The sequence below is a fragment of the Hemitrygon akajei genome, unplaced genomic scaffold (genome assembly GCF_048418815.1).
Source record: "Hemitrygon akajei unplaced genomic scaffold, sHemAka1.3 Scf000148, whole genome shotgun sequence".
NCBI lineage: Eukaryota > Metazoa > Chordata > Chondrichthyes > Myliobatiformes > Dasyatidae > Hemitrygon > Hemitrygon akajei.
In genome coordinates, this window is record NW_027332034.1 from 53,678 (window position 1) to 119,247 (window position 65,570).

At 45.5% G+C, this 65,570-nt stretch overlaps 1 protein-coding gene across 1 annotated transcript; it reads right to left on the reverse strand.

Moving 5' to 3' along the window:
- Positions 1-7,183: 7,183 nt before the first annotated feature.
- LOC140723934 (NACHT, LRR and PYD domains-containing protein 3-like) lies at positions 7,184-52,518 on the reverse strand. Its single transcript, XM_073038480.1, has 8 exons — positions 52,476-52,518; positions 51,189-51,355; positions 48,379-48,550; positions 48,215-48,280; positions 26,028-27,783; positions 11,338-11,424; positions 7,453-7,624; positions 7,184-7,297 (listed from the first exon to the last, which is right to left on the reverse strand). The coding sequence occupies exons 1-7, from the start codon at positions 52,516-52,518 to the stop codon at positions 7,531-7,533; spliced, it is 2,385 nt and encodes a 794-aa protein (XP_072894581.1). The 3' UTR covers positions 7,184-7,297; positions 7,453-7,530.
- Positions 52,519-65,570: the final 13,052 nt, after the last annotated feature.

A 65,570-nucleotide genomic window follows, 5' to 3' on the forward strand; every position in this document is an offset into this window, starting at 1 on the left:
TCTTTCTCACCCCCCCCCCACCTCCTTTCCAATTTCTCTCTCTCTCCCTGTTCCTATCTCCTCTTCCTTTCTACTTTCTGGCTCTCTCTCTCTCCCCTCCCTCTCTCTCTCTATTCCCCTCGTCTCTTATCTCTCTCTCTCCCCGCCCGTCCCCCTCTCTTTCTGCATCCCTCTCTGTCTCTCCTCCCTTTTCAATTCCACTCCCACTCTCTCTCTGTCCCTCCTCCCGCACTCTTTCCACACACACTCCTACGCTTCCCCCCCTTCACTGGCTGCTTTCCCTGTTCAGTTTGTCTCCCCTCTCTCTCAATTCCACTGTCCCTTTCAAACTTCTCTCTCTCTCTCTCCTCTCTCTCTCTCTCTCTCTCTCTCTCTCTTCTCTCTCTCTCTCTCTCTCTCTCTCTCTCTCTCTCTCTCTCTCTCTCTCTCTCTCTCTCCTCTCTCTCTCTCTCTCTCTCTCTCTCTCTCCTCTCTCTCTCCCTCCCTCCCTCCCTCTCTCTCACCCATCGCCTGCCTGGTTGCGAATGTGATCTGGGCCCTCGCCTGGACTCACGCCGTCATCCTGTACTCGTTGAACGTCCGCATCATCCCCTGCATCGGGTACCGCCGCCCCCCCAACACACACACTCGCACGCTAGCAAGCCAGCCCTTATCAACACACACCCACTCCGCACCCACGGCCTTCCCCCTCTCCCGCATCGCAACTTTGCTCCCCTCGCGGTAGCGCTCCCTCTCTCCATGCAAGCCTCCTCCGAACCCTCCTTCCCCTCTGTTGTAGCGGCCTCTCTCCTCCTCCTCCCCCCTCCCTCGACCACTTCCTCCGGCAGCTCCTCCCACAGACGGACCACCCGTATCCCTCTAAACCTTTCCTGTCCGTGTCCCTGTCCGAGTGTCGTTAATGTACCTGCCCGACCACTTCCTCCGGCAGCTCCTCCCACAGACGGACACCCGTATCCCTCTAAACCTTTCCTGTCCGTGTCCTGTCCGAGTGTCGTTAATGTACCTGCCCCGACCACTTCTCTGGCAGCTCCTTCCACAGACGGACCAACCTCTGGGCGAAAAAGTTTCCCCTCGGGTCTCCTATTAAATCTCTGAAATCTGTGCCCTCTGGTTCAAGATTCCCCGACCCCTGGGGAAAAGTCTGTTCACATTCACCCTATCTGTGCCCCTCGAGGTTTTCACACCTCTGTAGGTCCCCCCCTATGCTCCAGGGAATGAAGTCCCTACCTGCCCCGACCTCTCTCCGTAACTCAGCCCCTCGAGACCCGGCGACACCCCTCGTAATCCTCGAGAGCTCCCGTCTCCGGTACACGGTGCCCTGTCCGACGATGGCGGTCATGCCAAACGCCGCCTTCACCGCCCCGTCTGCCTGTGACCCCACTTCAAGGGAACCATAAATCCCTGAGGACATGAGTTGAGATTTAAGGGACAAAAGTTTAGGGGCAACACGAGGGTAACTTCTTTACTCAGAGAATGGTAGCTGTGTGGAACGAGCTTCCAGTAGAAGTGGTAGAGGCAGGTTCGGTATTGTCATTTAAAGTAAAATTGGATAGGTATATGGACAGGAAGGAATGGAGGGTTGTGGGCTGAGTGCGGGTCAGTGGGACTAGGTGAGAGTAAGCATCGGACACGGACTAGAAAGGCCGAGATGGCCTGTTTCCGTGCTGTAATTGCTATATGGTTATAAACCAAAACTTGCCGCGTTCCATTAATCGAAGGCTAAATTTCTCCATCTCTCACCACTCTCCGCCTCTCACCCTGTCCATATCTCACTCTCTCTGTCTCTGCCCCCCTGTTTTCCACCTTTCTCTCCCCCCACCCTGTCCAACCTCTCTCATCTCTTGCCACTCACCTCACTCTCCCCCATCTGACTCTCATGTCTCCCTTTATCAACTGTCCTTTGCCACCTCTCTTCTTTCTCTCCCTTCCCTACCCCCGTCTCTCTCCCATCCACCCCCTCTCTTCCTCACCCATTGCCCCCTTCTCTTCCTCCCCGTCTGGGTCTCCCCAACGCCTACCCCAATACCCACTCTCCCTCACTCCTCTCTTACCCGGCCATCTCTACCCATGCCCCCCCTCTCTCTCTCTCCTCCCTCTCACTCTCTCCTCCCCCTCTCTCTCTCCTCTCAGTCTCTCGTCCCATTTCTCTCTCTCTCTCTCCCCCTCTCCACTCCTCTCTTTCTGTCTGGTTCTATCCCCCTCCCATGCTCCCTCCGCTCTGTCCCTCGCCAAACACCGAATCTCGCAGAGGTTTCTCAGCGGGATCACGTGATCTTGCTGGTCAACTGCCTGGTCTCGCTGGTGATGTCCGTCCTCACGGCCATCGCCAACTGCAGGGACCTCGAGTGCTGCGCCGCACAGCCTCCGGTGGTGAGTGGGATCTTCCTGTGCACGGGGGCGTGTGTGTGGGAGGCGAGGGATGGTGCATGGGTACAAGAGCTGGGGGAGGTGAACAGCGTGGGGAGAGAGCAAGAGAGCGGGAGGGGTAGAGAGAGATGGGGCAGAAAATGAATAAAAGTGTGGGGAGAGGGGTAGAGAGGAGGATAGGGTGCGGAGAGGGTTGGAGATAGGAGGATGGGGTGGGGAGGGGGGTGGAGAGAGGAGGATATGGTGGGGAGTGGGGTGGACAGAGGAGGACAGGGTGGGGATAGTGAGAGGTGCGGGAAGAGATGGAGAGAGAAGAGGGTACAGTGCGGACTGAGGGAGTGGCAGTGGATCTGATCTCCTCTCCTCATCTTATCTTTCTCCACTCCCCTCCTCAATCTGACCCCTCCCTCTTCCCCACCCCCTGCAGCAAATGGTGGTGATCCACGCCAACCAGCCCGCACCGCCAGACCTCGTCTCCGTCTTCTCCGGCAGGCCGGCGCCCACCTCTCCCTTTGACGGGCCCCCGTGACGACACGTCCCCCTACTCTGCGGGGCAGCCTGCGGGATTCGGGCCGAGTGGTCTGAGGCTTAGCCCGAAAGAAAAGTCAAAGCAGGACCGTCGAGACTGAGGAGGGGAGGGGAGGGTAACGGTGCTAGCCTCTTCCCGTAGTCACATTCCTCCCCCGTGGGAACCCCTCAGTTCCAGGACCCTTGTTCGAGCCGCCCTCTCCCACCCTCGGCTCCCGTCACTCCTGAAACACTCCGCTCTCTGTCCCCTCTATCACCGGCCCATCTCACCCTGGCTGGCGGCCATTTTGTGAAGGTTACGATTGGCAACCGCTCTCCCACCATGGTAGAATGGGGCACACCCTTTTCCTCACCTTCCACTCACTTCCTTTCCTGTTTATTTAAGCTCAACTCCTCATCCTCCTCTCCTTCCCCTCGGTGCCCGCTCTCCTGACTCTCCTTCTGCCGACAGCCATTTGTGACAGTGTCAGAACCTCCTTCCCACTCCCTCACACTCACCGTCTTGTCACCCTCCTTCCATCCCATCACTCGCAAACCCCTTCCCTCCCTCCTCTCGCTCCCCTCACCCCGCCACCTCGATGCTCTGCATCGTGTGCTGGTTGGTTGCCATTTTGGGAAGCCAGTCTTCACCTCTCCTCATCGCCCTCTTTCTCTCTCTCTCTCTCTGTTACCCAGTGAGTCACTCCTCTACTCACCCCGTCATTCCTGACACCCTTTCCCCTCTCTGGCCCCTTGCCCCTTCTCCCGCCATCCACCACCTTTTGGTGAACATTTTCTGATGGGAAATTTCGCTCCCTCACCCGATCCCTTCTCCCCCGTCCGTTGAGTGAGTCGCTCCCCTCTCCCTCATTGAGACAATGAACTCCCCGACCCATCAGCCCACACCGCGTCCCCGACCTCCGCCTTCCCTTTCTCCCGCCCACGCCCCAGGTTTTTGCAGCTCGTCTTATTTGAGAAGGAAATGTCCTCACCCATTCATCCTCCACTATTGAAAAACCCACTCTCCCACACCCCACATCCTGTCCAATCAGACCACTCCCTCCCGTCCCATTAAATCCTCTCCCTTCCCATCACATCCCCTCCCTCCCCGTCCCATCACTCCCGCTCCCTTCATGTCGTTTCACTCCTCCTCACCCCGTCTTTGTCTTCTCCATGTTGGCCACCAGTTTGTGACAGGAACTTTCGCCCCTCCCCTTTCCGTCCCCTATTGAGTCAGCATCAGCACTCCTCGTCCCATCACTCCTCTTCCTCCCAAGCCCCTCACTACTCCCCAAAACACACATGTATATGTGTATGTGTGAATATCTGAGATATATACATTAGTTTAATAAATGACAACATTATTAGAATTAAAACCGATATACAATACCCAAGACTATATAAAACACAAATTAAAGTGCTGTTATTACAATCAATAACATACACGATCCCGGAATTGTATCCATGGGCACCGCATGCTCCTTCGCCATAGATTCTGAGTGCGACAGTGGCCATTGTAAGGCAGTGTCTCACTCCATCCCTGGCGGCCACATTAACCAAGGATTCGCCCATTTTAAATCAGCGCGTCCCTCCCTCTCTTGTGCTCACTTCTACCAAAGCCGCCACTCTCTCCCCAGCGGCCATTTCAAGTGAAGCGTCGGATATCCCACCTCTCCCGGAAGTTCCGGGAGTCCCCCGCATATTGATAGCGGCTCCCTGATGCCCGCGAATTATATACAATATCTCGGAAATCGATTTTTGAGAGGGGGAGAGGGAGAGGGAACGAGAGAGAGAGTGTGAGTGAGAGAGTGACAGAGAGCACCATGGCAGAGTATTAAAAAAAAGAAAATACAAGAAGTACTTCACCCCAGACTACACTAAAGAGTACCCCTTCCCTACTAGAGATCAACAATAATGACAGTGTTGCTCGCTGCACTGTCTGCAACTGTGACTTTTCTATTGCCCATGGGGGGTTAAATCACTGTTGAGGTGAGTTTAACGGGTGTCATTCATTCATCAGCATAGCTAACGCTATTTAAACGAGCTGTCTGGCCGCTAAGGAGCTACTCTATTGCAGACATCCCACCTCTCCCGGGAGTTCCGGGAGTCTCCCGCAAATTGATGGTACCTGCTTCCCTGAAATGAGATTTAGCAGGGTGGGGTTAATTGAGTGATGGAATGGTGCAGACGGAGCTTCACTGTGTGTTTGGAATTGTAAGTGTGTGATGGGACGGTGTGGAGGGAAATTCACTCTGTGTCTGACCCCAGGAGTGTGTGATAGGATGGTGTGGAGCGAAATTCACTCTATGTCTGACCCCGGAAGTGTGTGATGGGACAGTGTGGAGGGAAATTCACTCTCAGTCTGACCCCGGGAGTGTGTGATGGGACGGTGTGGAGGGAAATTCACTCTGTGTCTGACCCCGGGAGTGTGTGATGGGACGGTGTGGAGGGAAATTCACTCTGTGTCTGACCCCGGGAGTGTGTGATGGGACGGTGTGGAGGGAGATTCACTCTGTTTCTGACGCCGGGAGTGTGTGATGGGATGGTGTGGAGGGAGATTCACTCCGTGTGTAACGTCGGTATTCCATCCCCATCCGTCTGGTACTTGGGACCTCAGTGGTCTCACGTGTGATATTATCGTCAATTCTATCTGTCTGCGGGGAACAGATAGCCAGGAAGGGGTTTGGTGGAGATGTCCCGACCTCCCTCAGCCTGGAGCTGAGACGCTACTGTGTCAGTGTGAGGAGCTCCGACCCACTGTTGCAGTGCACAGGGTGCGGGGGCAGCAGAAACCTCAAATAAAACTCGAGTCCGGCACCAGGACAGGAAGTTACAGCGGTTTATTGATTTCATCTTGGCAAATGTAAATTAAACAATGTGTGAGCTGCTGACGTGCGGGAATAAATAAGCTGCTCCCGACTCACTCACAGTCACACACAATTAACTGACCGGCGACAACGAGTGACAGTTTGAATAATCAGTCCCGTTTCTCACCGTCACACTGCATCGGGGAACCTATGATTATAAAATCACACTTCAGTCCACTGTGGCCGGGATGTTAATCAAGGCTGTTCACAAGTCTCCAAACAAATCCACGGTGAGTTTGCAGTTCCTTGTCTCCGTATCCCCCCCCCCCCTCTTCCCAGCTTCTCTTTCTCTCCTTCGCCCTTCTCTCTCTTCCCTTCAGGCTTCTCTCTCTCTCTTCTTCCCACTCTCCCTCCACCCCTCTGTCTCCTCCCCTGCCTCTCTCTCTCTCTCTTTTTTAATTTAACATCATTATATCGGCCAGACTACCGAATGCACCGTCCTCAGCAAAGGGAGCAAAAGGATTCTCTCCCGGGATCATCCCCACCCCCCCCCCCCACCACCACCCCAGACTGAGCTCCGGCCCCCGGGCTCTTCCTGTCTGAGTAATTCCCCGGGGTGTCACGTGGGAGTCTCGAATACGCACATCCGGCGGAAGCTGCCCCGCCGGACAACAGGCGGAAACACGTCACTGCGGGCCCGCTGCGAGCGACGCACACAGCGCGAGGCCCGAGCCGGTTCCGTTAAAACCGTTGGGAATCAGCCCCGGCGCGCGGCCGTTAAAGGTAAGGGCGGGAGTTAAAGGGGAGGGCGGGGAGTCGGTCAAATGTCCCCATCCCGCGGGCGGGGATGTTCACAAATTCAGATGTTCACACGGTCTCCACTCTCAGTCCGGGTCTGAGTTCCTGCAGAGATCTCAGTTCCTCCTCCCCGGTCCAACTGAACCGATTCCCGTCCAGCCTGAAACAGATGGGAGAATAAAGATGAAATAGACAGATTACACAACAGTGTCAGTAACAGGGGACCGGGGTTAATGTTTCAACAACACTCACAGACAAATATCACCAGAAAACCCGCGGATCCGCTGATATTTTATCACATTGAACATCAACACAAACACTCACCGGATCCACTCCAGACTCGGGAGGGTCAGTATGAGGCGGCGGAGAGCGGGGACAGATCCGTCTGTCAGCGAGTTGTAACCCAGGTCCAGCCAAGTCAGTGATGGATTTGTACTGAGAGCGGCGACGAGATCCTCGACACCAGAATCTGTGAGACTGACATTCCTCAACCTGGAGATGAGAGAGAGTGAGGGTGAAGGACACAGAGAGACAGGAGACGGTACAAATCACCAGTGTTTATCAGTAACACAATTACTGATCACATTAATGTTCAGTGTCAGACACCCAGTGACTGTAAACACAATCTCCCACAGTCTGGTACTTACCCCAGTTTCTGTATTTTACAGTCCGGGTTCCTCAGACCCGCAGACACCAGTTTCACTCCTGAATCTCCCAGTTTATTCTCACTCAGGTCCAGCACCGTCAGTGATGGGTTTGTACTGAGAGCGGGGGCGAGATCCTCGGCACCAGAATCTGTGAGACCGACATATACCAGCCTGGAGATGAGAGAGAGTGAGGGTGAAGGACACAGAGAGACAGGAGACGGTACAAATCCCCAGTGTTTATCAGTAGCACAATTACTGATCACATTAATGTTCAGTGTCAGACACCCAGTGACTGTAAACACAATCTCCCACAGTCTGGTACTTACCCCAGTCTCTGTATTTTACACTCCGGGTTCCTCAGAGCCGCAACCACCAGTTTCACTCCTGAATCTCCCAGTTTATTATCACTCAGGTCCAGCTCCGTCAGTGATGGGTTTGTACTGAGAGCGGGGGGCGAGATCCTCGGCACCAGAATCTGTGAGACCGACCTTCTTCAGCCTGGAGATGACAGAGAATGAGGGTGAAGGACACAGAGAGACAGAAGACGGTACAAATCCCCAGTGTTTATCAGTAACACAATTACTGATTTGTTTTCTTCAGCACGACTGCGCAAGTCAGCCAGTGAGAACAGCGAGAAGGGTTTAAAAGGAAGACAGATTTACAGAGCGAGCGTCAGAGGAGCGGGAGACGGGAGTAGGAAGGCTTTGGATCAACGGGGCTTCGGCGATAAAGGGTCGAGGCGAGGTAGGTTATCTGTTTACAATACAGACAGAGAGTATGTGTGTGAGGCTAGTTTTCTGTGCTCGGTGTCAGATGTGGGAGATCCTGGAGACTCCCAGCCTCCTGGACGGCAACATCTGCACCCGGTGTGTCGAGCTGCAGCTCCTTCGGGACCGAGTTAGGGAACTGGAGATGCAGCTCGATGACCTTCGTCTGGTCAGGGAGAGCGAGGAGGTGATAGAGAGGAGTTACAGGCAGGTGGTCACACGGGGGCCACGGGAGACTGAAGAAGTGGGTCACAGTCAGGAGAGGGAAGGGCAAGAAGCAGGTACTAGAGAGTACCCCTGTGGCTGTACACCTTGACAATAAATACTCCTGTTCGAGTACTGCTGGAGAGGGAGCAACAACAGCTACACCTCTGGCACAGAGTCTGGCCCTGTGGCTCAGAAGGGTAGGGAAAGGAAGAGGAAGGCAGCAGAGATAGGGGACTCTATAGTCAGGGGGTCAGAGAGGTGATTCTGTGGATGCAGGAAGGAAACTCGGATGGTAGTTTGCCTCCCAGGTGCCAGGGTCCAGGATGTTCCTGATCACGTCCAAGATATCCTGCAGTGGGAGGGAGAACAGCCAGAGGTCGTGGTACATATTGGTACCAGTGACATAGGTAGTAAAAGGGAAGAGGTCCTGAAAACAGAGTACAGGGAGTTAGGAAGGAAGCTGAGAAGCAGGACCTCAAAGGTAGTGATCTCGGAATTACTTCCTGTGCCACGTGACAGTGAGAATAAGATTAGGATGAGGTGGAGGATAAACGCGTGGCTGAGGGATTGGAGCAGGAGGCAGGGATTCAGATTGCTGGATTATTGGGACCTCTTTTGGAGCAGGTGTGACCTGTACAAAAATGACGGATTGCACTTGAATCCCAGGGGGACCAATATCCTGACAGAAAGGTTTGCCAAGGCTACTGGGGAGAATTTAAACAAGAATTGCTGGGGGGAGGGAACCAAATTGATGTGATGGAGGAGAGGGAGGTTGGCTCACAAATAGAGAGAATTTGGAGACAGCGTGAAAGGGAGGATACGCAGGTGATAGAGAAGGGAGGCTCTCAGTCTGATGAATTGAGATGTGTCTATTTTAATGCATGGAGTATGATGAATAAAACGGATGAGCTTAGAGCGTGGATCAGCTCTTGGAGCTATGATGTGGTGGCCATTACAGAGTCTTGGATGGCGCAGGGGCAGGAATGGTTACTTCGAGTGCCAGGCTTTAGATGTTTCAGAAAGGACAGGGAGGGAGGCAAAAGAGGTGGGGACGTGGCACTGTTGATCAGAGATAGTGTCACGGCTGCAGAAAAGGAGGACGTCATGGAGGGGTTGTCTAGGGCGTCTCTGTGGGTGGAGGTTAGGAACAGGAAGGGGTCAATAACTCTACTGGTTGTTTTGTATAGACCACCAAGCAGTAACAGGGACATCGAGGAGCAGATAGGGAGACAGATTCTGGAAAGGAGTTTTAATAACAGGGTTGTTGAGGTGTGAGATTTTAACTTCCCAAATATTGATTGACAGCTTTCGAGTGAGGGGTTTAGATGGGGTGGAACTTGTTAGGTGTGTTCAGGAAGGTTTCTTGATACAATATGTAGATAAGCCTACAAGAGGAGAGGCTGTACTTGATCTGCTATTGGGAAATGAACCTGGCCAAGTGTCAGGTCTCTCAGTGGGAGAGCATTTTGGAGATAGTGATCACAATTCTATCTCTTTTACCATAGCCTTAGAGAGCGATAGGAACAGGCAAGTTAGGGAAACCTTTAATTAGAGTAAGCAGAACTATGAGTCTATCAGGCTGGAACTTGTAAGCATAAATTGGAAACAGATGTTCTCAGGGAAACATACCGAAGAAATGTAGAAAATGTTCAGGGGATATTTGCGTGGGGTTCTGAGTAGGTACGTTCCAATGAGACATGGAAAGGATGGTGGGGTACAAGATCCGTGGTGCACAAAGGCTGTTGTAAATCTACTCAAGAAGAAAAGAAGAGCTTATGAAAGGTTCAAAAAACGAGGTAATGATATGAATCTGGAAGATTATAAGGCTAGCAGGAAGGAGCTTAAGAATGAAACCAGGAGAGCTGGAAGGGGCCATGAGAAGGCCTTGGCGGACGGGATTAGGGAAACCCCCAAATCATTCTGCAAGTATGAGAAGAGCAAGAGGATAAGATGTGAGAGAATAGGACCACACTGGTGTGACAATGGAAAATTGTGTATGGAACCGGAGGAAATAGCGGAGGTATTTAATAAACCATTTGCTTCAGTATTCATAACGGAAAAGAATCTTGGCAATTGTAGGGATGAATTGCAGTGGACTGAAAAGCTTGAGAATGTAGATATTAAGAAAGAGGATGTGGTGGAGCTTTTGGAAAGCATCAAGTTGGATAAGTCACCGGGAGATGGCGGGTTGTACCCCAGGCTACTGCGGGAAGTGCGGGAGGAGATTGCTGAGCCTCTGGCAATGATCTTTGAATCATCAATGAGGATGGGAGAGGTTGCGGAGGATTGGAGGGTTGTGGATGTTGTTCCCTTATTCAAGAAAGGGAGTAGGGATTGCCTAGGATATTACAGCCTAGACAGTCTTACTTCAGTGGTTGGTAAGTTGATGGAGAAGATCCTCAGAGGCAGGATTTATCTGGAGAGGCAAAATATGATTTGGAATAGTCAGCATGGCTTTGTCAAAGGCAGGTTGTGCAGGAAAGGAATGGAGGGTTATGGGCTGAGTGCAGGTCAGTGGGACTAGGTGAGAGTAAGCGTTCGGCACGGACTACAAGGGCCAAGATGGCCTGTTTCCGTGCTGTTATGGTTATATGTTGCAGCTATATTGGACCCTGATCAGACCCCACTTGGAGTACTGTGCTCAGTTCTGGTCGCCTCACTACAGGAAGGACATGGAAACCATAGAAAGGGTGCAGAGGAGATTTCCAAGGATGTTGCCTGGATTGGGGAGCATACCTTATGAGAATAGGTTGAGTGAACTTGGTCTTTTCTCTTGGAGTGACGGAGGATGAGAGGTGATTTGATAGGTGTACAAGATAATGAGAGGCATTGATCATGTACATAGTTAGAGGCTTTTCCCCAGGGCTGAAATGGCTAGCACGAGAGGGCATATTTTTAAGGTGCTTGGAAGTAGGTACAGAGGAGAGGTCAGGGTTAAGTTTTTTTTACACAGAGAGTGGTGAGTGCGTGGAACGGGCTGCTGGCGGCGGTGGTGGAGGCGGAAACGATCGGATCTTTAACCTCCAGGATGGCTACATGGAGCTTAGAAATATGGACGGCTATGGGTAAAACCGAGGTAATTCTAAAGTAGAAACATGTTCGGCACAGCTTTGTGGGCCGAAGGGCCTGTATTGTGCTGTAGGTTTTCTATGTTTCTTTGTTTCTACTGATCACATTAATGTTCAGTGTCAGACACCCAGTGACTGTAAACACAATCTCCCACAATCTGGGACTTACCACAGTTTCTGTATTTTACACTCCGGGTTCCTCAGAGACGCAAACACCAATTTCACTCCTGAATCTCCCAGGTCATTCTCCTCAAGTCTAAACACAAACAGACAGATTGATGAACAAAGTGATTCAAACCGTGGGCCTGGGGGAATTTCTCTCACTTGGATATTTATGGAAACATTAAACCCTTCAGTAAATCACTGAACGGAGTTCCCATCACGATCAATGTCCCTCACTGACCAGCTCCAGTGAATTCACCGAATGTCAGTAATTTAGTCTGTCGATGTGACCCTGTAAACTCCACATATTCTCTCTCATTTCCAGATGGCTAAACAAAATGTTCCTGACCGAAATGCAGAAATGTCAATGGGACACAGTGGAATAGACCCACCCGAGATAAAGGGATGGGGAAGAGAGATCACACTAGAAGAGTGGGGGATGGGAACAGAGGCCCCGCACGAGAAAGGGTGATGGTGAATAGAGATCCCATAGGATGAAGGGGGATGGGGAAGAGAGATACCATAGGAGGAAGGGAGATGGGGAAGAGAGATCCCACAGGAGGAAGGGGGATGGGGAAGAGAGATCCCACTGGACGAAGGGAGATGAGAAAGACAGATGCCGGAGGAAGAGGGGAATGGGAACAGAGGCCCAACAGCAGGAAGGGGGATGGTGAAGAGAGATCCCACAGATGGAAGGGAGATGTGCAAGAGATAGATCCCTGAAGAGGAAGGAAGATGTGGAAGGGAGATCCCACAAGAAGATTGGAGAATGGGGAACAGAGATCCCACAGGAGTATGTGGGATGGGTAAGAGAGATCCCACAGGAAGAAAGGGGGTGGGGAAGATTAATCCCACAGGAGTAAGGGGATGGGGAAGAGAGATTCCACAGAAGGAAGGGAGATGAGAAAGACAGAAGCCACAGGAAGAGGGGAATGGGAATAGAGGCCCAACAGCAGGAAGGGGCATTGCGAAGAGTGAGCCCACAGGAGGAGGTCGGATGAATGAGTGATCTAAAAGCAGGAAGGGGTATGTGGAAGGGAGATCCCACAAGAAGAGTAGGGGATGGGAACAGAGGCGCCATAGGCGAAGGTGGATGGCGAAAGAGATCCCAGAGTTAGAAGGCAGATGGGGAAGAGTGATCCCACTGGAGGAAGTGGGATGGGGCAGAAAGATTCCCACAGGATGAAAGGGAGTGGGGAAGATAAATGCCACAGGAGGAAGGGGATGTAGGAGAGACATCGCACAGAAAGAAGGGGGATGAGGAAGAGCGATCTCACAGGAGGAAGGGGCATGGGGAAGAGAGACCGATAGGAAGAGGAGGGACGAGGAAGAGAGATCATACAGCTGGATGGGGGATGAGTAGGAGAGTTACCTCAGGAGGAATGGGGATGGGAAAGAGTGATCCCACATAAAGAGAGGACATGGAACAGAGGACCCACAGGTGGAAGGGGGATGAGGAAGAGAGATCCAAAAGGAGGAAGAGAGATGAGAAAGTGAGATGCCACAGGAAGAGGGGAATGGGAACAGAGGCCCATTGCAGGAAGGAGGATGGTGAAGAGAGAGCCCACAGGAGTTCGGATGGACGAGAGATCTGAAAGTAGGAAGGGGGATGTGGTAGAGAGATCCCACAGGTGGAAGAGGGAAGGAGAAGTGATAGATCCCTGAAGAGGAAGGAAGATGTGGAAGGGAGATCCCACAAGAAGGGTGGGGTATGACAACAGAAGCCCCACAGAAGAAAGGTGGATGGGGAATAGAAATCCCACAGGAGGAAGGGGGATGGGGAAGTGAGATCCCACAGGAGGAAGGGGGATGGGGAAGAGAGATCCCACAGGAGGAAGGGGGATGGGGAAGAGAGATCCCACCGGAGGAAGCCGGATAGGGAAGGGACATCCCACAGCAGGAAGGGGGAAGGGGAAGAGAGATCCCACAGGAGGAAGGGGGATGGGGAAGTGAGATCCCACAGGAGGAAGGGGGAAGGGGAAGGGAGATCCCACAGGTGGATTGCTCCCCGTGCCACGTGCTAGTGAGGCTAGAAATAGGAAGATAATGCAGCTAAATACGTGGCTGAGGGGATGGTGCATGAGGGTGTGGTTCATGTTTCTGGACAATTGGGCTTTCTTCCAGGGGAGGTGTGACCAGTTCGAATTGGACAGTTTGCACCTGAACTGGAGGGGACTAACATCCTTGCCTGTAGGTTAGGCAAGTTCTGCTCAGGGGGTTTTGAACCAGATTGTAAGCGGAGGGAGCAGTTTGTTAGAGCAGATAGTGATGTCGAGGAGGATAAGGGTCATGCGAGGACTGCTTGTATAGACAGATATCAATGGTTTGTACGTGAGAGGAATGTTCTCAGGTGCATCTATTTCCATGCAAGGAGAATTATTGGTAAGGCAGATGAGTTTAGGTCGTGGATTGACACATGATGATATCGACATTATTGCTATTAGTAAGACTTGGTTGCAGGAGGGGCAGGACTAATAACTATATAAACATATAATAATTACAGCACGGAAACAGGCCATTTCGGCCCTTCTAGTCCGTGCCGAATGCTTACACTCACCTAGTCCCATTGACCCGCACTCAGCCCATAACCCTCCATTCCTTCCCTGTCCATATACCTATCCAATTTTACTTTAAATGACAATACCTAACCTGCCTCTACCACTTCTACTGGAAGCTCGTTCCACATAGCTACCACTCTCTGAGTAAAGAAATTACCCATCATATTACCCTTAAACATTTGCCCCCTTACTCTCAACTGATGTCCTCTTGTTTGAATCTCCACTATTCTCAATGGAAAAAGCCTATCCACGTCAACTCTATCTATCCCCCTCATAAGTTTAAATACCTCTATCGTCCACCCTCAACCTTCTATGCTCCAAAGAATAAAGACCTAACTTGTTCAATCTTTCTGTGTAACTTAGGTGCTGAAACCCAGGTAACATTCTAGTAAATCTTCTCTGTACTCTCTCTCTATTTTATTGACATCTTTCCTATAATTCGGTGACCAGAACTGTACACAATACTCCAAATTCGGTCTTAACAATGCCTTGTACAATTTTAACATTACATCCCAACTCCTATACTGAATGCTCTGATTTATAAAGGCCAACATACCAAAAGCTTTCTTCACCACCCTATCCACATGAGATTCCACCTTCAGGGAACTATACACCATTATTCCTAGATCACCCTGTTCTACTGCATTCTTCAATGTCCTACAATTTACCATGTATGTCCTATTTGGATTATTCCTACTAAAATGTAGTACCTCACACTTATCAGCATTAAACTCCATCTGCCATCGTTCAGCTCACTCCTCTAATTGTTCTAAATCTCTCTTCAAACTTTTAAAACCTACTTCATTATCCACAACGCCACCTACCGTACTATCTTCTGCATGCTTACTAATCCAATTTACCACCCCATCATCCAGATCATTAATGTATATGACAAACAACATTGGACCCAGTACAGATCCCTGAGGCCCACCACTAGTCACCGGCCTCCAACCTGATAGTTATCCACCACTACTCTCTGGCATCTCCCATCCAGGCACTGTTGAATCCATTTTACTGCTTCAGTATTAATACCTAATGATCAAATCTTCCTAATTAACCTTGTCAAGGGCCTTAATGAAGTCCATATAGACAACATCCACTGCTTTACCCTTGTCAACTTTACTTGTAACCTCTTCAAAAAATTCAATAAGGTATGTCAAACATGACCTTTCACGGACAAATCCATGATGACTGTTCCTAACCAGACCCTGTCTATCCAGATAATTATATATACCATCTCTAAGAATACCTTCCATTAATTTACCCACCACTGACGTCAAACTGACAGGCCTATAATTGCTAGGTTTACTCTTAGAACCCTTTTTAAACAATGGAACCACATGAGCAATACGACAATCCTTCGGCACCATCTCCGTTTCTAATAACATTTGAAATATTTCTGTCAGAGCCCCCTGCTAATTCTACACTAACCTCCCTCATGGTCCTAGAGAATATCCTGTCAGGATCCGGAGATTTATCCACTTTTATATTCCTTAAAAGCGCCAGCTTCATGTTCCGGGGTTCCGTTGTTTCAAACGTGACAGGGGTGAAGGATGAAAGGGGGAGGAGTGGCATTACCAGTCAGGGAAAATATCACAGTTGTGCGTAGACGGGACAGCCTGGAGGGCTCGTCTACAGAGGCCATATGGGTGGAGCTGAGGAACGGGGAAAGTGTGAGCACACTAATAGTGTTGTATTATAGACCGCCCAATAGTCAGAGAGAATTGGAGGAGTAAACCTGTAGAGAGTTAGCAGACTGATGTAAGAAACAGAAAGTTGTAATCGTAGAGGATTTTAAATTTCCACATATTGACGGGGACTCCCACTCTGAGAAAGGGTTAGATGGCGTGGAGTTTGTCAAATGTGTTCAGGAAAGTTTTCTAAATCAATATATTGAGGTACCAACGAGAGAGGGTGCAGTACCTGATCCCCTATTAGGGAACCAGACAGGTCAGGTGACAGAAGTATGTGTAAGCAAACATTTTGGGTCCAGTGACCATAATGTCATTAGTTTCAAGATAATTATGGATAAGGATAGGACTGGTCCACCAGTTAAGGTTCTGAATTGGAGAAGGGCCAATTTTGTGGAAATGAGAGAGGATCATGGAAAAGTGGATTGGGATAAGTTGTTTTCTGGTAAGGATGTGTTCAGTATGTGGAAGGCCTTCAAGGGTGAAATTTTGAGAGTGCAGAGTTTGCATGTTCGTGCCAGGATTAAAGGCAAAGTTAACAGGCATAGGGAACCTTGGTTTACAAGGGATATTGGTGATCTGGCTAAGTAGGTGTTTAGTAGGTATAGGCAACAAGGGAAAAATGAGGTACTTGAAGAGTATAGAAAATGTAAGGGAATACTAAGGAAGGAAATCAGGAAGGCAAAAAGAAGACATGAGGTTGCTTTGGCAGATAATGTGAAGGTAAACCCGAAGGGTTTCTACAAGTATATTGAGAGTAAAATGATAGTAAAGGACAAAATTGGTCCCCTAGAAGATCAGAGTGGTCGTCTATGTGTGGAGCCTCACGAGATGGGGGAGATCTTAAACAGGTTTTTTGCGTCAGTGTTTACTCAGGAAACTGGCATAGTGGATATGGAATTAAGGGAAACAAACAGTAGTGTCATGGAGCATATAGAGATTAAAGAGGAGGAGCTCCTTGCTGCCTTATAAAGGTAGATAAATCTCTGGGCCTGACATGATATTTTCTCGGACCTTGAGAGAGACTAGTGTAGAAATTGCAGGGGCCCTAGCAGAAATATTTAAAATGTCCTCAGCCACGGGTGCGGTGCCGGAGGATTGAAGGGTAGTTCATGTAGTTCCGTTGTTTGAAAAAGGCTCCAAAAGTACACCAGGTAATTACAGGCCAGTAAGCCTGACATCAGTAGTAGGTAAATTATCAGAAGGTGTTCTGAGAGATCGGATATACAAGGATTTGGACAGCCAAGGGCTGATAAAAGATAGTCAACATGGCTTTGTATGTGGTAGATCATGTTTAATGAATCTTGTAGTGTTTTTTGAGGAGGTTACCAAGAATACATATGAAGGAAAGGCTGTGGATGTTGTCTGCATGAACTTTAGTAAGGCCTTTGACAAAGTCCCACACATAAAAGGTCAGTTCAGAATGTTCAGACATTAGGTATCCATGGAGAGGTTGTACACTGGATTCAAATTGGCTGTGTGGGAGAAGACAGAGAGTGGTAGTGGATCATTGCTTCTCAGACTGGAGGCCTGTGACTAGTGGTGGGTCTCAGGGATCTGTGCTGGGACCATTGCTGTTTGTTGTCTATATCAATGATCTAGATGATAATGTGATAAATTGGATCAGCAGGTTTGCTGATGACATTAAGATGGAGGCGTTGTGGACAGTGAGGAAGGCTTTGAAAGCTTGCAGAGGGATCTGGACCAACTGGAAAAATGGGCCAGAAAATGACAGATGGAATTTAGAACATATGACATATAACCATATAACAATTACAGCATGGAAACAGGCCATCTCAGCCTTTCTAGTCTGTGCCGAATGCTTACTCTCACCTAGTCCCACCTACCTGCACTCAGCCCATAACCCTCCATTCCATTCCTTTCCTGTCCATATTACTATCCAATTTTTTTTAAATGACAAAATTGAACCCGCCTCTACCACTTCTACTGGAAGCTCGTTCCACATAGCTACCACTCTCTGAGTAAAGAAGATCTCCCTTGTGATACCCCTAAACTTTTGTCCTTTCACTCTCAACTCATTCCCTCTTGTTCGAATCTCCCCTACTCTGAATGGAAAAAAGACTATCCATGTCAACTCTATCTATCCCCCTCATAATTTTAAATACCTCTATCAAGTCCCCCCTCAACCTTCTACGCTCCAAAGAATAAAGACCTAACTTGTTCATTAGGTGCTGAAACCCAGGTAATATTCTACTAAATTTACTTAGTACTCTCTCTATTTTGCTGACATCTTTCCTATAATCTGGTGACTAGAACTGTACAGAATACTCCAAATTTGGCCTTAACAATAACATGTACAATTTTAACATTACATCCCAACTCCTATACTCAATGCTCTGATTTATAAAGGCCAGAATACCAAAAGCTTTCTTCACCACCCCATCCACATGAGATTCCACCTTCAGGGAACTATGCACCATTATTCTTAGATCACTCTGTTCTGCTGCATTCCTCAATGCCCTACCATTTACCATATATGTCCTTTTTGGATTATTCCTACCAAAATGTATCACCTCACACATATCAACATTAAACTCCATCTGCCATCTTTCAGCCCACTCTTCTAACTGGCCTAAATCTTTGAACAACAAGCTTTGAAAACCTTCATTATCCACAACGTCACCTATCTTAGTATTATCTGCATACTTACTAATCCAATTTACCATTCCATCATCCAGATCATTAATGTATATGACAAACAACATTGGACCCAGTACAGATCCCTGAGGCACACCACTAGTCACCACTTTAATGCAGACAAGTGTGAGGTGTTGCATTTTGGAAGGACAGATCAAGGTAGGACATACACAGTAAATGGTAGGGCACTGAGGAGTGTGGAGGAACAAAGGGATCTGGGAGTTCAGATACATAATTCCCTAAAAGTGGCGTCACAGGTGGACAGGGTTGTAAAGAAGGTTTTTGGCATCCTGGCATTCATAAATCAAAGCATTGAGTATAGGAGTTGGGATGTTATGGTGAGATTGTATAGGACATTGGTGAGGCCAAGTTTTGAATATTGTGTGCAGTCCTGGTCACTGAACTATAGGAAGGATATCAGTATAGTTGAAAGAGTGCAGAAAAGATTTAATAGGATGTTGCCGGGTCTTCAGGAGTTGAGTTACAGGGAAAGATTGAACAGATTACGACCTTATTCCTTGGAGCGCAGAAGAATGCGGGGGGATTTCAAAGAGGTTGACAAAACTCTGAGGGGTATAGACAGGGTAAATGAGAATAGGCTCTTTCCACATACATTAGGAGAGATGAATTACAGGAGGACTTGGCTTCAGGGTGAAAGGGGAAAGGTTTCGGGGAAAATTCTTCACTGAGAGAGAGGTGAGAGGGTGGAACGAGCTGCCATCCGATGTGGAAAATGTGGACTCACTCTTAAGGTTTAAGAATAAATTGGATAGATACATGGATGGGGGCGGTCTGGAGGGTTATGGACTGGGTATAGGTCACTGGGACAAGTGGAATAAAGTTTTGGCACAGAGCAGAAGGGCCAGATGGCTTGTTTTCTGTGCGCTGGTGTTTTATGATTCTATGAAGGGCTGTGGGGAGGAGAGTTCACTCAGGCGTAAGGGCGAATGGGAAGAGAACTCCCACAGGAGGAAGGGAGATGGGGAAGAGAGATCCCACAGGAGGAAAGGGGATGGGAAAAAGCGATCCCACCGAAGGAAGGGGGATGGGGAAGAGAGAACTCGCAGGATGGAGATGGGGAAGGGAGATCCCACAGGAGGATATGGGAAGGGGAAGAGAGAACTCGGAGGGGGAAGGGGGATGGGGTAGAGAGATCCCATAGGAGGAAGGGAGATGGGGAAGAGAGATCCCACAGGAGGAAGGGGATGGGGAAGGGAGATCCCACAGGAGGAAGGGGGATGGGGAAGAGAGATCCCACAGTAGGAACGGGGATGGGGAAGAGAGATCCCACAGGAGGAAGGGGATGGGGAAGAGAGATTCATCAGGAGGAAGGGAGCTGGTGATGAGAGATCCCACAGGAGGAAGGTGTATAGGGAACAGAGAGCCCACAGGAGGAAGGGAGATGGGTAGAGAGATCTCACAGCAGGAAGAGGGATGGGGAAGGGAGATCCCACAGGAGGAAGGGGGATGGGGTAGAGAGATCCCACAGGAGGAAGGGGGATGGGGAAGAGAGATCCCACAGGAGGAAGGGGGATGGGGTAGAGAGATCCCACAGGAGGAAGGGGGATGGGGAAGAGAGATCCCACAGGAGGAAGGGGGATGGGGTAGAGAGATCCCACAGGAGGAAGGGGGATGGGGAAGAGAGATCCCACAGGAGGAAGGGGGATGGGGGAGAGAGATTCCACAGGAGGAAGGGGTTGGGGTAGAGAGATCCCACAGGAGGAAGGGGGATGGGGAAGAGAGATCCCACAGGAGGAAGGGGTTGGGGTAGAGAGATCCCACAGGAGCATGGGGGGTGGAGAAGAGAGATTCATCAGGAGGAAGGGAGCTGGTGATGAGAGATCCCACAGGAGGAAGGTGTATAGGGAACAGAGAGCCCACAGGAGGAAGGGAGATGGGTAGAGAGATCTCACAGCAGGAAAAGGGATGGGGAAGGGAGATCCCACAGGAGGAAGGGGGATGGGGTAGAGAGATCCCACAGGAGGAAGGGGGATGGGGAAGAGAGATCCCACAGGAGGAAGGGGGATGGGAAAGAGAGATCCCACAGGAGGAAGGGGGATGGGGTAGAGAGATCCCACAGGAGGAAGGGGGATGGGGGAGAGAGATCCCACAGGAGGAAGGGCTGGGGGAGAGTGATCCCACAGGACGAAGGGGAATGGGGAAGAGAGATCCCATAAGAGGAAGGGAGATGGGGGAGAGAGATCCCACAGGTGGAAGGGGGATGGGGTAGAGAGACCCCACAGGAGGAAGAGGGATGGGGAAGAGAGATCCCACAGGAGGAAATGGATATATAGAGAGATTTATCAGGATGAAGCTGGAAGGGGTTGAGAGATTGGCCAGGAGGAGGAGGGATGTGGAAGAGAGTTCCCAGAGGAGGATGTGGGATTGGGAAGAGAAATCTCACAGGAGGAAGTGGGTTGGGGAAGTGAAATTCCACAGGACAATGGGGCATGCCAAAGAGAGATCCGACAGGAGGAAGGTGTATGGAGAAGAGAGATCCCACGGCAGGAATGGGGATGGGGATGAGAGATCCCACAGCAGGACGGAATGGGAAGGGAGATCCCACAGAAGGAAGGGGGATGGGGAAGAGGGATCCCACAGGAGGAAGGGTTTGGGGTAGAGAGATCCCACAGGAGGAAGGGGGATGGGGAAGAGAGATCCCACAGGAGGGATGGGGTAGAGAGATCCCACAGGAGGAAGGGGGATGGGGAAGAGAGATCCCACAGGAGGAAGGGGGATGGGGTAGAGAGTTCCCACAGGAGGAAGGGATGGGGGAGAGAGATCCCACAGGACGAAGGGGAATGGGGAAGAGAGATCCCATAAGAGGATGGGGGAGAGAGATCCCACAGGTGGAAGGGGGATGGGGTAGAGAGACCCCACAGGAGGAAGGGGGATGGGGAAGAGAGATCCCACAGGAGGAAATGGATATATAGAGAGATTTATCAGGATGAAGCTGGAAGGGGTTGAGAGATTGGCCAGGAGGAGTAGGGATGTGGAAGAGAGTTCCCACAGGAGGATGTGGGATTGGGAAGAGAAATCTCACAGGAGGAAGTGGGTTGGGGAAGTGAAATTCCACAGGACAATGGGGCATCCCAAAGAGAGATCCGACAGGAGGAAGGTGTATGGAGAAGAGAGATCCCACGGCAGGAAGGGGGATGAGGATGAGAGATCCCACAGAAGGAAGGGGGATGGGGATGAGAGATCCCACAGGAGGAAGGTGGATGCTGAGGAGAGATCCAACAGTTGGAAGGAAGGTGGAGTGGGAACAGAGAGGCCAGAGGATGAAAGAGGGATGCGAAAGTAAGATCTCACAGATGGATTGCTACCCGTGCCACGTGCTAGTGAGGCTAGAAATAGGAAGATAATGCAGCTAAACACGTGGCTGAGGGAATGGTGCGTGAGGGTGGGGTTCATGTTTCTGGACAATTGGGCTTTCTTCCAGGGGAGGTGGGACCAGTTCGAATTGGACAGTTTGCACCCGAACTGGAGGGGACTAACATCCTTGCCGGTAGGTTAGCAAGTTCTGCTCCGGGGGTTTTAAACAAGGTTGCAGGGGGAGGGGGCAGAGTGTTAGAGCAGATAGTGAGGTGGAGGAGGATAATGATCATGCGAGGACTGCTTGTATAGACAGGTATAAAAGGTTTGTACGTGATAGAAATGTTCTCAGGTGCATCTATTTCAATGCAAGGAGTATTGTTGGTAAGGCAGATGAGTTTAGGGCGTGGATTGGCACGATAATGACATCGACATTATTGCTATTAGTAAGACTTGGTTTGCAAGAGGGGCAGGACTGGCAGCTTCATGTTCTGGGTTTCCGTTGTTTCAGAGGTGATAGAGCGGAGGGATGAAAGGGGGAGAAGTGGCATTACCGGTCAGGGAGACTATCACAGCTGTGCATAGATGGGACAGCCCAGAGGGCTCGTCTATAGAGGCTATATGGGTGGAGCTGAGGAACGGGAAAGGTGTGACCACATGAATAGGGTTGTATTATAGACCGCCCAATAGGCAGAGAGAATTGGAGGAGCAAATCTGTAGTGAGATAGCAGACAGAAATTTGTAATCGTAGGGGTTTTTAACTTTCCACATATTGACGGTGCGCCCACTCTGAGAAAAGGTTAGATGGCGTGGAGTTTGTCAAATGTGTTCAGGAAAGTTTTCTAAATCAATATATTGAGGTACCAACGAGAGAGAGTGTGCAGTACCTGATCTCCTTTTAGGGAACCAGACAGGTCAGGTGACAGAAGTATATGTAAGCAAACATTTTGGGTCCAGTGACCATAATGTCATTAATTTCAAGATAATTATGGATAAGGATAGGACTCATCCACCAGTTAAGGTTCTGAATTGGAGAAGGGCCAATTTTGTGGAAAAGAGAGAGGATATGGGAAGAGTGGATTGGGTTAAGTTGTTTTCTGGCAAGGATGTGTTTTGTAAGTGGAACGCCTTCAAGGGTGAAGTTTTGAGAGTGCAGAGTTTGCATGTTCCTACCAGGATTAAAGGCAAAGTTAACAGGCATGGGGAACCTTGGTTTACAAGGGATATAGGTGATCTGGTTAAGTAGGTGTTTAGCAGGCATAGGCAACAAGGGACAAATGAGGTACTTGAAGAGTATAGAAAATGTAAGGGAATACTAAGGAAGGAAATCAGGAAGGCAAAAAGAAGACATGAGGTTGCTTTGGCAGATAATGTGAAGGTAAACCCAAAGGGTTTCTACAAGTATATTGAGAGTAAAAGGATAGTAAAGGACATAATTGGTCCCCTTGAAGATCAGAGTGGTCATCTATATGTGGAGCCTCATGAGATGGGGGAGATCTTAAACAGTTTTTTGCGTCAGTGTTTACTCAGGAAACTGGCGTAGCGAATATGGAATTAAGGCAAACAATCAGTCGTGTCATGGACCATATAGAGATTAAAGAGGAGGAGGTGCTTGCTGCCTTACAGCGAATAAAGGTAGATAAATCCCCCGGGCCTGACATGATATCTCCTCGGACCTTGAGAGAGACTAGTGTAGAAATTGCACGGGCCCTGGCAGAAATATTTAAAATGTCCTCAGCCACGGGTTCGGTGCCGGAGGATTGGAGGGTAGCTCATGTAGTTCCGTTGTTTGAAAAAGGCTCCAAAAGTACACCAGGTAATTACAGGCCAGTAAGCCTGACATCAGTAGTAGGTAAATTATCAAAAGGTGTTCTGAGAGATCGGATATACAAGGACTTGGACAGCCAAGGGCTGATTCAAGATAGTCAACATGGCTTTGTGTGTGGTAGATCATGTTTAATGAATCTTGTAGTGTTTTTCGAGGAGGTTACCAAGAATGCATATGAAGGAAAGGCTGTAGATGTTGTCTACATTGACTTTTCTAAGGCCTTTGACAAGGTCCCACATAAGAGGTTAGTTCTAAAGGTCCAGACACTAGGTATCCATGGAGATGTTGTAAACTGGATTTGAATTGGCTGGGTGGGAGAAGACAGAGAGTGGTAGTGGATGATTGCTTCTCAGACTGGAGGCCTGTGACTAGTGGTGTGTCTCAGGGATCTGTGCTGGGACCATTGTTGTTTGTTGTCTATATCAATGATCTAGATGATAATGTGATAAATTGGATCAGCAGGTTTGTGGATGACACTAAGATAGAGGCATTGTGGACAGCAAGGAAGGCTTTCAAAGCTTGCAGAGGGATCTGGACCAACTGGAAGAATGAGCCAGAAAATGGCAGATAGAATTTAATGCAGACAAGTGTGAGGTGTTCCATTTTGGAAGGACAAATCAAGGTACGACAAACACGATAAACGGTAGGGCACTGAAGAGTGTGGAAGAACAGAGGGATCTGGGTTTTAGATACGTAAGTCCCTGAAAGTGGCGTCACGGGTAGACAGGGTTGTAAAGAAGGCTTTTGGCATCCTGGCATTCATAAATCAAAGTACTGAGTATAGGAGTTGGGATGTTATGGTGAGGTTGTATAAGACATTGGTGAGGCCAAATTTGGAGTATTATGTGCAGTTCTGATCACCTAACTATAGGAAGGATATCAGTAAGTTTGAAAAAGTGCAGAGAAGATTTACTAGGATGTTGGTTGGTCTTCAGGAGTTGAGTTACAAGGAAAGATTGAACAGGTTAGGACTTTATTCCTTGGAGCGTAGAAGAATGAGGGGAGATTTGGTAGAGGTTTACAAAATTATGAGGGTATAGACAGGGTAAATGCGAATAGGCATAGATTAGGAGAGATAAAAATGAGAAGACATGTCTTCAGCGTGAAAGCGGAAAGGTTTGGGGGGAGAATTAGGAGGAACTTCTCCACTCAGAGGGTGGTGAGAGTGTGGAACAAGCTGCCATCTGATGTGGATAATGTGGACTCACTCTTAAGCTTTAAGAATAAATTGGATAGATACATGGATGGGAGAGGACTGGAGGGTTATGGACTGGGTGCAGGTCAATGGGACAAGCGGAATAAGGTTTTGGTACAGACTAGAAGGACCGAAAGGCTTGTTTTCTGTGCCGTAGTGTTCTGTGATTTTATGATTCTATGGGGAGGAGAGTTCCCACAGGCGAAAGGGGGATGGGGATGGGGAAGAGAGATCCCAAAGGAGGAAGGGGGATGGGGAAGAGAAATCCCACAGGAGGAAGGGGGATGGGGAAGAGAAATCCCACAGGAGGAAGGGGGATAGGGAAGAGAGATCCCACAGGAGGAGGGGGATACAGAGAGAGATTAAACAGGATGAAGGGGGAACGGGTTGAGAGATCGGCCAGGAGGAGGAGGAATGTGAAAGAGAGTTCCCACAGGAGGATGTGGGATTGGGAAGAGAAATCTCACAGGAGGAAGGGGGTTGAGGAAGAGAAATTCCACAGGACAATGGGGCATGCCAAAGAGAGATCCGACAGGAAGAAGTCCATGGGGGAGAGAGATCCCACAGGAGGAAAGGGTATGGGGAAGCGAGTTTCAACAGCAGGAAGGGATGGGGAAGAGAAATCCATAGAAGGAAGGGGGATGTGGAAGAGCGATCTCATAGGTGAAAGGGCGATGGGGAAGAGAGATCCCACAGGAGGAAGAGGGATGGGGAGGAGAGCTCTCACAGGAAGGGGTGGGGTGTTGTGTGGAAAAGACATCCCACAGGAGGATGAGAAAAGAGTAATAGAGAGCCCACAGGAGGAATGTGGTTGGTGGCGAGATTCCAAAGAATGGAAGGGGGATTGGGATGAGAGGTCCCACAGGAGGATTCCAAGGGTAAATGATAATCCTACAAGACGAGAGGATGCAGAAATTTTTTGTACGTGTGTGTTGGGTCTGAACAGAGGCCCAGAGGAGATGAGCCCTCGCTCTTTGCGTATCTGGAAGTGAGCAAAGTCACACACGGGGAATGGCAGTGGGAGGACAATCTCACAATGGTATTTCTTTCCTTCTCACTGGGACAGTCTGCTGACAGTCTCTTGTCCCTCACCGGGAAGGGGGTGTGAATCTCTGGCCCGCCTGCTGCAGTCTGTGTTGGTCTGGGTGTCAGTAACAGTGAGAAGGAACATTGTCAATGGACGTGTCACAGGCAGTGAGAAACACGGCCATTCCTGTGATTTACTACCATTGAACCAATGGCTGTTGTTCACTGATCTGATGAAGTCTCCAACATCCCTTCACAAGGAACCACAGAACCCTCCCGTCCTGGGGGAATTACTGACTGATCCCCGTGGGCATTTGTCACAATTCTTCACAATCTGATTTACTACAAATTTACCGAAATTCCTTTGCTTTGAAACAACACAATGAGACAGTTTAACAGTTCAGAGTGAGAGATAAATCAAGATACCTCAACTCCTGGCACTTGTGTAGCCCGGGTCCCAGTCGCTGGATTCCTTCACACTGAATGTGGCAGTTCCCCAGATTGAGGTGTTTTATTGTATCACAGAATCCGATGGCATGAGACAGGACCGCGCAGTCAATCGGGGTCAGTGTCATTCCACTGAATGAAAGTGTTTCCACAGATCCCAGTGCGGCCTGAGCCAGTCCACGATTCTGAGATTCAAACAGATAGTGCAATGTGTTCAGGAGGCTCCTTTTACCAGCTTCACTCCTCGTGTTTCCACTCTGGCGTTTAACCTCCTCCTTCACCCAGTCAATCACCCGGCAGGTTGTTTCATGAGGAAATGGACCCAGAAACTCCTCCAGGCCCCGAGCTGTCATTGGGTTGGAGAGACCAGCAACGAAACGGAGAAATACCTCAAATCGCCCATCTGTCGTGTTGTGGGCTTCAGTGAGGAATTTCAGGATATCCCCGGGATGTGGATTCAGGAATTGTGCGACTGCAGCTACAAACTCTTGGATGGTGAGGTGTGGGAATGTGTACACCACACACCGGGCTGAATCCTCTCTCTCCAAAAGTTCCATCAGGAACCCGGACAGGAACTGGGAAGGCTGCAGAGTGTAATTGATCAAATCTCCACCTGTAAACACGATCTTCCTCTCGAACACTCCTCTGAAGGCCATCTGACCAACCCTGAGTAACACATCACGGCGGTTCTCAATCTCACAGCCATGGTTTTTCAGGATGTTGTAAATATAGTAGGAGTACAGTTGGGTGATGGTCTTGGGAACTCGCTGCGGGTCCCTGACACTTTGTGTGAAGAAGGGGCCCAGTGCCAGAGCGAGGATCCAGCAGTAGGAGGGGTTGTAGCTCATGGTGTACAGGATCTCGTTCTCCTTCACGTGTTTGAAAACAGCTTCCGCCACTGTCTGATCTTCAAAATACCTGATGAAATATCCCTTCCGTTCCTCACCAACAAATCCCAGGATTTCAGCCCAGACACTGATATCCGCCTTTTCCAATAAATGTAACGCAGTGGGACGGGTGGTCACCAGCACTGAACACCCTGGGAGCAGCTTGCCCTGGATTAAACTGTACACAATGTCAGAAACCTCACACCACCACTCGGGATCTGGGCACTGGTGCTTGGGTTCTGTATCTCTCCGACTGTCAGCGAAATCGATTTTGTGCTTGAATTCATCCAAACCATCGAATACGAACAGCAGTCCCTCTGTCTGTTTCCAGATCTCTCCCAGGACATTCCCAAAGTAGGGGTAATGATGCAGAATCAGTTCTTTCAGGTTTATTCTGCAGTTAATGGTGTTTAAATCCCGGAATTTGAAACTGAAGACAAACTGGAACTGTTGATATATTTTCCCTGTGGCCCAGTCGTAAACAATCTTTTGTACCATTGTTGTTTTCCCGATCCCCGGGACTCCGGCCACTGCTGCGGATATCCCGGATTTGTTTCCAAAGAAATATCTTTCCAATTTTTGAAGAAAGCTCTTCTTGAATAACTGATCAGTCCGGATTTTTTCCAGCTTACCACGGAGATGTTTCTGTCTCCACTCCTCGTGGTCTCTGCCTCTTGCCAGCAGCTCATGTTCCACCAGTCTCCGATCTCGAACAGTAGAAATGATCGTGAGCTCAGCGTATCGATCAACCAGCTGGAAAACCTTCACCTTCTCCCTCATCAGGATCGTGTTCACTCTCAGTGTTTCAGTTTCTGCCCACAGAGTCTCCATGTGTTTCCTTCGAACATCTTATGACGGACAGAAATAGGTTGTCAGTGCCTGATCTGATGAACATGGAGCTCACAACATATTTTCTTTAATAAAAAAACTACTCGTTAAAAACACTGTTTGTGCGAAATCGGGTGATCAGAGATTAGAGTGTCTGAAAATGAACGATGGCCCAGAAACAGTTCTGATCTGATTCAGATTCGCTGTTAAAGGCTCCACTGTTCCCTCTGTTGGTAGTTTGCAGATTCCCCGGTGTTCCAGTGAGCACCAAGTGCACACGTGATTCTGGAGAGGAGAGTGTTGTGTGGAGCGGGTGGTTTCACTGCTTTCACTGCTCAGCTTCTGCTGAACTGTGCAACCCTGCAGAGGGTAACAGTAGGGGGTGAGGGGGGCATTTACTTGCTCTAATAACTTTTACTTCTCTCACAATGGACCCCATGTTCTTGACACTCCTTTAGGATTAAGCTGTCAGTACTGAGCCACAGAAAAGGAACATAATTTCAGTTTCCTTTTCCAGGCTGAGCCAGTCACAATGTAACACACCCCGCACTGGTCTACAGTCTCTTATTCTCCGAGGAGCTGGTCCATGAACTCGGGCAATTCCTCGATGATGTGCGGAAGAGCAGGAAGCTGAAGAGGATGGCAGAGGTAATAGGGAACTCTAAAGTCAGGAGGACAGGTAGCAGATTCTGTGGACACCGATGGTACTTTGCCTCTCAGGTGCCATTGTCCGAAATGTTTCTGGTCGCGTCCACAATATCCTGAGAAGGGAGGGTGAGCAGCCAGAAGTCGTGACAAACATTGGTAACAACGACATAGGAAAAGCAAAGGGAGGAGGTCTGGAAAATCGAACACAGGAGGTTAGGAAAAAAGCTGAGGAACAGGACCTCAAAAGTAGTGATCTCAGGATTGCTGCCTGTGCCACCCGACAGTGGCAATAGGAATAGAATGAGGTGGCAGAGAAATGTGTGGCAGAGCATTTGGAGCAGGGGGCAGTGAATCAGATTTTTGGATAATTGGGACCACTTCCGGGGTAGGTAGGACCTGTACAAAAGGCACGGGTTACACGTGAATCCGATGAGGACCAATATTCTTCCGGGCAGATTTACTGGAGCTGTTGGGAGTGTTTTAACCTAAAATGGCCGGGGGACTGGAACTAGGACGATAGAGCTGTGGATGAACCAGCAGGTTGACAAGTAGATGATGGGTTTAACATGAATGTAAGGAAGGACAAGCCAATGACTGAGTTCAAATACAGACGGAGCAAAGTGTTAAATTGTACTGCATAGACAACATTCAAAAGGGCGGAGATGCAAGACTAAACGCATTGCATTTAAATGCACCGAACATTCAGAATAAGATGGACGAACTTTTGGCGCAATTAGAGATTGGTTGGTATGATGTTGTGGGCATCACTGAGTCGTGGCTGAAAGAAGACCATAGCTGGGAGCTTAACGTTAAAAGATTTACGTCTTATCGAAAGGACAGGCAGGAAGGCATAGGCGTTGGTGATGCGGCTGTGCTGGTTTGAGGTGGAACCACATCTGTAGAAAGAGGTGACATAGGCTTAGAGAATGTTGAAGCTTTGTGGGTGGAGATAGGAAACTGTAAGAGTTAAAAAAAATTTATAGGGACGAAAATTATGGAGGCACGAGAGAGAAGCTTACCCAGGTAGATTGGAGAAGGATACTAGCATAGATGATCGCAATGGAATAAAGCGAATTACAGAGGCACGAGAGAGAAGCTTTCCCAGGTTGATTGGAGAAGGATACTAGCGGAGATGATCGCAATGGAATAAAGCGAATTACAGAGGCACGAGAGAGAAGCTTTCCCAGGTAGATTGGAGAAGGTTACTAGCGGAGATGATCGCAATCGAATAAAGCGAATTACAGAGGCACGAGAGAGAAGCTTTCCCAGGTAGATTGGAGAAGGATACTAGCGGAGATGATCGCAATGGAATAAAGCGAATTACAGAGGCACGAGAGAGAAGCTTTCCCAGGTAGATTGGAGAAGGATACTAGCGGAGATGATCGCAATGGAATAAAGCGAATTACAGAGGCACGAGAGAGAAGCTTTCCCAGGTAGATTGGAGAAGGATACTAGCGGAGATGATCGCAATGCAATAAAGCGAATTACAGAGGCACGAGAGAGAAGCTTTCCCAGGTAGATTGGAGAAGGATACTAGCGGAGATGATCGCAATGGAATAAAGGGAATTACAGAGGCACGAGAGAGAAGCTTTCCCAGGTAGATTGGAGAAGGATACTAGCGGAGATGATCGCAATCGAATAAAGCGAATTACAGAGGCACGAAAGAGAAGCTTTCCCAGGTAGATTGGAGAAGGATACCAGCGGAGATGATCGCAATGGAATAAAGCGAATTACAGAGGCACGAGAGAGAAGCTTTCCCAGGTAGATTGGAGAAGGATACTAGCGGAGATGATCGCAATGGAATAAAGCGAATTACAGAGGCACGAGAGAGAAGCTTTCCCAGGTAGATTGGAGAAGGATACTAGCGGAGATGATCGCAATGGAATAAAGTGAATTACAGAGGCACGAGAGAGAAGCTTTCCCAGGTAGATTGGAGAAGGATACTAGCGGAGATGATCGCAATCGAATAAAGTGAATTACAGAGGGACGAGAGAGAAGCTTTCCCAGGTAGATTGGAGAAGGATATGAGCGGAGATGATCGCACTGGAATAAAGTGAATTACAGAGGCACGAGAGAGAAGCTTTCCCAGGTAGATTGGAGAAGGATACGAGCGGAGATGATCGCAATGGAATAAAGCGAATTACAGAGGCACGAGAGAGAAGCTTTCCCAGGTAGATTGGAGAAGGATACGAGCGGAGATGATCGCAATGGAATAAAGCGAATTACAGAGGCACGAGAGAGAAGCTTTCCCAGGTAGATTGGAGAAGGATACGAGCGGAGATGATCGCAATGGAATAAAGCGAATTACAGAGGCACAAGAGAGAAGCTTTCCCAGGTAGATTGGAGAAGGATACTAGCGGAGATGATCGCAATGGAATAAAGCGAATTACAGAGGCACGAGAGAGAAGCTTTCCCAGGTAGATTGGAGAAGGATACTAGCGGAGATGATCGCAATGGAATAAAGCAAATTACAGAGGCACGAGAGAGAAGCTTTCCCAGGTAGATTGGAGAAGGATACTAGCGGAGATGATCGCAATGGAATAAAGCGAATTACAGAGACACGAGAGAGAATGTTTCCCAGGTAGATTGTAGAAGGATACTAGCGGGGATGATCGCAATGGAATAAAGCGAATTACAGAGGCACGAGAGAGAAGCTTTCCCAGGTAGATTGGAGAAGGATACTAGCGGAGATGATCGCAATGGAATAAAGCGAATTACAGAGGCACGAGAGAGAAGCTTTCCCAGGTAGATTGGAGAAGGATACTAGCGGAGATGATCGCAATGGAATAAAGCGAATTACAGAGGCACGACAGAGAAGCTTTCCCAGGTAGATTGGAGAAGGATACTAGCGGAGATGGTCGCAATGGAATAAAGCGAATTACAGAGGCACGAGAGAGAAGCTTTCCCAGGTAGATTGGAGAAGGATACTAGCGGAGATGGTCGCAATGGAATAAAGCGAATTACAGAGGCACGAGAGAGAAGCTTTCCCAGGTAGATTGGAGAAGGATACTAGCGGGGATGGTCGCAATGGAATAAAGCGAATTACAGAGGCACGAGAGAGAAGCTTTCCCAGGTAGATTGGAGAAGGATACGAGCGGAGATGATCGCAATGGAATAAAGCGAATTACAGAGGCACGAGAGAGAAGCTTTCCCAGGTAGATTGGAGAAGGATACTAGCGGAGATGATCGGAATGGAATAAAGTGAATTACAGAGGCACGAGAGAGAAGCTTTCCCAGGTAGATTGGAGAAGGATACTAGCGGAGATGATCGCAATGGAATAAAGCGAATTACAGAGGCACGAGAGAGAAGCTTTCCCAGGTAGATTGGAGAAGGATACTAGCGGAGATGGTCGCAATGGAATAAAGCGAATTACAGAGGCACGAGAGAGAAGCTTTCCCAGGTAGATTGGAGAAGGATACTAGCGGAGATGGTCGCAATGGAATAAAGCGAATTACAGAGGCACGAGAGAGAAGCTTTCCCAGGTAGATTGGAGAAGGATACTAGCGGAGATGGTCGCAATGGAATAAAGCGAATTACAGAGGCACGAGAGAGAAGCTTTCCCAGGTAGATTGGAGAAGGATACTAACGGAGATGATCGGAATGGAATAAAGCGAATTACAGAGGCACGAGAGAGAAGCTTTCCCAGGTAGATTGGAGAAGGATACTAGCGGAGATGATCGGAATGGAATAAAGCGAATTACAGAGGCACGAGAGAGAAGCTTTCCCAGGTAGATTGGAGAAGGATACTAGCGGAGATGATCGCAATGGAATAAAGCGAATTACAGAGACACGAGAGAGAAGCTTTCCAAGGTAGATTGGAGAAGGATACTAGCGGAGATGATCGCAATCGAATAATGCGAATTACAGAGGCACGAGAGAGAAGCTTTCCCAGGTAGATTGGAGAAGGTTACTAGCGGAGATGATCGCAATGGAATAAAGCGAATTACAGAGGCACGAGAGAGAAGCTTTCCCAGGTAGATTGGAGAAGGATACTAGCGGAGATTATCGCAATGGAATAAAGCGAATTACAGAGGCACGAGAGAGAAGCTTTCCCAGGTAGATTGGAGAAGGATACTAGCGGAGATGATCGCAATGGAATAAAGCGAATTACAGAGGCACGAGAGAGAAGCTTTCCCAGGTAGATTGGAGAAGGATACTAGCGGAGATGATCGCAATGGAATAAAGCGAATTACAGAGGCACGAGAGAGAAGCTTTCCCAGGTAGATTGGAGAAGGATACTAGCGGAGATGATCGCAATGGAATAAAGCGAATTACAGAGACACGAGAGAGAAGCTTTCCCGTGTAGATTGGAGAAGGATACTAGCGGAGATGATCGCAATGGAATAAAGCGAATTACAGAGGCACGAGAGAGAAGCTTTCCCAGGTAGATTGGAGAAGGATACTAGCGGGGATGATCGTAATGGAATAAAGCGAATTACAGAGGCACGAGAGAGAAGCTTTCCCAGGTAGATTGGAGAAGGATACTAGCGGAGATGGTCGCAATGGAATAAAGCGAATTACAGAGGCACGAGAGAGAAGCTTTCCCAGGTAGATTGGAGAAGGATACTAGCGGAGATGATCGCAATGGAATAAAGCGAATTACAGAGGCACGAGAGAGAAGCTTTCCCAGGTAGATTGGAGAAGGATACTAGCGGAGATGATAGCAATGGAATAAAGCGAATTACAGAGACACGAGAGAGAAGCTTTCCCATGTAGATTGGAGAAGGATACTAGCGGAGATGATCGCAATGGAATAAAGCGAATTACAGAGGCACGAGAGAGAAGCTTTCCCAGGTAGATTGGAGAAGGATACTAGCGGGGATGATCGCAATGGAATAAAGCGAATTACAGAGGCACGAGAGAGAAGCTTTCCCAGGTAGATTGGAGAAGGATACTAGCGGAGATGGTCGCAATGGAATAAAGCGAATTACAGAGGCACGAGAGAGAAGCTTTCCCAGGTAGATTGGAGAAGGATACTAGCGGAGATGGTCGCAATGGAATAAAGCGAATTACAGAGGCACGAGAGAGAAGCTTTCCCAGGTAGATTGGAGAAGGATACTAGCGGAGATGGTCGCAATGGAATAAAGCGAATTACAGAGGCGCGAGAGAGAAGCTTTCCCAGGTAGATTGGAGAAGGATACTAGCGGAGATGATCGCAATGGAATAAAGCGAATTACAGAGGCACGAGAGAGAAGCTTTCCCAGGTAGATTGGAGAAGGATACTAGCGGAGATGATCGCAATGGAATAAAGCGAACTACAGAGGCACGAGAGAGAAGCTTTCCCAGGTAGATTGGAGAAGGATACTAGCGGAGATGATCGCAATGGAATAAAGCGAATTACAGAGGCACGAGAGAGAAGCTTTCCCAGGTAGATTGGAGAAGGTTACTAGCGGAGATGATCGCAATCGAATAAAGCGAATTACAGAGGCACGAGAGAGAAGCTTTCCCAGGTAGATTGGAGAAGGATACTAGCGGAGATGATCGCAATGGAATAAAGCGAATTACAGAGCACGAGAGAGAAGCTTTCCCAGGTAGATTGGAGAAGGATACTAGCGGAGATGATCGCAATGGAATAAAGCGAATTACAGAGGCACGACAGAGAAGCTTTCCCAGGTAGATTGGTGAAGGATACTAGCGGAGATGATCGCAATGGAATAAAGCGAATTACAGAGACTCGAGAGAGAAGCTTTCCCAGGTAGATTGTAGAAAGATACTAGCGGGGATGATCGCAATGGAATAAAGCGAATTACAGAGGCACGAGAGAGAAGCTTTCCCAGGTAGATTGGAGAAGGATACTAGCGGAGATGATCGCAATGGAATAAAGCGAATTACAGAGGCACGAGAGAGAAGCTTTCCCAGGTAGATTGGAGAAGGATACTAGCGGAGATGATCGCAATGGAATAAAGCGAATTACAGAGGCACGAGAGAGAAGCTTTCCCAGGTAGATTGGAGAAGGATACTAGCGGAGATGATCGCAATGGAATAAAGCGAATTACAGAGGCACGAGAGAGAAGCTTTCCCAGGTAGATTGTAGAAGGATACTAGCGGAGATGATCGCAATGGAATAAAGCGAATTACAGAGGCACGAGAGAGAAGCTTTCCCAGGTAGATTGGAGAAGGATACTAGCGGAGATGATCGCAATGGAATAAAGCGAATTACAGAGGCACGAGAGAGAAGCTTTCCCAGGTAGATTGTAGAAGGATACTAGCGGGGATGATCGCATTGGAATAAAGCGAATTACAGAGGCACGAGAGAGAAGCTTTCCCAGGTAGATTGGAGAAGGATACTAGCGGAGATGATCGCAATGGAATAAAGCGAATTACAGAGGCACGAGAGAGAAGCTTTCCCAGGTAGATTGGAGAAGGATACTAGCGGAGATGATCGCAATGGAATAAAGCGAATTACAGAGGCACGAGAGAGAAGCTTTCGAAGGTAGATTGGAGAAGGATACTAGCGGAGATGGTCGCAATGGAATAAAGCGAATTACAGAGGCACGAGAGAGAAGATTTCCCAGGTAGATTGGAGAAGGATACTAGCGGAGATGGTCGCAATGGAATAAAGCGAATTACAGAGGCACGAGAGAGAAGATTTCCCAGGTAGATTGGAGAAGGATACTAGCAGAGATGATCGCAATGGAATAAAGCGAATTACAGAGGCACGAGAGAGAAGCTTTCGAAGGTAGATTGGAGAAGGATACTAGCGGAGATGGTCGCAATGGAATAAAGCGAATTACAGAGGCACGAGAGAGAAGCTTTCGAAGGTAGATTGGAGAAGGATACTAGCGGAGATGGTCGCAATGGAATAAAGCGAATTACAGAGGCACGAGAGAGAAGATTTCCCAGGTAGATTGGAGAAGGATACTAGCGGAGATGATCGCAATGGAATAAAGCGAATTACAGAGGCACGAGAGAGAAGCTTTCCCAGGTAGATTGGAGAAGGATACTAGCGGAGATGATCGCAATCGAATAAAGCGAACTACAGAGGCACGAGAGAGAAGCTTTCCCAGGTAGATTGGAGAAGGATACTAGCGGAGATGATCGCAATGGAATAAAGCGAATTACAGAGGCCCGAGAGAGAAGCTTTCCCAGGTAGATTGGAGAAGGATACTAGCGGAGATTATCGCAATGGAATAAAGCGATTTACAGAGGCACGAGAGAGAAGCTTTCCCAGGTAGATTGGAGAAGGATACTAGCGGAGATGATTGCAATCGAATAAAGCGAATTACAGAGGCACGAGAGAGAAGCTTTCCCAGGTAGATTGGGGAAGGATACTAGCGGAGATGGTCGCAATGGAATAAAGTGAATTACAGAGGCACGAGAGAGAAGCTTTCCCAGGTAGATTGGAGAAGGATACTAGCGGAGATGGTCGCAATGGAATAATGCGAATTACAGAGGCACGAGAGAGAAGATTTCCCAGGTAGATTGGAGAAGGATACTAGCGGAGATGATCGCAATGGAATAAAGCGAATTACAGAGGCACGAGAGAGAAGCTTTCCCAGGTAGATTGGGGAAGGATACTAGCGGAGATGGTCGCAATGGAATAAAGTGAATTACAGAGGCACGAGAGAGAAGCTTTCCCAGGTAGATTGGAGAAGGATACTAGCGGAGATGGTCGCAATGGAATAAAGCGAATTACAGAGGCACGAGAGAGAAGCTTTCCCAGGTAGATTGGAGAAGGATACTAGTGGAGATGATCGCAATGGAATAAAGCGAACTACAGAGGCACGAGAGAGAAGCTTTCCCAGGTAGATTGGAGAAGGATACTAGCGGAGATGATCGCAATGGAATAAAGCGAATTACAGAGGCACGATAGAGAAGCTTTCCCAGGTAGATTGGAGAAGGTTACTAGCGGAGATGATCGCAATCGAATAAAGCGAATTACAGAGGCACGAGAGAGAAGCTTTCCCAGGTAGATTGGAGAAGGATACTAGCGGAGATGATCGCAATGGAATAAAGCGAATTACAGAGGCACGAGAGAGAAGCTTTCCCAGGTAGATTGGAGAAGGATACTAGCGGAGATGATCGCAATGGAATAAAGCGAATTACAGAGGCACGACAGAGAAGCTTTCCCAGGTAGATTGGAGAAGGATACTAGCGGAGATGATCGCAATGGAATAAAGCGAATTACAGAGGCACGACAGAGAAGCTTTCCCAGGTAGATTGGAGAAGGATACTAGCGAAGATGATCGCAATGGAATAAAGCGAATTACAGAGACACGAGAGAGAAGCTTTCACAGGTAGATTGTAGAAGGATACTAGCGGGGATGATCGCAATGGAATAAAGCGAATTACAGAGGCACGAGAGACAAGCTTTCCCAGGTAGATTGGAGAAGGATATTAGCGGAGATGATCGCAATGGAATAAAGCGAATTACAGAGGCACGAGAGAGAAGCTTTCCCAGGTAGATTGGAGAAGGATACTAGCGGAGATGATCGCAATGGAATAAAGCGAATTACAGAGGCACGAGAGAGAAGCTTTCCCAGGTAGATTGGAGAAGGATACTAGCGGAGATGATCGCAATGGAATAAAGGGAATTACAGAGGCACGTGAGAGAAGCTTTCCCAGGTAGATTGGAGAAGGATACTAGCGGAGATGATCGCAATGGAATAAAGCGAATTACAGAGACACGAGAGAGATGCTTTCCCAGGTAGATTGTAGAAGGATACTAGCGGGGATGATCACATTGGAATAAAGCGAATTACAGAGGCACGAGAGAGAAGCTTTCCCAGGTAGATTGGAGAAGGATACTAGCGGAGATGATCGCAATGGAATAAAGCGAATTACAGAGGCACGAGAGAGAAGCTTTCCCAGGTAGATTGGAGAAGGATACTAGCGGAGATGGTCGCAATGGAATAAAGCGAATTACAGAGGCACGAGAGAGAAGCTTTCCCAGGTAGATTGGAGAAGGATAGTAGCGGAGATGGTCGCAATGGAATAAAGCGAATTACAGAGGCACGAGAGAGAAGCTTTCCCAGGTAGATTGGAGAAGGATACTAGCGGAGATGGTCGCAATGGAATAAATCGAATTACAGAGGCACGAGAGAGAAGATTTCCCAGGTAGATTGGAGAAGGATACTAGCGGAGTTGATCGCAATGGAATAAAGCGAATTACAGAGGCACGAGAGAGAAGCTTTCCCAGGTAGATTGGAGAAGGATACTAGCGGAGATGATCGCAATGGAATAAAGCGAATTACAGAGGCACGAGAGAGAAGCTTTCCCAGGTAGATTGGAGAAGGATACTAGCGGAGATGATCTCAATGGAATAAAGCGAATTACAGAGGCACGAGAGAGAAGCTTTCCCAGGTAGGATGGAGAAGGATACTAGCGGAGATTATCGCAATGGAATAAAGCGAATTACAGAGGCACGAGAGAGAAGCTTTCCCAGGTAGATTGGAGAAGGATACTAGCGGAGATGATCGCAATGGAATAAAGGGAATTACAGAGGCACGTGAGAGAAGCTTTCCCAGGTAGATTGGAGAAGGATACTAGCGGAGATGATCGCAATGGAATAAAGCGAATTACAGAGACACGAGAGAGATGCTTTCCCAGGTAGATTGTAGAAGGATACTAGCGGGGATGATCACATTGGAATAAAGCGAATTACAGAGGCACGAGAGAGAAGCTTTCCCAGGTAGATTGGAGAAGGATACTAGCGGAGATGATCGCAATGGAATAAAGCGAATTACAGAGGCACGAGAGAGAAGCTTTCCCAGGTAGATTGGAGAAGGATACTAGCGGAGATGGTCGCAATGGAATAAAGCGAATTACAGAGGCACGAGAGAGAAGCTTTCCCAGGTAGATTGGAGAAGGATAGTAGCGGAGATGGTCGCAATGGAATAAAGCGAATTACAGAGGCACGAGAGAGAAGCTTTCCCAGGTAGATTGGAGAAGGATACTAGCGGAGATGGTCGCAATGGAATAAATCGAATTACAGAGGCACGAGAGAGAAGATTTCCCAGGTAGATTGGAGAAGGATACTAGCGGAGTTGATCGCAATGGAATAAAGCGAATTACAGAGGCACGAGAGAGAAGCTTTCCCAGGTAGATTGGAGAAGGATACTAGCGGAGATGATCGCAATGGAATAAAGCGAATTACAGAGGCACGAGAGAGAAGCTTTCCCAGGTAGATTGGAGAAGGATACTAGCGGAGATGATCTCAATGGAATAAAGCGAATTACAGAGGCACGAGAGAGAAGCTTTCCCAGGTAGGATGGAGAAGGATACTAGCGGAGATTATCGCAATGGAATAAAGCGAATTACAGAGGCACGAGAGAGAAGCTTTCCCAGGTAGATTGGAGAAGGATACTAGCGGAGATGATCGCAATCGAATAAAGCGAATTACAGAGGCACGAGAGAGAAGCTTTCCCAGGTAGATTGGAGAAGGATACTAGCGGAGATTATCGCAATCGAATAAAGCGAATTACAGAGGCACGATAGAGAAGCTTTCCCAGGTAGATTGGAGAAGGTTACTAGCGGAGATGATCGCAATGGAATAAAGCGAATTACAGAGGCACGAGAGAGAAGCTTTCCCAGGTATATTGGAGAAGGATACTAGCGGAGATGATCGCAATGGAATAAAGCGAATTACAGAGGCACGAGAGAGAAGCTTTCCCATGTAGATTGGAGAAGGATACTAGCGGAGATGATCGCAATGGAATAAAGCGATTTACAGAGGCACGAGAGAGAAGCTTTCCCAGGTAGATTGGAGAAGGATACTAGCGGAGATGATCGCAATCGAATAAAGCGAATTACAGAGGCACGAGAGAGAAGCTTTCCCAGGTAGATTGGAGAAGGTTACTAGCGGAGATGATCGCAATCGAATAAAGCGAATTACAGAGGCACGAGAGAGAAGCTTTCCCAGGTAGATTGGAGAAGGATACTAGCGGAGATGATCGCAATGGAATAAAGCGAATTACAGAGGCACGAGAGAGAAGCTTTCCCAGGTAGATTGGAGAAGGATACTAGCGGAGATGATCGCAATGGAATAAAGCGAATTACAGAGGCACGAGAGAGAAGCTTTCCCAGGTAGATTGGAGAAGGATACTAGCGGAGATTATCGCAATGGAATAAAGCGAATTACAGAGGCACGAGAGAGAAGCTTTCCCAGGTAGATTGGAGGATACTAGCGGAGATGATCGCAATCGAATAAAGCGAATTACAGAGGCACGAGAGAGAAGCTTTCCCAGGTAGATTGGGGAAGGATACTAGCGGAGATGGTCGCAATGGAATAAAGTGAATTACAGAGACACGAGAGAGAAGTTTTCCCAGGTAGATTGGAGAAGGATACTAGCGGAGATGATCGCAATGGAATAAAGCGAATTACAGAGACACGAGAGAGAAGCTTTCCCAGGTAGATTGGAGAAGGATACTAGCGGAGATGATCGCAATCGAATAAAGCGAATTACAGAGGCACGAGAGAGAAGCTTTCCCAGGTAGATTGGAGAAGGATACTAGCGGAGATTATCGCAAACGAATAAAGCGAATTACAGAGGCACGAGAGAGAAGCTTTCCCAGGTAGATTGGAGAAGGTTACTAGCGGAGATGATCGCAATGGAATAAAGCGAATTACAGAGGCACGAGAGAGAAGCTTTCCCAGGTAGATTGGAGAAGGTTACTAGCGGAGATGATCGCAATGGAATAAAGCGAATTACAGAGGCACGAGAGAGAAGCTTTCCCAGGTAGATTGGAGAAGGATACTAGCGGAGATGATCGCAATGGAATAAAGCGAATTACAGAGGCACGAGAGAGAAGCTTTCCCAGGTAGATTTGAGAAGGATACTAGCGGAGATGATCGCAATGGAATAAAGCGAATTACAGAGGCACGAGAAAGAAGCTTTCCCAGGTAGATTGGAGAAGGATACTAGCGGAGATGATCGCAATGGAATAAAGCGAATTACAGAGACACGAGAGAGAAGCTTTCCCAGGTAGATTGTAGAAGGATACTAGCGGGGATGATCGCAATGGAATAAAGCGAATTACAGAGACACGAGAGAGAAGCTTTCCCAGGAAGATTGTAGAAGGATACTAGCGGGGATGATCGCAATGGAATAAAGCGAATTACAGAGGCACGAGAGAGAAGCTTTCCCAGGTAGATTGGAGAAGGATACTAGCGGAGATGATCGCAATGGAATAAAGCGAATTACAGAGGCACGAGAGAGAAGCTTTCCCAGGTAGATTGGAGAAGGATACTAGCGGAGATGGTCGCAATGGAATAAAGCGAATTACAGAGGCACGAGAGAGAAGCTTTCCCAGGTAGATTGGAGAAGGATACTAGCGGAGATGGTCGCAATGGAATAAAGTGAATTACAGAGGCACGAGAGAGAAGATTTCCCAGGTAGATTGGAGAAGGATACTAGCGGAGATGATGGCAATGGAATAAAGCGAATTACAGAGGCACGAGAGAGAAGCTTTCCCAGGTAGATTGGAGAAGGATACTAGCGGAGTTGATCGCAATGGAATAAAGCGAACTACAGAGGCACGAGAGAGAAGCTTTCCCAGGTAGATTGGAGAAGGATACTAGCGGAGATGATCGCAATGGAATAAAGCGAATTACAGAGGCACGAGAGAGAAGCTTTCCCAGGTAGATTGGAGAAGGATACTAGCGGAGATGGTTGCAATGGAATAAAGCGAATTACAGAGGCACGAGAGAGAAGATTTCCCAGGTAGACTGGAGAAGGATACTAGCAGAGATGATCGCAATCGAATAAAGCGAATTACAGAGGCACGAGAGAGAAGCTTTCCCAGGTAGATTGGAGAAGGATACTAGCGGAGATGATCGCAATCGAATAAAGCGAATTACAGAGGCACGAGAGAGAAGCTTTCCCAGGTAGATTGGAGAAGGTTACTAGCGGAGATGATCGCAATCGAATAAAGCGAATTACAGAGGCACGAGAGAGAAGCTTTCCCAGGTAGATTGGAGAAGGATACTAGCGGAGATGATCGCAATCGAATAAAGCGAATTACAGAGGCACGAGAGAGAAGCTTTCCCAGGTAGATTGGAGAAGGATACTAGCGGAGATGATCGCAATGGAATAAAGCGAATTACAGAGGCACGAGAGAGAAGCTTTCCCAGGTAGATTGGAGAAGTATACTAGCGGAGATGATCGCAATGGAATAAAGCGAATTACAGAGGCACGAGAGAGAAGCTTTCCCAGGTCGATTGGAGAAGGATACTAGCGGAGATGATCGCAATGGAATAAAGCGAATTACAGAGGCACGAGAGAGAAGCTTTCCCAGGTAGATTGTAGAAGGATACTAGCGGGGATGATCGCAATGGAATAAAGCGAATTACAGAGGCACGAGAGAGAAACTTTCCCAGGTAGATTGGAGAAGGATACTAGCGGAGATGATCGCAATCGAATAAAGCGAATTACAGAGGCACGAGAGAGAAGCTTTCCCAGGTAGATTGGAGAAGGATACTAGCGGAGATGATCGCAATGGAATAAAGCGAATTATAGAGGCACGAGAGAGAAGCTTTCCCAGGTAGATTGGAGAAGAATACTAGCGGAGATGATCGCAATGGAATAAAGCGAATTACAGAGGCACGAGAGAGAAGCTTTCCCAGGTAGATTGGAGAAGGTTACTAGCGGAGATGATCGCAATGGAATAAAGGGAATTACAGAGGCACGAGAGAGAAGCTTTCCCAGGTAGATTGGAGAAGGATACTAGCGGAGATGATCGCAATGGAATAAAGCGAATTACAGAGGCACGAGAGAGAAGCTTTCCCAGGTAGATTGGAGAAGGATACTAGCGGAGATGATCGCAATGGAATAAAGCGAATTACAGAGGCACGAGAGAGAAGCTTTCCCAGGTAGATTGGAGAAGGATACTAGCGGAGATGATCGCAATGGAATAAAGCGAATTACAGAGGCACGAGAGAGAAGCTTTCCCAGGTAGATTGGAGAAGGATACTAGCGGAGATGGTCGCAATGGAATAAAGCGAATTACAGAGGCACGAGAGAGAAGATTTCCCAGGTAGATTGGAGAAGGAAACTAGCGGAGATGATCGCAATGGAATAAAGCGAATTACAGAGGCACGAGAGAGAAGCTTTCCCAGGTAGATTGGAAAAGGATACTAGCGGAGATGATCGCAATCGAATAAAGCGAATTACAGACGCACGAGGGAGAAACTTTCCCAGGTAGATTGGAGAAGGTTACTAGCGGAGATGATCGCAATCGAATAAAACGAATTACAGAGCACGAGAGAGAAGCTTTCCCAGGTAGATTGGAGAAGGATACTAGCGGAGATGATCGCAATGGAATAAAGCGAATTACAGAGGCACGAGAGAGAAGCTTTCCCAGGTAGATTGGAGAAGGATACTAGCGGAGATGATCGCAATGGAATAAATCGAATTACAGAGACACGAGAGAGAAGCTTTCCCAGGTAGATTGTAGAAGGATACTAGCGGGGATGATCGCATTGGAATAAAGCGAATTACAGAGGCACGAGAGAGAAGCTTTCCCAGGTAGATTGGAGAAGGATACTAGCGGAGATGATCGCAATGGAATAAAGCGAATTACAGAGGCACGAGAGAGAAGCTTTCCCAGCTAGATTGGAGAAGGATACTAGCGGAGATGGTCGCAATGGAATAAAGCGAATTACAGAGGCACGAGAGAGAAGCTTTCCCTGGTAGATTGGAGAAGGGTACTAGCGGAGATGGTCGCAATGGAATAAAGCGAATTACAGAGGCACGAGAGAGAAGCTTTCCCAGGTAGATTGGAGAAGGATACTAGCGGAGATGGTCGCAATGGAATAAATCGAATTACAGAGGCACGAGAGAGAAGATTTCCCAGGTAGATTGGAGAAGGATACTAGCGGAGATGATCGCAATGGAATAAAGCGAATTACAGAGGCACGAGAGAGAAGCTTTCCCAGGTAGATTGGAGAAGGATACTAGCGGAGATGATCGCAATGGAAGAAAGCGAACTACAGAGGCACGAGAGAGAAGCTTTCCCAGGTAGATTGGAGAAGGATACTAGCGGAGATGATCGCAATGGAATAAAGCGAACTACGGAGGCACGAGAGAGAAGCTTTCCCAGGTAGATTGGAGAAGGATACTAGCGGAGATGATCGCAATGGAATAAAGCGAATTACAGAGGCACGAGAGAGAAGCTTTCCCAGGTAGATTGGAGAAGGATACTAGCGGAGATGATCGCAATCGAATAAAGCGATTTACAGAGGCACGAGAGAGAACCTTTCCCAGGTAGATTGGAGAAGGATACTAGCGGAGATGATCGCAATCGAATAAAGCGAATTACAGAGGCACGAGAGAGAAGCTTTCCCAGGTAGATTGGAGAAGGTTACTAGCGGAGATGATCGCAATCGAATAAAGCGAATTACAGAGGCACGAGAGAGAAGCTTTCCCAGGTAGATTGGAGAAGGATACTAGCGGAGATGGTCGCAATGGAATAAAGCGAATTACAGAGGCACGAGAGAGAAGATTTCCCAGGTAGATTGGAGAAGGATACTAGCGGAGATGATCGCAATGGAATAAAGCGAATTACAGAGGCACGAGAGAAAAGCTTTCCCAGGTAGATTGGAGAAGGTTACTAGCGGAGATGATCGCAATGGAATAAAGCGAATTACAGAGGCACGAGAGAGAAGCTTTCCCAGGTAGATTGGAGAAGGATACTAGCGGAGATGATCGCAATCGAATAAAGCGAATTACAGAGGCACGAGAGAGAAGCTTTTCCAGGTAGATTGGAGAAGGTTACTAGCGGAGATGATCGCAATGGAATAAAGCGAATTACAGAGGCACGAGAGAGAAGCTTTCCCAGGTAGATTGGAGAAGGATACTAGCGGAGATGATCGCAATGGCATAAAGCGAATTACAGAGGCACGAGAGAGAAGCTTTCCCAGGTAGATTGGGGAAGGATACTAGCGGAGATGGTCGCAATGGAATAAAGTGAATTACAGAGACACGAGAGAGAAGTTTTCCCAGGTAGATTGGAGAAGGATACTAGCGGAGATGATCGCAATGGAATAAAGCGAATTACAGAGGCACGAGAGAGAAGCTTTCCCAGGTAGATTGGGGAAGGATACTAGCGTAGATGGTCGCAATGGAATAAAGTGAATTACAGAGACACGAGAGAGAAGTTTTCCCAGGTAGATTGGAGATGGATACTAGCGGAGATGATCGCAATGCAACAAAGCGAATTACAGAGGCACGAGAGAGAAGCTTTCCCAGGTAGATTGGAGAAGGATACTAGCGGAGATGATCGCAATCGAATAAAGCGAATTACAGAGGCACGAGAGAGAAGCTTTCCCAGGTAGATTGGAGAAGGATACCAGCGGAGATGATCGCAATGGAATAAAGCGAATTACAAAGGCACGACAGAGAAGCTTTCCCAGGTAGATTGGAGAAGGATACCAGCAGAGATGATCGCATTGGAATAAAGCGAATTACAGAGGCACGAGAGAGAAGCTTTCCCAGGTAGATTGGAGAAGGATACTAGCGGAGATTATCGCAATCGAATAAAGCGAATTACAGCGGCACGAGAGAGAAGCTTTCCCAGGTAGATTGGAGAAGGATACTAGCGGAGATGATCGCATTGGAATAAAGCGAATTACAGAGGCACGAGAGAGAAGCTTTCCCAGGTAGATTGGAGAAGGATACTAGCGGAGATGATCGCATTGGAATAAAGCGAATTACAGAGGCACGAGAGAGAAGCTTTCCCAGGTAGATTGGAGAAGGATACTACCGGAGATGATCGCAATGGAATAAAACGAATTACAGAGACACGAGAGAGAAGCTTTCCCAGGTAGATTGGAGAAGGATACTAGCGGAGATGATCGCAATGGAATAAAGCGAATTACAGACGCACGAGAGAGAAGCATTCCCAGGTAGATTGGAGAAGGATACTAGCGGAGATGATCGCAATGGAATAAAGTGAATTACAGAGGCACGAGAGAGAAGCTTTCCCAGGTAGATTGGAGAAGGATACTAGCGGAGATGGTCGCAATGGAATAAAGCGAATTACAGAGACACGAGAGAGAAGCTTTCCCAGGTAGATTGGAGAAGGATACCAGCGGAGATGGCCGAAGCTTCTGGGAATAGGTCTCAAGTTACAGGATGGATACGGCCCATGGAGGAAGAAGTTCTCAAGTGACACGTGTAGGCAACCATGGGTGACAAAGGAAGTTAAGGATTGCATAAAAGCCGAGGAAAGGGCCTACAAGATAACAATAGTCAACTGGAAAAGCTATAAGTAGGGAAAAGATGAAATATGAGGGCAGAAAAGCCAATAATATAAAGCAGGATAATAAACACTTTTTTTTCCATTTATATAAAGATTAAAAGGGAGGTGAGAGTCCATGCTGGAACACTGGATAATGTGCACTCTGCATATATCTTCACTGTTCCAGACGCTAGCCGCATGCAGTGGTCTGCGAGTGACAGGCAGTAGGAGTGAGTGCCATTGCTATTACAAAAGAAAAACATCTCGGCATACTGAAAGCTCTTAAGGTGCAATGTCACCTGGGCCAGATGGACTGCATCCCAGAGATCTGAGAGAGGTTGCTGAAGTGATGACAAATGGATTGATCATGATCTTTGAAGAATCACTTTATTCTGGCATGGTCCCGGAGGACTGGAAGATTGCAATTGTCACTCTAGTCTTTACGAAGGGAGGAAGGCAAAAGAAGGAAAATTATAGACCAGTTAGCCAAACTTCAGTGATTGGGACAGAGTTGGAGTCTCTTATTAAGGTTGAGGTTTCGAGGTACTTGGAGGCTAATGACAATATGAGTCAGCAATGGTTCTGTTAGATTTCACGGTGGAAGTAAGAAGCAGGCTGGACAAAGGAGTCAGTGGATGCCATTTACTTGGATTTTCAGAAGGCATTTGATAAGCTGCCGCACATGAGTCTGCTTAACCAGATAGAAATCTATGGCGTCACAGGAAAGATACTGGCATGTGTAGTGGAATGGCTGACAGGCAGCAGGCAGCGAGTGGGAATAAAAGGGGCCTTTTTCTGATTGACTGCCAGTGACTGGTGGTGTTCCTCAGGGATCATTATTGGGACCGCTGACTTTCAGATTTCTTGACAGTGATTTAGATGATGGAATGAATGGATTTGTGGCTAAGTTTGCGGATGATACGAAGATAGGTGGAGGGGTCGGTAGTGTGATTGCAACAGGACTGAGGCAAATTGGAAAAATGGGCAAAAAGGTGGCAGATGGAATACAGTGTTGGAAATGTATGATAATGCATTTTGGTGAAAGGAGCCGACTATTATCTAAACGGGCAGAAGGTCGAAGAATCAGAGGTGCAGAGCGACTTCAGAGGGACCTCGGAGCCTCAAGCAAAACTCACAGAAGATTAATTTAAAGGTCAAGTCTGTGGGAAAGGCGGCAAAAAAGAGAATCGAATATAAATGCTGAGCCTTTACAAGACTGTATAGTCAGGCTGCACTACAGGAGTATTGTCAACAGCTTTGCGCCCCGTACCTCTGAAAAGATGTGTGGTCATTAGAGAGAGTCCCGAGGAGATTCAAGAGGATGATTCCGGGAATGAAGGGGGTAACATATGAGGAGTGTTTTGGCAACTTTGGGCCTGTACTCACTGGAATTTTGAGGAATGCAAGGAAATCTCTTTTAAACTTGCAGAATGTTGAAAGGACCAGATGTTGAAAGGATGTTTCCTGTGGTAGGTGCATCCAGAACTAGGGGCCAGGGCCTCACAATTGAGGGGAGATCCTTTACAACAGGTAAGGAGGACTCTTTGAGCCAGAGAATAACGACTCTCTGTAAGGTTCTGCCTCAGACTGCAGTGGAGGCCGAGTCCATAGGTGTAATGAAGGCAGAAGATCCTGATCGGTCAGGGCATCAAAGGATATGGCGAAAAGGTGTTGAGTGGAATCGGGGATCAGCCATGATGGAATGGCGGAGCAGACTGATGGGCTGAATGGCCTAATTCTGCTCCCAAGTCATGTTCTTATGGAGGAATAACAACAAATCTCGGCTCCACTTTGGATCGGAGTTGTGAGATTTCCCTTGCTGGAGTTGGATGTTCCAATTAGAATGGTTTGGCTTCAGTTTTGTCAAATCTCCAGATATTCGGCCCTACAGAAAAGGTGTTGTGACAAATGCAAATTGCTTCCTGTCCTCCAGCCACAGAAACAAAACCTGTCTCCCAGACTCTGACAGTCTCTAAACAGGCCTCTAAAGAGACGTATTCAGATTCTCAGAGTGAAATAACAACAAAAACCTCTCTCCCAGACTCTGACAGTCTCTAAACAGGCCTCTAAAGAGACGTATTCAGATTCTCAGAGTGAAATAACAACAAAAACCTCTCTCCCAGACTCTGACAGTCTCTAAACAGGCCTCTAAAGAGACGTATTCAGATTCTCAGAGTGAAATATCAACAAAAACCTGTCTCCCAGACTCTGACAGTCTCTAAACAGGCCTCTAAAGAGACGTATTCAGATTCTCAGAGTGAAATAACAACAAAAACCTCTCTCCCAGACTCCGACAGTCTCTAAACAGGCCTCTAAAGACAGGTATTCAGACTCTCAGAGTGAAATAACAACAAAAACCTCTCTCCCAGACTCTGACAGTCTCTAAACAGGCCTCTGAAGAGACGTATTCAGATTCTCAGAGTGAAATAACAACAAAAACCTGTCTCCCAGACTCTGACAGTCTCTAAACAGGCCTCTAAAGAGACGTATTCAGATTCTCAGAGTGAAATAACAACAAAAACCTGTCTCCCAGACTCTGACAGTCTATAAACCGGCCTCTAAAGACAGGTATTCAGACTCTCAGAGTGAAATACAGACTTTGAGATTTCCAGTCCATCACTTACCTTTCAGATGCTTGGGCACTTCAGATAAACCCCGCTCAGTGTCCATGTAGGCGAACTGGCCGTCACCTGTTCAAACAGATTAACCTGCATGAAGTCTGTTCTGTGTAATACTGTAAATTCATCAGCATTTATATCTGTAACACACAGTGTATTGTTCACCGTACCTAGCTCCCGTATTTCATTCAGTATTCTGCTCAGCTTCGGTAAATGGTGATGTAGTTTCACAAAGGATTCCCACATCATCCTCCGGGCCCCGGAGCCCTTCTCCATCACCAGATCCAGGAGGAGTTTGGAAGCGCCCACTCGGTTTCCCTTCTCCACGAGCTCAGTCACGCTCTGTAATGAACAATGGGGAATATATTGAGGAGTGGAGGGATGTGTTCAAATCTACCCTGAACATGGACTGACCCAGCACATTCTGCTCGTCACAGATCACTGACAGCCATTGAATTGTTCGTAGCAGGAAAAATAAATTAAAAGAAGTTAGCGTGGTCAGTCATGACTTTCTGAACGCCACAGATTGCGGGGTACTTATCCACTTGGCAAGGTTTAAACAGAGCAGACATAGTGTGAGTGAGCCAGAGATAGAGTAGGTTATTGAGGCTTTGTGTCAGAGAGGGTTCAGTGAGGAGAGGCGGAGGATTTAGGTAGATCTTGGGTAATATTTCCCTTCTCTGTTTCACTGTTAGAACAGTGGGAATGCCAGGCAGGATAGTGGGATGCTCTTCCTACAGGATGCGGCAAGACAGGGAGACATTCAGTGTCCCCGATAACTACACCATCAGGAATTTCATCCAGCTGCAGCTTAATACAGACTGTGCTGAGGAATTGGAGCTGGAGCTGGGTGAACTCAGGATCATTCCGGAGGCTGAGAGATTGACTGACAGGCTATACAGGGAGGGAGCTATACCCAAGGTGCAGAACACAGGAAACTGGGTGACTGTCAGGAGGGGGAAGGGAACAGGCAACCTCTACAGGAAACTCCATGTAACAGGTATACGAATTTTTGTTTCGGGGTATTGCCTAGCAGAGGAAAGCCACGGTGATTATGCCTCTGTCTCTGAGTTTGGCTTTGTGACTCGAAAGGGATGAGAATTGCTGATCTGCACTGACGGGGAGTTCAATGTCAGGACAACAGACTGGAGATTCTATTTACGAGAACAGGATTTTTGGATGGTGTCTTGCCAAGGTCAGTGATATCTCGTATCGACTCTGAAACTTTCTTAAGGGCAGGATGAGCAGGTCTTGGTCCACGTTGGTACCAATGACAAGAGTAGGAAGTGTGATGAGATCCTGCAAAGTGATACAGATACAAAATTTCTTGAAAGTGTTATCGAAGGTAGATGGCGTTGTAAAGCTTTTTGGACATGGGGCTTCATGAATCAAAATATTGAATACAGAATTTGGGATATTATGTCGAAGTTGATGTTGCAGAGGCTAATTTGAAGCAATGTGTACACTTACTTCCCGGAAGGATATCAATAAGATTGAACGAGTGCAGAATAAAATACAGATTGTTGCCAGGAGTTGAGGATCTGAGATATAGAGGAAGTGTGAATAGGTTAGGACATTATTCCATAGAGTGTAGGAGGACCAGGAGAGATGTGAAAGAGGTATACACGTTTATAAAAGGTATAGAGAGAGTTAGTGCGAAAATGCATTTATTACTGAGGTTGGGTGGGACTGGAATTAGAGATCATAGGGTAACGATGACAGGTGAAAGGCAACAGGAGGGGGAACTTGTTCACTCAGAGGTTGCTGAAGAGCGCGGAACGTGCTGCCATCTTAATTAGTCGATGTACATTCGAGTTGATTATTTAAGATCAGTTTGGATAAGTTCATTCAATGGGGGAGTTTTGGATGTCTCCAGTCCGGGTTCATATCAATGGGACTAAGCAGATAATAGCTCGGTGTGGACTAGATGGGCAGAAGAGCCTGCTGCTGTACTGTAGGGTTTGATGACGATGACTAGGTGAAACTATGGCCGGGTCACTGTTGATTTTCGCCAGGGTAATCCCTGGTGAACCGCAGCAGCTTCACACTTCACTGCCAGGCTCCATGAGGGGTCCAGTGCCAGCCAACAGCTGGAAACTGGCAGTGAGGAGCAGCCAGCAAACTCAGGACTATTGTGCATGTGTGACAGACCAAAGCCAACTGGTGGGAATGTTGAGTAAGAAGTTTGGACTGAAATTGTCAGCTGCCTCACATGGAATATAGTGTTCAGTATGGTGTCTGGTTCTTCACTAATATTCATTCTGGGTGGCAATAGGTGAACGCACTCCAGTAGCACGAGGACCACTGGAAAGCTGTTTCTTTGTAATTCTATGTTAGCTGTAGATGTTTAGAATATTTTCAGTCGCACTAATGTTGCACTTCCCATGTTAACAGTATATGCTGTGGTAATTGCAAACTCAAATTGGATGTCACAAGGAACAGAAGGTAACAGAAACATGAGGCATGTTGGGATATTGATCAAAAAAAGGGTCAGCAGTTCAAATGAGAGACGATAGTAAGTGTTGCCTGAGTTTAAAATGGGGTTGAAGGTAGACTGAGAATGAGCTGAGAAATAAGTCACTATATATTTGATTTGTGGGAAACCCGTGGGTCATCAGGAGAACACATTGATGAATGGCCACTAAGGTCGAACATTGGGAACATGGTGTGATGTCAGAGAGAGTGGTGTAAAGTGGTTCTCTGTCCACTTGCAATGTCCGTCAAGTGTCACATCACTAAATTCACCAGTCAATCATTGCCTGTATCCTAATCTGTCTATAAATGAATGTGATCAGAAAACTGGAGAGAGGCTTGTATTGGTTAATAAAAGTTCAGGGTTTTCGCAGATGAAAACTCTTTTCTTGATGTTGACCACAATCATTACAGGATTTTCACTGCCCAGAGGTGCCGTTACACCGGTTCTGTCGGTCTGTGATTGATTCAGTAGAATCTACACTCAGCCTATGTTCCAACCACTTACTTGATTCTCTAGCCTGGTGAAGTGATCCTCGCCCATTAACATGAAGCTGACTCTCTCCACACCCTCCTCAATCGCCTGCTCCAGTCGCTCCTTGTAGAATCTCGTCAACTGGAACAGTTGATGATCCTCACAATTTGACAGGAAGGCGGAGATGGCGGAGTTCAAATCTGTAGTTGGTCATAGAACATAAAATAGTAGATATACCATGCGTAAGCGGGCACAATGCCAATTTAAACCAATCCCATCTTCAGGAACATGGTCAATATCCCTCCGTTCCCAGCCTACTCATGAGTTCAAACGCCTCTCAGACGTTGCTGAGTATCTGTTTCCAGTCCCTCCCTCGGCAGCTAATTCCAGACACCGATCACTCTCTGTGGAAAACATGCATCCTAAATCCCCTTTAAACTTTACCATCTAAACTTAAACCTGTTACCGCAGGTTTTTGTGGTGAAACTCGTCTGCACCCTCTACAAACCCTCCACATCATTCTCGATTTGTGCACAATACTGAAATTATCTCTTAACCAACGCGTATCCAGTTACAGTCTAACTTTAACAAATACCTCAACTCATCGTTAGCACACTACCAATTGTGCTGCCACCTTCAGGAAGCTATGCACATCCATCACAAGACCCGACAGTACATCAATCTTATTATCAGTCCCAACGTTCACTGTGCACATTGCTCGCGAATTTGACCTCTCAAAATGTAACTTCTCACATTTGCCTGAATTATCTGTACTTGGTGACTCTCTGTTCCTATTTCTAACTGGATGCTGAACGCTTTGACAACAGTCCCAAATTTATTCAACTCCTCCAACTCTGTAAATCAACGAATAAGTCCACACAGTATATCATATGATTAACCTAATTGATTCACACACACGACGCATGGCGAAACAGTGATCCTTGCGAACACTACTGGTCACAGACCTTCAGCCAGAACAACGCTCCTCTAGTGCTGACTCAATTTTATGTACCCAGGATGACTTTGAAATCAATTTACAGATTCTCAGTCCGAAACGTTGAAGGTTATTTTTTCTCTATAGGTGCTTCCTGACATGCTGAGTTCCTCCAGCATTTTGTATGGTGCCCTCTCCACTTATTATTTTGTTTTACTTTAATCCTATTCGCCAAGGTCATTTCATTGCTTCAGTAGCGCCCCCCCACCCCAGATTCCCTGTGTACAATTTCTCTTGTTAACTGTCTCCTGCACCCAGCCCGTCCTCCGTCAATATAACGTTCTTTAACTCAGACACAGAAAACAGACACCGGGAATTCCCCTCACCTCCGTTGTGCAACATCTCGTTAATCTGGGGAGAATTCACCATTGCCCTTCCAAACAGAAAACAACGTCTGTTTCTCTTAATGGCTGTCGGAGGCATTTCCCACATCAGGGCGTACCAAATGCTGACGGAAATTCTATCTGTTCCCTCGACTGTTACATTGCCCACTGTTGTATTCCTGTCTGAGTGTTACCCACCCCCACCTTATTCAGGGGCTCCTTCTCCTTTCACTCAGGTGAAGATTTGTGTGGTAAGGGGAGTGATTCGACCATTCCCCTTGTTAGGTCCCTGCGCTGGAGCTGGTGAATTGTTCCAATGCTCATGGATTCTTTACCAGTTGGAACAATGACCCCGTTTGATGGCACTTTCTCTCTGCCCCTTTATCGCCCAAGTTTATCCCTCTGAATTATTGACGATTTGACTAGACGTGTACCATGATGACAGAGTTTTAATGAGAAAGAGGCCAGTGAGCATACCTGTGTCCATTCTGATTCTGTTGTTGGTTGATTACCGTCTGCTTGTCTGACGTCCGGGTGGAAGAAAGCTGCTGGCAATGACCTGAATTACACAAATAAAAAAGTATGATTCAGTTACACTGTCCTTCAAATTTAAAACACTTTTGTAAGGTCACTGCTCACTCTCCGACATTCCAGGGAGTAAATGGAGATTGGTACAAAGACCTCCAACTGAACACAAATTTCAAGAAGATAGCAAGGAAATATATGGAAACTTACTTAAAGGAGCGATGCAGTGAAGCTGAAGAAGCCAACAGGATTGGACAACAAAACAAGAGATCTGTTGCAGAAGATTAGAGAAATCAAAGGAACATTTCATGTAAAATGAGCATTGGAGAAGACAAAGAAGGGAAGGACCTTACAGAAGCAAAGGACATCAAAGGGAGATGGCAGGAACACACAGAATAATTGCACAAAGATCCAACAGTGAAGACACCTGCAATGACTCCCTCATCGATCTACAGCCAGACATTCTGGAAAGTGAAGTCGAATGGGCGACAGAAAACATTGCCAATAATAAGGCTGTAGGATGTGACAGGATTTCAGTAAAATTGTTAAAAATTCTAAAAGGTGATGCTGTAAAAGTATTGCATGCAATTTTCCAGCAGATCTGGGAAAATATAAACAACAATGACTTTCAGACTGGATTAAGATCCGTTTTTATCCCAATACCCAAGAACGGAAATGTAAAGTATTGTTCAAATTACCGGAAGTTTTCACGTGCTAGAAAGGTAATGCTAAAGATTGTGCAAGCAAGACCCTAGCAATATATGGAACACAAACAGCCAGATAGAAGCTGCTTTTAGAAGAGGCAGAAGCACCAGAGACCAAATTGCTGACCTACGCTGGATAATGGAGAAATCGCGAGAATTTCAGAAAAGTATTTATCTATGTTTTATTGACTACTCTAAAGCCTTCAGCAGTGTGGTCCATAATAAACTATGGCAAATCCTTAAAGAAATGGGAATACCTGGACATTTGTTCTGCCTTATGAGAAACTTGTACAAAGATCAAGAAGCAACAGTTAGAATGACACAGAACAACAAACTGGTTCAAGATTTGGAAAGGAGTATGACCAGGCTGCATACTGTCACCCTGTTTGTTTATTTTTTGCAATTTATTTATTTATTAATTTTTTAGAAAATTACGAAGAATAAATGTGATGATAAAATAGTAAGAACAAGAAAAATAATATTAATCCTCCCCCCCCTTAACCCTTATCTAAAGAAAGAAAAAAAAGAAGAGAAAGAATGCCTGGATATCGGAGGATCCCCACATGCTCCATGGAGTTCAAAATAATTTTAATATTTATTTTTACTTTCCCCAATTACTTTATAATTTTATCTTCAAATGACCTATGTATTTAATCCTATCTTTCGTAGGTATGGGAGCCAAATTTTCAAAAAATATATCATATTCATTTCTTACATTATATGTAATTTTTTCAAGTGGAATACAACTATATATTTCATTATGCCAACGATCCATAGTTAAATATAAATCAGATTTCCAAGTAACTGCGATAACTTTTTTGGCTACTGCCAATGCAATTTTTATAAGTTTTTTCTGATACTTATTCAAGTTTCGGTATTGTCCCTTCAATATCTCCTAATAAAAATAATATTGCACTATGTGGGAGTTGTACTCCAGTAATTTGTTCCAATAAAAGTCTCAGATTTATCCAAAATGGTTGAATTTTAAAACAAGACCAAGTAAAATGAAAAAAAGTACCAATTTGCTGATTACATTGAAAACATTGGTCAGACATATTTGAATTTAATCTATTTATTTTCTGTGGTGTTATATATAATTGATGTAAAAAATTATATTGTATTAATTTAAGTCGAACATTTATTGTATTTATCATACTATCAGAACATAATCTTGACCAACTTTTTCCATCAATTTTAACATTCAAATCAGATTCCCATTTTTGTCTTGATTTATGAATTCCTGATTTAATTGTCTGTTTTTGAATCAAATTGTACATACAAGATGTAATTTTTTAAATTTTTCCTTTTTGAATTAATATTTCTATTTCACTAGGTTTTGGCATCAACATTGTTTGACCCAGCTTTTCTCGTAAATAAGCCTTTAATTGAAAATAACAGAAAAGGGTGTTGATTGATATTTTATATTTATTTTTTAATTGATCAAACAACATCAATATACCTCCTTCAAAATGATCACCTATATATTTAATCCCCTTTTGGAACCAATTATATAAATGTTAATTATCCATTGTAAAAGGAATAAGCCTATTTTGATTAAAGTTCTTTTTGCTAATAAAGATTTCTTTATCTCATCGTCCATATTTACCTTATTCCATAAATCAATCAAGTCTCTTAATATAGGAGATTCTTTTTTTTCCCGTATCCATTTGGATTCCCATTTATATATAAAATCTTCCGGTATGTTTTCTCCTATCTTATCAAATTCTATTCTAATCCATGCCGGGTTTTTTTTTTCATCAAAAAAAGACGCAATAAATTAAGTTGATTTGCTTTATAATAATTCTTAAAATTTGGAAGTTGTAACCCTCCTAAATCAAATTTACATGTCAATTTTTCCAATGATATTCTTGACATCTTTCCTTTCCAAAGAAATTTCCTTACATATTTATTCAGTTCTTGAAAAAAACTTCTGAGGTAATTGTATTGGTAAAGTTTGGAATAAATATTGCAATTTAGGAAATATATTCATTTTTACAGCATTAACTCTACCTATTAATGTTATTGGTAACATCATCCATTTATCAAGATCCTCTTTTATTTTTTTTTAATAATGGCAAATAATTTTGTTTATATAAATTTTTTACATCATTATCAACTCTAATACCGAAATATTTTATCCCATTTATTGACCATCGAAAATGAGTTACTAATCGACATTGATTATAATTTCCTTCGGTAAGGGGTAAAATTTCACTTTTATCCCAATTTACTTTATACCCTGATACTTTCCCATATTCTTCCAATCTAAAAGATAATCTTTGCAAAGATTGCAATGGGTTTGTTAAATAAATCAAAACATCATCAGCAAATAAATTAATCTTATTTTCTTCTTGATTAACTCTAAAGCCCCCAATGTCTGAAGCTGTTCTGATTAATTCAGCTAATGGTTCTGTTGCCAATACAAATAAAGCAGGTGATAATGGGCAGCCTTGTCTAGTTGACCTTGTTAAGCAAAATGGTGTTGAAATCTGACCATTTGTAACTACTTTAGCTTGAGGATTAGTATTTAAGGTTTTAATCCATTGTATAAAAGATTTTCCCAACTCATATTTTTCCAAAACCTTAAATAAAAAATCCCATTCCAATCTATCAAATGCTTTTTCTGCATCCAAAGCAACTGCTACACTCATTTCCTCTATTTTTTGTGCCAAATGAATTATACGAAGTAACCGGGTTATATTATCCATTGATTGTCTGTTTTTAATAAAACCTGTTTGATCCATATGTATTAATTTTGGTAAATATTTAGATATTCTATAGATAAAATGTTTGCTATTATTTTATAATCTGTATTCAACAAAGAAATAGGCCTATATGATGTTGGTTTTAAAGGATCTCTTTTTTTGGCAATACACTTATGATCGCTGTTAAAAAAGATTGTGGGAGTTTATGCATTCTTTCCACTTGATATATTAATTCCCTAAAAGATGGAATTAATAAATCTTTAAATTGTTTATAAAATTCAGGAGGAAAACCATCTTCTCCTGGGGATTTATTACTCTGAAGTGATGCTAAAGCTTCTTCAACCTCTTTTAATGTAAAGGGCATATCTAATCCTTTCTGTTCTTCCAAATTTAATTTTGGAAGGGTTATTTGTGATAAAAATTTATCTATCTCAGCAATCTTATTTTGTGATTCTGATTGATATAGTTCAGTATAATTTTTTTTTAAAGTTTCATTAATTTCTAAACGTTTATAAGTAACCTTATTTACACTTGTTCTAATTGCATTTATTGTTTTAGAAGCCTGTTCTGTTTTCAACTGCCAAGCAAGAATCTTATGTGATCTTTCTCCTAATTCGTAATATTTCTGTTTAGTTCTCATAATTACTTTTTCTGTACGATATGTCTGGAGTGTATTATATTGTAGTTTTTTATTAACAAGTTGTCTTCGTTTTTCTTCTGTCATATATCTTTGAGATTCTTTTTCTAACTTTGATATCTTTTTCCGATTGATCTATTTCTGCCATGTATTCCTTCTTAATTTTAGATGTATAACTTATAATCTGACCCCTTAAATATGCTTTCATCGCTTCCCATAATAATTTTATCCTCAACTGAATGTAAATTTGTATCAAAAAAAATTGAATCTGTTTTTTCATAAAATCACAAAAATCTTTACGTTTTAATAAAATTGAATTAAATCTCCATCTATAGATTGATTACTCCTTATCCATCATTATCATTGTCATTATCAAGGGGGAATGATCTGACAGTATTCTTGCTTTATATTCCACACTTTTCACTCTATCCTGAATATTTTTTGATAATAAAATAATCAATCCTTGAGTAAGTTTTATGTCCATTTGAATAAAATGAATAATCTCTTTCTCTTGGATTAATTTTTCTCCATATATCAATCAGGTTTAAATCTTTCATTAATGATAAAGTTAGTTTTATTACTTTTGATTTTGTAGCAACTTTAGTTGACCTATCGAAAACTGGATCTAAACAAAAATTAAAGTCTCCACCTATTAATATTTTATCATGTGCATCAGCCAAGTTCAAAAAACCTTCTTGTATGAATTTTGCATCATTTTCATTTGGTGCATAAATGTTCATAAAAGTCCATAATTCTGAAAAAATTTGAGAATGTATAATCACATATCACCCCACAGAATCAATTACTACATTTTGTATTTTAATTGGTAAAGTTTTATTAACCAAAATTGCAACTCCTCTCGATTTTGAATTAAATGAAGCTGCAATGACATTTCCAACCCAATCTCTCTTTAATTTCTTATGTTCTGTTTCTGTTAAATGTGTTTCTTGTAAAAAAGCTGTATCTCCTTTCATTTTCTTAATATATGTTAAAACTCTTTTTCTTTTCTCAGGACCATTAAGTCCATTAACATTAAAACTTAAAAAAATAAGTAAATTAATCATTCATAATACCTTGGGAACTCTTTGAAATTCTCCACGTTGCTATGAGTCTCTCCCCAACCATCCAGGCAAAAAAGAAAAATAGAAAAAAGGTAACTAATATATAAGGAAAAAAAACAAAATACCCCCCCATTAATGTTGCGAATAAAAATAACAGATTACCCCCCCCCCCCCATTTTACGGGTCATGGCAATCGCCATGATTGTACACGTGAAACTCGCAGCCATCGATCAGGAGCTCCTCCAGCTCCCCCGCAAAAAAAAATATATTAGTGAAGAAAAAAAAGAAAATAATTAATGTCTCTACTCCCAATTAATACTCCTCAACTATTTTTGTTTTCCTTATAAATGCCCGTCAAGTCCAACCTTATCTCTGTCTTCATCATTAGTCCACTTCATTTCTATAATTCTTTAGTCCTCTTCGTGGACATCAGGTAATTCTTGTACAAATTTCTCCGTTTTCCGGTAGTCAACGAAAAATCTTCTTTCTTCGTTATCCAGGACAATTATAAATTTTGCTGGGTAACTCAATAAAAATTTATAGCCCTTTTCCCATAAAGATTTTTTCACTGGATTAAATTCCTTCAGCCTCTTCAGAAGATCGTAACTTATGTCTGGATTTAAAAAAAACTCTTTTCCCTTCTATTATCAATGGCCCATTTCTCTTTTTAGCACCTTGAGTAGCTGCCTTCAAGATCATTTCTTTATCTTGGTACCTTAAGCATTTTATCAAAATTGATCTTGGATTTTGATCTTGTTGAGGTCTTGGTCTTAAAGCTCTGTGTGCTCTTTCAATTTCAATTACTTGGCTTCCTTCTTTCATTGCCAAAATTTTCGGAATCCATTCTTGAAAGAATTTTATTGGATTTTCTCCCTCTGTACCTTCCATAAGACCAACAATTTTAATATTATTTTGTCTACTAGAGTTTTCAAGCGCATCTATTTTTTCCAACACCCGTTTTCTTTCTATTGTCCAGGCAAGATTATTGTCTTCTAGCTTATCTATTCTTTCAGTGTTTTCTTCCATTTTTACTTCCATCTCTTTAACTTTATTATCCATCTTTTGTTTTTCCACCACATTATCGAGTGTATTCTGCATCCTTCTTATATCTGTTCTTATAGCTTTTAATTCATTCATCATATATATCAGGATATCTCTTAATCTCCTCCTTTTCCACTTCTTCACCTCTGAATTTCCCAAAGAGTCTGATTCCACTTCCGATTCACTTCCAATTTCACTCCCAGCCGTAGTTGGGATTTGTAGTTTCGTTAATATCTGTTCATGCAAGCTTTTGTCTTCGCGCATGCGTTGTTCTTGCCGTTTCTTCTCGGAGACCGCCGACATTGCTGCAACTTCCTGTCCCGCATCATCAGAAGTGCTATGGCTTGCACTTCGCCGGGAGGAGATCCAACTTGAGTCCGAGGCTTCGCCGAGACGGTTAGGCCTTTTCCCCCGCCGATTTGCGCAGTCTTCGAAGTAGTAACTTTCTTCTGTTTCGGTTTAGGAGCCATATCCAAAAATAATCTTGAGTTGCTTATATAGGTATTTATTAACTCTTCTTCATTTAAACCCTATTTCATTACTTTTTACGAGGGAGCTGGATTCCCAACGTCTCGACACTACGTCATCACGTGACGCCCCCTCACCCAGCTGATTTAATCTATATACTGAACATATGAGGAATGCTGGTCGAGAGGACTCAAAATGTTGCAGTCAAAATTACCAGACAGAATATTAATAAATCCAGATATGCATGTGATACTATTCTAATGGCTGAAAGTGAGGAGGATCTGAAGAAGCTTCTAATGAAAGTGGAAAGCTGGCTTCTTGCTCAATATTAAGAAAACCAGCCAGTCCTGTTAACTCTGTGGTAATAAATGAAAAGGAAATGGAAGCAGAGACGGATTTTTTCTTCCCTGGTTCGAAGATTTCTATAGATGGTAAATGCGATAGCCTTTTCAAATTTATTGGTTAGGAGAGCTAGTTTGTTGCATTGGAAGGATCCTAATCCACCTACTGCTTTTTTCAGGCTCTCCTCCATTATGTTTTGTTTAAACTTGGAGAAAATTAGAAGTCGGACGTTCGATACATCTTTCAAATTTGAACAAACCTAGCTACCTTTTATTCAATATTTTCATACAATCTAATTTCTTTTCTTGCTCCCTCCGTGAAGTTTCAGATTTGACCAGAAGGACGTTTTCTTCTTTTTTTGTAATCTTGTCCTCAAATGGACTGCCCAGTCCTTTTTTTGTTTGTTTTAGGTTAGTTTTGTGTTTTTTTTCTCTTCTATAAATAGAACATTTCCAGTCTTTTTTTGTATGAATTGTCAAGAGGGGTTGTGGTTCTCTGTTTTTATATCCTTGCTTCCTGCTATAATTCTCAACCTATTTAGCAATCCAGAACAAGAATATACCCAACGAGAGCCTCCGCCACTGTTTGTGGTGACAAATTCCACAGATCAAACAACCTTTGGCTGAAGTAATGTCTACGATCTCAATTTTAAAGTGATGCTTCTTTATCCTGAGGCAGCACTCTCAGATCCCAGACTCTCCGTCTAATCCAGACACCCTGTCCACTCCCACTGCATCCAGACTTGTTGTTATTCAGTTGGTAAATAATCACCCCCGCCCTAACTTCAAACCCCCCCCCCCCCACCAACCCTAGATTTTGAGGGTGGGTGTTGATTTACTTTTCTGCTGGTTTGGCACACCATTGTGGCCGAAGGGCCTGTTCCTGTGATGTACTGTTCCATGTTCTGTTCCATCTTCAGCATCCTGAGTTTCTGTTTGAGTATCTGCCCACTGGCAGATAGAAGGTGACAGTGAGGGGGAATTTCTAAATGTGAATTGAATTCTGAAACCCCGGTCTATGTCTACTGGTGCAAACACAAAACAGCGTATTTAATCACAGCCTCTCCCTGAGAGGGATGGAATAGCAAACCAAAGAGACTTCAGAACCAAACATCTGAGCACAGAACAGAAATACTCGCTCAAAATCTCATAAACCCTGACAGCTTGATCCCCTGACTCATTTTATCTGGATCAAATCAGGTGAGGTATCCCAGGTCCAACCTCAGAGGGTCACAGCCCACACCGAGAGCCTCGCACATCTTTTCCACATCTCACACTGGTGTTCCCGCATCTCACACTGAGAGATCCACGCTACCAATATCCAGCCCCCGGAGACGTCTGCTTCATCACGGAACATCCAGCCGCATCTGTAAAAGCACCAACGTAGACCGAAGCCCAAACACTGACAGCTCCATATTCCTGGAGCCCCCATCCCAAGATTGTATCTCAAGCACCAACTCTCCCAGGGCTCTTTGCTGCCGGTAATATGCGGCAGTGTCTCAGTAATCCCAGTTCAAAAACTTACACTCCCACACCAACCCATGACAGGACTGGAGCCCGATGATCCTCTTTCTAGACAGGGATTAGCTGTAAAACATGGGCCTTGGATCACAAAGAGGGTGCTGATACATTTTAGCTTGTTCCCACAGTTAGATTGAACACAGTTGTTCATTATTTTATTGCTGAGTGCGGTGTAGCCCAGGTCAATTAGCAGCCACTTTCCCCGTCGTGTAACAGGAACAAAATGTTTTAAATATAAAATTGAAAATATAGCACTGGAAACTCAGTGCAGGAGATTTCATTTTGTTTCTTTTGATGCAGAAACGATGACTAACTGCAAGATGTTTGACCCCCAGAACAGAATCGCATAAATACAATCCCTACAATCTTCTTCATTCCATCCCGGACAGGAAATGCTCAAAGCATCCTCGTATCTGAGGCCACTGTCTCTCTGCTGAGAGTCAGCAACCAGAGAGCGATAAACATGTTCAACACTCTCTGCAGCTCTGGTGAGCTGTTGCCCTGGTGACGGAGGAAGTGGCTCACAAAGATAACCGAGCGGGGAAATAACAAACTCAGTGTGACACGTTCTCGGTTTCATTGTGACGAAGATGAACTGAACATTCATCCATTTTGTAATGGTGATACTGAAATTCCAGCGGTTGTTTTTACCCCTTGGAGGTGCATTCAGTAAATCTCAATGTGGTTCCAGCTCTACAGAGCTCTCAGCAGGGCAGACGCTGGTCCAAAATAAATCGCAGTGTTGTATACAACCTATAAGTTAGATATAATATAAATTAGATATGGCCCTTGTGGCTAAAGGGATGGAGAGAAAGCAAGTACAGGGTTCTGAGTTGGATGATCAGCCATGATCATACTGAATGGTGGTGCAGGCCCGAAGGGCCGAATGACCTACTCCTGCACCTATTTTCTATGTTTTCTACGACCTGTCTGCAATAAATGTCGATTATGTGTAGAAGTTTCAATTGAGATTCACAGAGCCCTTACAGCACAGACACAGGACTGTTAGCCCATCCAGTCCGTGCCATGTTCGGTGTGGTTCCATCCCCCTGCACCCAGACCATAGCTCTCTATACCTCCCTCATCCATGTACCTCCCCACACATCTCTGAAATACCACAATCGGACCTTCATCTCTTACATCTGCTGGGAACTTGTTCCGCATTTGCTCCACCCTCTGAGTGAAGTAGTTCTCCCTCAGATTACCCTTAAATGTGTCACTTTTTGCCCTAAATCCATGATTTTACGCAACCTGAGGGGGAAATGACTAACTGCATTCACCCTATTTTTACCATCATAGATTTCTATATCTCTAGCAGGGCTTCCCAACCTAGGGTCCTGGACCCTTCCTCTAATTGTAGGGGCAAATGGCATAGAAAAGTTGGAATCCTGCTAGGATACCCCATCATTCCCCTGTATTCCAGGTAATCGAGTTCTAACCTGTTCAACCTATCACTATAATTATTTCCTGAAATACTAGCAATGTCCGTGTAATTTTCCCTGCACTCTTTCACGCTCCAAGTAGCTGGCCAGAACTGCAGTCAATTCTGTTTTATTTTTGTTTTGGATTCCTGGTGTCTTTTACAACTTTAGCATTAATATCCAGGCCCCTCTTCGTAATAGCCTGCGTTATAATGGTCAATATGTCCTAAGCTCTCTTTACAACTCTGGTGTTACTTTAAAGGAATTGTGGATCTGTAACACCCACGGCAGGACAATCGGGCTCAAAACAGTTATTTTCACCAAACAGTAAGCCTGATTAACAGCTCTACTCACTAACCCACCCTCCGCACCCCACCCACTACTGGTTTAACATTTCCTGACAGTTCTAGGCACTCCTGTGCCTAAAGTCACTTTATGGACAGACAATCAATATTCTCCGTAGGTCCAGGCTTTCCTGTGCCTAATGTCACTTTACGGACATAGAATCGTTGTCAGTCTCATATGTCCAGACAATCCTGTGTCTTATCATCACTTCATGGACACAGAATCAATGTCAGTCTCACATGGCCAGACACTCCTGTGCCTGACGTCACTTTATGGACATACGATCAATCTCACAGACCAGAGAATTATGCAATATTGCAAAAGGAGAATGGCTGAATCAAAAAATGCAATGAAGTGGAAGGCCGTATTAACAACAGCAAAGAAATGCACCAGAAAATTTAAGGAAACTACTGGCATTAAGAAAACCTCCTCTACAGGATGCCTAGAATCAGCAGACTGACCCATCCTAACGGATAAAGTATGTGAGAGGTGGATTCAGTATGTAGAGCAGCTTTTTGAGATAATAGAGGGAACCCCCATATATAAAACACCCTAATTCTGGCCCTCTTATTACCGAAGAAGAAAGAACTAAAGCAATGAAAAGCATGAAACAAGGTAAAGCCACTGGACCTGATGGAATTTCAGTGGAAATGATACAAGCCCCAGAAGGTCTGGGAGTAGATATTCTTTTTGAAGAGTATAATGGCACTTATGAGTCTGGTGTATTGCCTGACGATCTTTTAAATCAGTATTTATAACTCGGCCTAAAATTCCTGGAACTATTGACTGCAAAAATTATAGAACAATCAGTCTTATGAGTCACATAACAAAGATTTTGTTGAGAATTGTTCTGAGTCAAATTAAAAACAATTTAATAGAGGAACTAGGAAAGCAATTTTCATACTACGAATTCTTTCAGAAAGGGCAATTGAATATCAAAATGATGTCTTTTTATGTTTTATTGATTTCACTAAAGCATTCGACAAAGTGCAACATGAAAAATTATTTCAAATTCTCATTTAACTAAACATTGACGGAAGGGACAAATAACCGCTTCAAAATTCATATTGTAATCAAACGGTGGCGGTAAAAGATGATGATAATATAAGCGGTTGGACTAAAATTCAAAGGGAAGTTAGACAGAGAGGCGTTGCCTCACAGAAATTATTTAATATCTATACTGAAATGATTCTCAGAGAAACAGAAGACCTAGATGGGATAAACATTGGAGATGTTTCCATCAACAATATAAGATATGCAGACGATACCACTCTAATAGCAAGTGCTGCAGAAGACCTACAAATTCTCCTGGACAAAGTAGTACAAACAAGTGCAGATTTTGGTCTAACCATTAACTGTAAGAAAATAGAAGTATGTGGTAATATCAAAAGAGCAGGATACTCCCAACTGCAAGTTGCCCGTCAGTAACAAAAGCGATTGAACAAAAGACCAGCGTTAATTACCTTGGTAGCTTTATATCACAAGATGCTAGAAGTAAAGTAGAAATAAAAAGAGTTGCCATTGCCAAAACCAACTTCTAAAAAATGAAACCCATTTTTACCAACAGACACATTTCTATGACAACAAGGCTCAGGCTACTAAAATGTTACATCTGGTCAATCTTGCTGTATGCTTCCGAAACGTGGACTATAACATCAGAACTCCAAAGAAACATAGAAGCAACAGAAATGTGTTTTTTAGAAGAATGTTGAAAATATCACATAGAGACAGGGTAGCTAACGAGACAGTACTCCAACGTACCCACACCAAAAGATCATTAATGAGAACATTAAATGAGAGGGAACTTCAATTCCCGGGGCATGTCATCAGAAAGGGAGAAATAGGATGTCTTACAATGCAAGGCCGTATGCCTGGGAAACGCGGAAGAGGAAGGCAAAGAAGGAAATATATGGACAGCGTGAAAGAACTAACAGATCAAAGTGTGCGGGATATCATTGACGCTGTGAGGGATCATCGGATGTGGAGACCCATGATCGCCCAAGCGTGTAACATGCAAGTCACATGCAGAAGAAGAATCAATGTTAGTCTCTCATGTCCAGACACCCCTTTGATTAATGTCACTTTATGGAAATACAATCAATCTTTTTAAACTGTCATACTTCATGTATTGTGTTTTGTTTATTATTGTGGTCTCCATCATTTTGGTTTTTTCTTCTGTCCTGAGTAACAATTATTTTGTTCTCCTTTACACTTGTTACTGGAATGACATTAAACAATTTTGAATCTTGAAACCTGGGTAAAATACCACGACCAACCACATTATCTATGTTCCCTCTTGATTTCATGAACTCCTATAATTCTCCTCTGC

Bases quoted from the DNA above. Each gene is read 5' to 3' on its own strand.
- LOC140723934 (XM_073038480.1), bottom strand. From the start codon at position 52,518: ATGGTGAATTCTCCCCAGATTAACGAGATGTTGCACAACGGAG. The intron at 51,356-52,475 runs GTGAGGGGAATT...GACCAACTACAG, and splicing joins CGAGATGTTGCACAACGGAG to ATTTGAACTCCGCCATCTCC. The intron at 27,784-48,214 runs GTAAGTGATGGA...GTCCGTCATAAG, and splicing joins AGTGCCCAAGCATCTGAAAG to ATGTTCGAAGGAAACACATG.